At 41.8% G+C, this 72,089-nt stretch overlaps 4 long non-coding RNA genes across 4 annotated transcripts; 2 read left to right on the top strand and 2 right to left on the bottom strand.

Moving 5' to 3' along the window:
- The first annotated feature begins 8,710 nt into the window (after positions 1-8,710).
- LOC118558231 lies at positions 8,711-11,393 on the top strand. Its single transcript, XR_004928245.1, has 3 exons — positions 8,711-8,746; positions 9,392-9,508; positions 11,353-11,393. It is a non-coding gene; the product is annotated as an uncharacterized LOC118558231 (long non-coding RNA).
- Positions 11,394-38,716: 27,323 nt separating this feature from the next.
- Positions 38,717-59,931, top strand: LOC118558223. The gene is made up of 3 exons (XR_004928237.1): positions 38,717-38,766; positions 42,938-43,102; positions 59,885-59,931. It is a non-coding gene; the product is annotated as an uncharacterized LOC118558223 (long non-coding RNA).
- Positions 49,968-51,572, bottom strand: LOC118558226. Its single transcript, XR_004928242.1, has 2 exons — positions 50,307-51,572; positions 49,968-50,185 (listed from the first exon to the last, which is right to left on the bottom strand). It is a non-coding gene; the product is annotated as an uncharacterized LOC118558226 (long non-coding RNA).
- Positions 55,961-56,699, bottom strand: LOC118558222. Its single transcript, XR_004928236.1, has 2 exons — positions 56,300-56,699; positions 55,961-56,178 (listed from the first exon to the last, which is right to left on the bottom strand). It is a non-coding gene; the product is annotated as an uncharacterized LOC118558222 (long non-coding RNA).
- Positions 59,932-72,089: the final 12,158 nt, after the last annotated feature.

The raw sequence follows: 72,089 nt of genomic DNA, 5'->3' as shown, positions 1-72,089 counted from the left end.
CCCCAAAGAATGGTTTTTAGCCTGTGGAACAAGCAGTGATCAGGTAATGCTCCACAATAACCACACTAAAATGTTTTCACTTCAATTAGATTTTATTTCTATAGCGCCAGTTCACAACACGTCATCTCAAGGCTCTTTACAAAGTCACATTCAATCAGATCCTAAAAAGTAGCTCTCAGTGTTTCCAGTCCAGAGTGCATGTAGGAGGGAAACATTTGGTACTAAAACGCCTCTCACTGCATGGCAGAAATTGTGGCATTAAGCACATCTGTGGTCAGAAGCTTTGGGCATTACGCCATCCAGTTGAGTCCCAACAGAAACAGTTTATGAAATATGGAACCTGGCAACTTCTCCCCTTCATGATACGCCTTCACTCAAGGCTTTGGATGCAAGCATAGAGACATATGCAGCAGCTTCTTCTTCTTATTTGATTATTATTCTGCTTCCACACAAACATGAGTGTCAGCCGCATCTTGGCTGAAGGAAGAATGATGAGGGCGGACTGCAACATGTTTGGAGTTAACACGGTGAAATCTAGCCAGAGTTGAACTAAACTGGAGCATTAGAAGACAAAAGGGCAGCTAGAGAGAGCAACGGCAACGACATAAAGCAACTGGAATCATTCTAGAGCTCCGTGTACGCATGAGGTGTTCACTGTCAACATCTGGTTGAAATCACTAAGGTAGTTGAAAAGATGGCCCAGACAAAAAAGAATTTAAAAGGTGCACCAAGAGGTAAAAAGCTATTTATTCAAGAATTCACAGCACACCTTCATAAATATGAAACCATTTACTATTTACATAAACTGCATTTATTTCACATTTCAAACACACATCACTGTCACATTTAACTCTTCCAAAGAATGTCAAGAATCTTCTTCAAAATGAGCAGAGCTTAAAATGTTGGTCTATATGTAGTAATAAAGATTCTCTGCATGTGTAACAAAGGCAGGTTTTTAGGTTGGCCCTGAAGTGTTAAGCTTTACTGTAAATGTCCCAGCAATAGGTTGGATGATGTGGGCAGAGAAAAACAGCGTAGCTGCATCCCTGTTGCCTTGCTGGCCACATCTAGCTTCAGCAGATCATTTGGTTTTAACAAACTCTGTCACACTTCATTGGGATTGTCTGCAAACTACATTGCTTCATTATAAATATGATCTGGATGTTGACAGATAACAATGATCCTGTAGTTTAACACATAGCAGCAACAGAAAAGGATGGAAGCTTGTTTTCTATGAAGATGTGGTAGTGTGACCTCTGAACATGGAGCTGATCTTAGTGGATGGAACACATGGAACCATAAAGGTGATGTTACCTATTTTCTGCCATTGTAGACTTTGATTCATGGAACAACTGCTCCTTGTGTTCTATGGTAAAAGCAGCCAGAGCCTCCAGTTACAAACTGGCTGAGTAAATGTATTGTTTGGTGCTGATTTTCTGCCGTTTAGTAACTGAATCCTCAGCATGTGGAGCATTTCATGGTGTCATAATGGACGTGTGATCATGCTATATTCAGCTAATCCTCAGCAGGATCTGCAACATGAAAACAGTAGACGGCTTTCAGATTGTCTGCAGGTAACTAAATGCCAGCTTAGTCAGCTACTAAGTCAGATGAAGGCCTGATTGCTCACTCGCATTAGCATTTGTAATTATTTAGTCATTTGTATACCTGTACCTCAGTAACAATGCTTATTCAGAACGTTGTGAATTTGTGAACTGACTTAGTTTTAGAGCATAAAGTAAAAATACAGGTCTAACAGTCACTGAGGGAAAGCAGATCATCAAGGCTTTTAAAATGAAAAAATAATAATATTACCTTTAATTGGATGTTATTGGATGTACTGTTTTAGTGGAATATGTGAAATGAAGCGATTTGTGTTCACATGTTTTATGTGCCATTGTTATAGATATATCAGTATTTAGAATACACTGTAAGAAAGATAATGATGATAATGATGATGTGGTGAGGGAAAATCCCCAGGGATTACTTCAGGAGAGTTTCCTATGAACATATTACTGAGATAACTTCATCAAAGAAGCAGCTGTGACTTTTAAAAGTCATTTCTCTGTGTTCCAAAGGTAGTAAAGTGATTGGCTGTAGAAGTCAGTGTTTGGATGAAGAACATTTACCTCCACAGAAATCTAGAAAACAATACATGTGAAATTCTTTGAGTTCATTTCATTAAGCTTCCCAGTAGCTGAGCTGATGTGGCGGCCATCTTACCTGGGGCTGACTCCCAGATTTTAATCATTTATTGATTTGATAAAAACTCATTTTCTGGAACATAGCTTGACCCGTTCTGTAGTTGTTCAATAACCAAATGTGACGATGAAAAGATAGTATGAAGCCAGCAAAAGCCACCTCCTTGTCCCCTAATGTGTATATTCTGTAAGTTGTTGTGCAGATCCAGGGACACGTGTGGCAGATGGTTCCATGAGCCGTGCCTAGGCTGACAAGAAGATGTCCTGAAAGCTCTGAGGGAATCCAGCTGGAACCGTCTATTGTGTTGTTGGAACCAAAGTTCTGTGGCAGCAAACTATGGAAATGTTCATCATCATTTCAACATTTTATACTTACCTGTTTCTAGTTCAGCTTTTTCTGGACCTTGTTTTATTTTCTGTGTAATTAGTATGTACATAGTGTGGCAATGTAAACCTCAGCAGTTTTGATCAATAGAATTGTAAAGTCACATGTTGATGAGCTTTAAATGTGAAATTCCACATCATATCTTAATGAAATGTGTTGAGTAACATCTGGAGGTGTTCTCCTGTCAAGCTGAATCCAAATTGTCCACTGAACACGTCCTAAAGGTTTACTAGCAACATTGACAGCAAGCTAACATGTGAACTGTGGAGCTGGAATGTTCCAGATGCTGGAAAAGTGCAGAAATCAACGTTCCAGAGCCGTTGTTCAGGAACCAGAAGCTGCTCTCAGATCAGTTTTAGTCCAGATGTTTGTGTTGCACTAAAAGCTGAAAAGATGACAGCCATGAGTTGCTTTTAAAAGCAGAAGCTTCATGTTTCTACTGTGCTGTGTGTGATGTGTTGCCAACAATCAATGAGCTTCATGGAAGGAAAGAACGTCTGAGTCGCTGCTTTGATTTTCTTTTGCAGCTTTTCTCTGACTTCTAACTTCAGCTTTAAGCAACAGTTCTGGTTGCTGCTGAAGCTCAGAAATCTGATCCACACTTGGAGCTTTTTACTAAAAGCCATTTTCCATCAATACACACAGAACTGTTAGAGGCTTTTTCTTTGTGCTTAGAAATCAAATGGAGTTGATTCAGATCAAGTCCTGCTGGGTGCGCTCCATTGAGCCCACCTGAACACCACTGGATGGGAGGAGTGAAGATTTCAGAGCTTTCCCTCTAAAGAAGCACAGCTCTTCACAGCTCTGAGAGACATTTTCTTCACAAATCCCAGTCAGTGGCATCTGCAGACCTGATCACATCCAAACATCCCATTTTTCAGGACTCAATCATTTCATCTGTGCAATTGTTCCAGCTGCTGTGGGAAGAATCCAGCTGTGAACATCTGGAGCTTTAATGTGCCGCTTCTCTCCTCCCAAACATCCAGCCTCCACCTGTGGAGAACAGCTGGAAAACAGCTGCAGGTGGAAAGAAGGAGTTTGGACCAAGCTGCCTCCTCTCTGCTCTTTTCTCTGACTCTGACTTTAAATTCACTTTGATGGTTTGAAATGAAATCAGGCTTTCAACCTGGATCTTCAGAACATCCTCAGCTGATGCTGATTTTAACCAGAGACTGTCGACACTCTGCTCAGCAGCACTAAAATAAGGAGAAATAATTCTCTAGGAGCTCTAGTAATAATCTGCATTAGAACAACGGCTCATTTTAGCAGCAGCAGTGTGCTGATATTAAGGACTACAGTTTACTTTGTTACTTTGGTCTATTTTTATCATTATTTGGTGTTGGTTTGTGTTTTTAGTGGATTCTTGGTTTTTATCTCGTTTTTCTGTTTCTGTATTGATGCCATAATTCCAGCAAAGCATCAACTAATTGTTGTTTAGTGTTAAAGGGCTAAAAATGGTTAAAGTGCAGATTGTCATGTGATCAGCAGCTCCTTGCAGCTACTGAGCCTCTGACCTGCTGTGGAAGCAGAAAGGATGGACTTAGTTTTACACTCACTGCTTCAGGGTTCTGCTTCTGGTTCTGTTCACTAAATAATGACCCAATGGAATCTGTGCTGCTGTTGTATTTCCCTCATTTTAAGAGCTGCTGAGGAACAGATGATCTTTTATTCATGTCCTGATAAATGAAAGCTTAGAACTGACTGTGGTTCTGCTCACTTTTTACCATCACTGACATGTTTGGATCATTTAAAAACGCAGTAAATGGGTTTAATAATCAGATATCATGCAGTTTATCTTTTCACCAGCAGAGGGAGACAAATCTCCAGCAATGAAGAGTCCAGTTGGTTCCCAGTTAAATCAGGTTGTGGTTCCATCAGAGCTGAACAGAAGCTGGATCAGCAGAACAACAATGAAGCCATTTAAACAGCAGCAGAGTGTTTGTGTTCACACTGGGAGTCATGAGAAGGCTTCATGTCTTCAGACGTCAGCAGGTGAACTTTCCTCTGACTCCCACTCAGCCAGACCAGTCTGAGCAGTTCCTGCAGCAGGAAGCAACCAGCAGCTCTGTTCTCTGGGCTCATTTCTCCTCAGGACGCCATCAGGAAACATTTTCAGCACAACTTCTCTCCTTTCTCATCAAGACTTTATCAACCTGCCTCTGATATCACTGCAGACGCTCTGCTGACTGTTTTAGTCTGAAAGAAAAACTACAAACCAGGTGAGCTGTGACGTCATCAGAGGATCAGAGCTGATGAGCAGATGAATGATTTGTGTTTCCTCTGCAGGTGAAGGTAGAAAGTGTTTCTGAGCTCTAGAACTAGACTGAACAGAACTAGAAACATGAACTTCCAGAGAAATAGTTCCTGTTTTGCTGCTTTGAGCAGAGCCGTGCATGGAGCCAACGTGATGTAGCAGAAAGTAGCAGCGTTCACATGCAGCCCTACCCTGAGAAAGGCATCTAGCTTCAACAGACTCGCTCCATCATGTCAGAAGTAATGTGGAACATTTAGATCCAAGACTAAAACTACAGCCAGCTTTATGTTCTGTTCTCCAGTTTTTAGACCCAGTACCATCCCAGCTTTATTTATAGAGCACTTTCAGCACCACAGAACCAGATTACTCTATATGAATAAACAGCAGCCATATGATAACATGACAACATTAAACTTTAAAACTTGGACACATTTTTACTCTTTGGCCTAAAACACAGCATGAGACTTCTTGTTTTTTCTGGTTTTTACAGTCAAAACAATGTTTATTCTATTGTTTTATCTGTTTTTCTTTTGACATGAGCAGCTGTGATTGTTTTAAAGTGTTTTTATAAATAAAGTAAGGAAATTAAAACCAATAAGACCTAAAATAAATAAACAGCCCTATGCTAAAAATAATACAATAATCATACAATCTGTAAAAAATTTATTAAAAGGAAAGATAATCAAAATGTTATTAATGATAATCAGAACAGTTTAAAGTCTCTGATGGTGTCAGAGGTCAATGAGAATAGATGGTTTTATAAATGAATGTGAAACACAGGGAGGAGAACTGTCTGATGTCCAAGGGAAGGTTGTTTCATAATTCTAGATCTGCTGCAGCTAAAGCTCAGTCACCCTGAGCTTAAGCTTCATCTTTGGCTGACTCAGGATCAGCTGATCAGTGACCTGAGGGAACAGAGGATGTGCAGGATGTACTAGTTCAGACAGCTAATGTGTGGCAAGGCCATTTAGAGCTTTAGAAGCAGATAAAAGCATTTTAAAATGAATCCTAAAATGTTCAGGCAGCCAGTGCAGAGAGAATAAAATAACAGAAATGTGGTCAAAGCTTCATGTTTCATAGAGTCTAGCTGACCACTGATCTAGATCCTCACAGTTCTGGACTAAAAATGATGTTTTCTGTCTGCATGAAGCTGTAGCGTATTGTGACTGATGCGCTCATTGATATTATGGACACACTGACTCAGTGAGTGCAGTGAGCCAGGCTCAGCAGCAACATGGAGATTACAAGTCACATGTAGTCAGCATGGATGTTAGGAGATGCTGGAGAACTCTAGAATCTGACCTGTTGGCATCAGATGGAGGAGAAATAATAGTGGCTGAAAATGGATCCTTGAGGAACCCCACGTTTAATTTTTGTTGGTCCAGATTTATATTTATTCACCAAATGACACAAAGTTATCCATGTCTGCCACATATGGTGTGAACCAGTTTAGCCCAGAACCAGATAATCCAGCCAGCGTTCTAGTTGGATCATCAACATGTTGTGATGAACTGTGTTCAGCAGAACTGAGATCCAGTAGAACCAACAGAGGAGTTCTGGAGCCATTCCAGTCAAGATGAGCATCATTGTAAACGTTTAGCAGTGCAGTCTCTGTGCTGTGGTCTGAAGCCTGACTAGAAATCACTGAAGAGATTCATTTCATCACAAAGTCATACATTTGTTCATCACAACCATTTTCAATGATCTTTTCCAGAACCAGTGGATTAGTTCTGATCCTGTAGGGACTTATTCTCCATGGATCTAGAGTTGGTTTCTCTAACAGAGGTTTGATCTCTGCAGTTTTCAGCCTTTAGAAAACAAACTAACTGGAGGGAAGTATTTACTATCTGTAATATTTCAGGGGCATCACAGCTAAAAACTGCTTTTAGAAACTCAGAGGGAACAAATCCAGGCAGCAAGTTGTGGATTTTCTCTTCTGCTGTGTTTCTGTCAAGAAGACATAATTCAGTTTGTTAAAGTCATTTAGATGCTGTAATGATTGTGGAGGCTCAGGAGACATCAGCAGGTTCTCAGAGGTGGAGATAGATGGTGCTGGTCTCCATCAGGAGGGATGATTGTCGAGCTGTTGGTCAGCCTGTCAACAATAGCAAACAAAGTTCTGCTATTATTAGTGTTTTTATTGCTGAGATCAGAGAAATAGAACTGCCTCGCTGGTTTTAACTCCACAAACTCACATCATGATGGTAAGATCTGTTTCACTTCAATCATTTCTCTGACTGATCAACACTCTGTAGACATGAAGTTTTCTGCATCACTGATGAGGAACCTTCAGGACATCTGAGAACAAGAACAAGGCAGAAACATGGAACTTATTCATGATTATGTGTTTATGAATCAGAACACAGGTTAAAATAATTCAGGTTAACATTATTCCAGTACAGTGACTACATGTGGGGATAACAGCTCATCACATGTGGGTCAGAAAAATGTCCAACAGTGAAGCAAAGAATCTGGTTTAATAGTGAGGAACACGTTCAGACTGATGTTCTAGGCTGAGCAGAAGAACGTCAGAGTTTCTCATGGAGATCCTGCAGGGAGCAGCTTGTCTTCTCAGTCTGTTCCTCAGAGTCAGACTGGTCCCTCTTTCTGGAGAAAAGAACCAGAGTTTCTCTGAATTCACTGTTAGCAGACAGTTAAACTGAGTTTTTACATCACCAGCTTTCTAGGTAGCACCAGGTTCTTCAGCAGAACAGCAGAGATGAGTCTGAGAACCAGAAGGCAGTCAGATCTGAACTCCTCCCACTAACCTACCTGTCCCGCCTCCATCACAGCTGAAGCTCCGCCTCCTTCCAGGTAGCAGCTCACCTGTGTCTCAGTGGTTCACATCTTGTTCTTCAGCACTTTGGACCGTCTGAACAAACTGTAAGTTTGCTTTGTTTCCTACCAGAACTTTGTCTTGAGGAACTTTCCTCTTTGTTTCTGCTCTCTGATGTCTGGAGAACATGTTCACTTCTGATTTCACCACAAAGTTTCATCTCTGCTCTTTGAAGGCTAATCTACAGGAAGAAATTTTTATTTATGTTAATCTAAGCTATTTAAATGCCTTCAAAATTAATAGTCACTGTGTGTTTGTTTTTAAAAAGAACTGAAACATTTTTATTTCCTGGTTCTAAACCGTCGTCTGTGGTTCTGTAACTCCTTTTAGTCTTTCTAGTCAAACTGGAATCACTGCATTCCTTCAACATCATCCTTTAGCTTCTGTTTGTTCTCCAAACCTTGAAACTCATGATTCCAGACTTTACGCTTGATGTAGTTTAAATCTGATTTTCATTGTAGTAAAATGTGAACAAATAGTTTTATCTTCTTTATTAAACTCCTCCCAGCACCTAAAATCTAACACGTCTGTTTACAGTTCCTTCTCCAAACTCATCTGAAAACTAACTATTAATAAAGAATCTGATGCTTTGAGCTCTGATAATCCTCTGCTGCATAAACCATCAGCTGAAATGGTTTCATGTGTTGAACTGAGTCAATGTGATGGACTGAAGCTTCCAGTCAGAGTGAATCAGTGTCAGTGGATGAAATGTTGCTCCATGGCTCCATCCAGTGGACTGATAGTAGAAGTACAGCAGCTGATGGCAGCTTCCTCTGCCTCTCACTGCTGTCTGACTGCATTCAACTGACACTGATATGAAGCAGAGAAGAAGAGCCAATCAGAGGAGGAGCAGCTGATCTTTTTCCAGCACTAATGATGTAAAGGATGATCAGAGTTGATGTGCAGATGAATGATTTGTGTTTCCTCTGCAGGTGAAGGTAGAAAGTGTGTGTGAGCTGATGTGGATGTGAATTCAGCAGCATGGATCAGTGTGAGGACAGAGAGGAGGGAGTCCCTCCCTCTAAAACCACTCTGTGTGGGGAAGCTGAGAGCCAGAGCCACGCTCAGAGGTGAGATCAGCATCTCTAAGTGTCCAGAGCCCTTTTCACACAGCGTTCTCACTATATCAGGCCAGAAGAGACCAAGTGGTCCTGAAGCTGCTGCTGTTCCTCTTTGCTGCTTCATCCAGACTGAACAGAGCAGCTCAGCATGGTACCAGTGGCTTCTGACAAACAGCAAGTCAGTGTTGCAGAACCAGCTGAGTGACACCAGCCTGTTGCTTAGAGCTCTGGGTTCCAGCAGGACACATCTGGAAAAACTCACCAACTTCCAGAACATTTCCTGGATCTTGATGACCAACATGTGTTCAACATTATTCATCCTAGAAAGAAGGACGCCTGATCAGACATTTATGGACGAATCTTTACATTGACAAACTGTCAGTTCTGACTAGTGGGCATCAGCTGCTTCACTTCATTATTGATCAGGCGTCTAGAACAACCTCTATTCTGGACTCAGCAGTGGATCAGCTTTGGTTCCACCTCAGTACGTTACAAACACAACACCAAGACTTAATGAAGCTCCATCAGAACCTCCTTGATGGTCCGAGTGTCCGAGTGTCTCACAGCTCTTTATTTTAGAATCAGTGATATTTAAAAAAATATTTCAAAGAAATCTCCAAATGTGTTAACATACGTTTTTTTGTCTCACTGCAGTGTTAAGACACTGAAACGTAAACATCAACCAGAACCCAGCTGTGTGTCCTTTAAGAGCGACTGGTCAAAGGAAGCCATCATTAACTTCAAATCTTCTGGACCTGCATCCTCAGAGAGGTGAGCTGTATCTAACTGCTGTAACTGTGGAAACTGAGTCAGTCTGAAATGTTTTTATTCCAACATGTGTTTAACGTGAGCTCAGCTCTTTTTCCCACATTTCTATGTTCATATGTGAAGCGGTGTGTGTTGGATGTTCTCCAGAACCACAGCAGTGAAAGTGGAAAGAATGGATGTTGTTGGAGGCGTCCTGGATGCTGCTACATCATGTTTAACAGCTCTGATCTGTTTGCTTTTGGGCCTCATTGATTAGTCGCCATCATTAAACACTTTTCTCTGCTTAAAGTCAAAGATTTAGTTTGGACTGGAGCTCACTCTGATTGGTTCTGTTCCATGTTAATGAGCTAACTGGACTCTTTAGTCCCTCTCCCATATTCATAGTGATTGAATCAAATCCAACATGGAACCAACTGGACTTTCTTTCTTTCTTCCTGAACCGTTTTGTCATCGTATCTGAAAGTCTTCCTCAGTTTTAGTGACTGAAGAGTTTCAGTTCTTCTCAGCTGGAGCTGGAACAATCACTGGGATCAGAACCAGAGACTTGGTGTTGTTCCCTCACAGGAGTTTAGAGCTGCAGCTGTTCTTCAGCTCTTAAATATCTCAATGGATTTATTACATTTCAGTTGAGCTTCAGACAAGTTAGCAGAACTGCAGCAACTCATTAAAATGGGTCCAGAAATGCTCTGGTCTAAATGCTTCTCTAGATTTTTCTTCAACAGCTTTATTGTTACTTTGGGAAACTAATAAAATCCTGATTTCACTGTAAGGAATCATGTTGTGATATTTTAGCCAATCACCACCCCTAGTATGGACCGGTCTCCTCAGTCGGGGTCTGAGGTTCTGGAAATGACCCGTTACATTTCTTTAAGAGCCAAGAACAGAAACCCAGTTCCTCCCAGTGAGCTCTCAGATGTTCCAGTTCTATTTGCAGACAGAGGTTTGATCCGTTATCTCCAGAAATCAGCTGCCCTGTTCTGATGAAAACACCTTCATGTCTTCATGTCTGGAGTGTTGATGCTGATCAGGAGGTTCTGCTGCTTCCTGGCTCCATGTCAGACTAACAGTGGATCACATTTCCACGACCCGCTGGGAAATAGCTGGTAGAGCCAGTCTGACCCATCAAGACTTGGTTCCTGTGTGCGTTGTGAGAGCAGTTCAGCAGGGAAGGAAAGCTTCATCATGTGGTTGGTGGAACCAAGCTGACCTGAAGTGGACCATCAGAGGTTCTGCTAGTTCTTAGTGGATCAGCAGGAACATTAAACATCTCCAACTACCTGGATTCTCTGGTTCTCTGCTCACAACCAGATGTCCTTCATGGACCTTTACCTTCTGATTGTCTCTGTGTGGACAGATATAATGTGATCTCACTGGCTTCCAGGGACCTACAGGATCCATTTTAAAATACTCACCATCACATCCAGGACAGAACCTTACATGGACACACAGCCACATATCTCAGACCTCCTCCAGGTCCACACCACCTCAGATCTAGTCATCAGAACCTGCTGGATGTCCCACACACTGTCCTGAAGACCTGTGGACAGAACCTTCACCTCCACTGTCTCCAAGCTCTGGGTCACTGTCCCCACCAGCATCAGATCTGCTGACAGTGTGGACAGTTTGAAGTCCAAGTTCAAGACCCACTTTTTAAAATGTCTACTGGGTGGTTCTGGTCTTCATCCTTTTAGTTCATCTTCCTTTTTTTAACTTATTTGTATCATGTTCATTTGATGCTCAGTTTTTCTGTTTTAAGGACTTTTACTGTGAAGCTCTTGGTGATTTCATCTGTGAAAACTGCTGGATCAATATTTACTTCCTTCCTAATTGTTCTGGTTCCTCCACAGAGTGGACCAGCAGAACTCAGAGGTTCCCAGAGGTCCGTCTGCCCGGCAGCATCAAACCCAGCTGGACTCCATATTTATGGTCTGTACATGTACAACAACTACTTTTCCATCGGTTCTGTTCAGTCGTCTCCATGCTGGACTTTGTGGACCAGTGGACCGTCAGTCTGTCCAACATGGTTCTGATGTTTGGATCCATGATCTCAGTCTGATGTGTCCTTCATATATTATTCTGTTCCAGCTGCTGGAGGACAACATTGTCACTTTTGTGAAGAAGGAGCTGAAGAAGATCCAGAAGGTTCTGACTCCAGATGACCCAGACTGCTCAGAGAGTCAGAGAGATGATGAGGAGGTGTTGGAAGGTGAGGATGAAGAGCAGAAGAGGAGCAGCAGAGAGGCACTGATGAAGATCACTCTGAACTTCCTGAGGAGGATGAAGCAGGAGGAGCTGGCTGACCGTCTGCAGAGCAGTAAGAGGATTTCTACAAAGATTTAACCTGATGGATAAATCACACATTTACTGATGTCTGAAAAGATGGAATCACATTTATTCACATCATCTTTAGGAGATCATTTGGTTTCCTTCCTGATTTCAACTTTTTGTGTTCATTTAGAACATCTTGCTGCAGTTCAACATCAACTTAGATCTGGTCTGAAGGAGAAGTTCCAGTGTGTGTTTGAGGGGATCGCTAAAGCAGGAAGTCCAACCCTTCTGAACCAGATCTACACAGAGCTCTACATCACAGAGGGAGGGACTGGAGAGGTCAATGATGAACATGAGGTCAGACAGATTGAAACAGCATCCAGGAAACCACACAGACCAGAAACAACCATCAGACAAGAAGACATCTTTAAAGTCCCACCTGGAAGAGATCAACCAATCAGAACAGTGATGACAAAGGGAGTGGCTGGCATTGGGAAAACAGTCTTAACCCAGAAGTTCACTCTGGACTGGGCTGAAGACAAAGCCCACCAGAACATCCACTTCATATTTCCATTCACCTTCAGAGAGCTGAATGTGCTGAAAGAGAAAAAGTTCAGCTTGGTGGACCTTGTTCATCACTTCTTTACTGAAACCAAAGAAATTTGCAGCTTTGAACACTTCCAGGTTCTGTTCATCTTTGATGGTCTGGATGAGAGTCGACTTCCTCTGGACTTCCAGAACCAGGAGATCCTGACTGATGCTACAGAGTCCACCTCAGTGGATGTTCTGCTGACAAACCTCATCAGGGGGAAACTGCTTCCCTCTGCTCGTCTCTGGATAACCACACGACCTGCAGCAGCCAATCAGATCCCTCCTGAGTGTGTTGGCATGGTGACAGAGGTCAGAGGGTTCACTGACCCACAGAAGGAGGAGTACTTCAGGAAGAGATTCAGAGATGAGGAGCAGGCCAGGAGGATCATCTCCCACATGAAGACATCAAGAAGCCTCCACATCATGTGCCACATCCCAGTCTTCTGCTGGATCACTGCTACGGTTCTGGAGGACGTGTTGGAGACCAGAGAGGGAGGAGAGCTGCCCAGCACCCTGACTGAGATGTACATCCACTTCCTGGTGGTTCAGACCAAAGTGAAGAAGGTCAAGTATGATGGAGGAGCTGAAACAGATCCACACTGGAGTCCAGAGAGCAGGAAGATGATTGAGTCTCTGGGAAAACTGGCTTTTGATCAGCTGCAGAAAGGAAACCTGATCTTCTATGAATCAGACCTGACAGAGTGTGGCACTGATATCAGAGCAGCCTCAGTGTACTCAGGAGTGTTCACACAGATCTTTAGAGAGGAGAGAGGGCTGTACCAGGACAAGGTGTTCTGCTTCGTCCATCTTAGTCTTCAGGAGTTTCTGGCTGCTCTTCATGCTTATCTGACCTTCATCAACTATGGTGTCAACCTGATGGAAGAAACACAAACATCTAAGGAGTCCTCAGTTTCTAAGGACCCTGAACCAAAGTCTCTTCACCAGACAGCTGTTGATCAGGCCTTACAGAGTCCAAATGGACACCTGGACTTGTTCCTCCGGTTCCTCCTGGGACTTTCACTGCAGACCAATCAGAGACTCCTACAAGGTCTGCTGACACAGACAGGAAGTAGCTCACAGACCAATCAGGAAACAGTTCAGTACATCAAGGAGCAGATCAGTGAGAATGTGTCTGCAGAGAAAAGCATCAATCTGTTCCACTGTCTGAATGAACTGAAGGATCGTTCTCTAGTGGAGGAGATCCAACAGTCTCTGCATTCAGGAAGTCTCTCCACAGATAAACTGTCTCCTGCTCAGTGGTCAGCTCTGATCTTCATCTTAGTGTCATCAGCAGAAGATCTGGATGTGTTTGACCTGAAGAAGTACTCTGCTTCAGAGGAGGTTCTTCTGAGGCTGCTGCCAGTGGTTAAAGCCTCCAACAAAGCTCTGTAAGGACACAGATTGTTGCTGCTTTTATTTATGATAGTGAGAAATCTGCTAATGAGGTAAATATTGATTCATGTTACTGCAGTTTTTTTTATAATGAACCAGTTCACAACAGAGGCAGCATAAAGATCTTAAAAATCAGACAGATCCATCTATCTTTCCAATGAGAACATTGGTGACTGTAAAGGAATCAACAATATTTCTGATGAATTGTTTAATAGCAGATTTTTCTCCTTGTCTCCTCAGACTGAGTGGCTGTAACCTCTCAGAGAGAAGCTGTGAAGCTCTGTCCTCAGTTCTCAGATCCCAGTCCTCCAGCCTCAGAGAACTGGACCTGAGTAACAACAACCTGCAGGATTCAGGAGTGAAGCTTCTCTCTGCTGGACTGGAGAGTCCAAACTGCAGACTGGAAACTCTCAGGTACAAAGTTCTCCATCCTGTTGAAACCAGATTTCTGTTCATTGCCTGTTAAAAAGTCGATGGAAATATAAGTTTATTGACATTATTCATCACTAAAAATCTCCATTTTTGACATTGATCAATATTTACAGTTTCTGTCCTACAATGTAAAATATTTACACACATATTTAACAATCAATACAGTAATATATCTTATATCTGCAAAGACTACAATTTACCTCTTAATGTTTATACTGTTTATATGTTTGACAGTCTTACATTTTTATATTACTGCACAGTTTGGACCTGGCTTAAGCCAGAACCTTCTGCAGAATTTGTTGGCAGAGTTTCCATCTCAGTGAAGCTCTAGTCAGGCTTTATCTGTTTATGTGTCAGATGTTACTTTTTATTACCTACAGAACAAAATACTGTTTGATTTCTAGTTTATATTTATTAAAATCAACTGAGCAGGAGTTTATTGAGCACCACTTTCTTGTGTTAAACTCATGTGTAGTTGTGTGTCTGCAGTCTGTCAGGCTGTCTGGTCTCAGAGGAAGGCTGTGCTTCTCTGGTATCAGCTCTGAGCTCCAACCCCTCCCACCTGAAAGAGTTGGAACTGAGCTACAATCATCCAGGAGACTCAGGAGTGAAGCTGCTGTCGGCTGGACTGAAGGATCCACACTGGAGACTGGAAGCTCTCAGGTATGGAGGAATAAAGGTATAGAGGAACTTTATGACAAAGTTTAGGTTGATTTATGACCACATATCAAAACCTCTTCAATTAAATCCCACCCATCCCCCTCCTACACCTCTTATCACTTGCAGTCATGTAGCCCTTACTTAAGCAATGTTATTAAAGTAGAAGTCCGGTCAACAAGGAAAAATCAGTGGATCATTAACTATACCTAAAACTAATACATCCGTGGTGATTTAATGAATTTAGCTTTAATCAATAAGAAAATAAAAGCATAAATTGTCGTCTCGATCACTGTGTATACATTCTGTGATGTATACAAACTGGAACATCTGGGCTTCAGCACACCCCTTCGCAACTGGCTGCCAGACTTCCTCACCAACAGACCTCAGTCGGTCCGGGTCGGTCATCACCCTCAGCACTGGCTCCCCTCAGGGCTGCGTCCTAAGCCCCCTGCTGTTCACCCTGATGACACACGACTGCGTCCCCAGGTTCACCACCAATCACATCGTGAAGTTTGCAGACGACACAACGGTGGTGGGCCTAATCAGAGATGACAACGGCCAGGACTACAGAGAGGAGGTGGAGCAGCTGGTGGGCTGGTGCAGAGACAACAGCCTGATCCTGAACGTGGAGAAGACGAAGGAGATCATCGTCGACTTCAGGAAGAACCGGCCTCACCACGCTCCACTGCTCATCAACAACTCAGCGGTGGAGGTGGTCAGCAGCACCAAGTTTCTGGGGGAGCACATCACGGACAACCTCACCTGGTCTGTGAACACCATGTCACTGGTGAAAAGGCCACAGAAGCGCTTGCACTTCCTGTGGAGGATGAGGAGAGCCCACTTGCCCCAGCCCATCCTCACGACCTTCTACAGAAGCACCACAGAGAGCATTCTGACCAGCTGTCTCTCTGTGTGGTGTGGAGGCTGCAGCGCTTCCGACTGGAAGAACGTGAGGAGAGTGGTGAGGACAGCAGAATGGATCATCGGGGCTCCATAAAAGACATTTCATCTCAGCGCTGCATGGCCCGAGCCCGTAACATCATCAGGGACCCCTCACACCCCCACCATGGACTGTTCTCCCTCCTGCCCTCTGGGAAGAGGTTCCGCAGCATCCGCTGCAGGTATGCCAAGTTCTGCAAAAGCTTTTTCCCTGTTGCCATCAGACTGTTGAACTGCTGAAGCTATAAACTGTACTCTGTACCACATTTGCATATTTGCATATTTGCATCATTGCATCCTTATCCAGCATTACAAATGCTACCGAACTCTTAGTTTCTAAAATGCATTCTTGCACTAATCATTTCTGCACATACAAATGTTTTTTAAAACATACTCACCTGTACACTGTGATCGCACACTGTCTCTTTCTCCTGCATTGTTTACATTTCAATAGTTTTACTGTTAAATCACTGCTGCACTTTATCCTGTAATTTTATCCTGTAATTTACTTTATCCTGTAATCTACTGCAATTTGCTGTAATTTTAAAGCTGTATGCAAACAAAATTTCGTTCTGTACGCACTCTGTGCATACAAAATGACAAATAAAGTTGTCTAAGCCTAAAACATATATATTTCGGGATGAAAAGGGTATTTATTTACAAGGGGACAGATAGGGAATTGGAACTTGCTCGACAGCCTATAACGCAACCTGAGGTCACAAACTGGGAGTTGGCAGTACTGTTCTTCATCAAGATGGCTGCCCCAGTAAAGGACCTTCAAATGAAAATTACTCTTAATTAAAAAAGCTTATCATTTAATGAACAGTATGTAATAATTTTATATTTAAAGTACTTTCAGCAGTTTGAATTCTGATTTTGACCGGACTTCTCCTTTAAATAAGTGAGTTTTGGGTTCTGTCTCTGTATACCCTCTTACTATTTAATTTGAATCTCTCTCTCAAATGCTTTTGGATCAATCAGCATTGGACACTACTAAAGTAAATTACACTACACACACCATGTAAAGTAGACCATATTAACCCTCCTTTAATACAAATAATAAAATAAGGGAATGGCAGGTTTTTGGAATTTAGGCAAAACAGAAAAAACATAACATTGTTCCAACCGTACAACAAATCTGCATATACAGATTCAATGTACACCAGTCATATAATCCACTATGGTAAAGACTAAATCTAATGCCGGCAGAAAATACCCCAGATGTTGCAGGCCTGTGCAGATGTCCAGGAATGTAGAAGTCCCACCAACTCCACAGTCCAGAGACTCTTCACTCGAAAAGCTAAATATTAAAGCACAACTCAGTACCTTGTGTAATCGTGATTTTCCACAGATGAATCTTGGCAATACCTCGTCCTGTGTCCAGATGGACTCCACATCTACTTGCCCTCAGTTCCCACGTTGCCACATTTACTCTGAGCGACGCAGGCCCTCAGACTGACTATCTGGAGTCTGTCACTAGTTATCCAGTGCGGTAACCATCTTCTGCAAGCCCTTTAAGTTCCACTCTAGCAGCAAATTAGCAGCTTACAGTAGTCCAGGTTAGCTTTGCTTTAACTGTCGAGTAAATACAGCGACAAAGAAAAACAAGCACACCGTCCCACAGCTTTTCGTCTAAACTCTACTGTGTACTGCTAACTTGCATACTGTATATTATAATTCTCTTTACGATAAGTCTGAGCTTACTCACTTCAACATCAGCTACCTGCTCCCCCTCCACTGTCTCCTCTCATTCTTAACCCCACTTCCTCCCGCCCCCACACCTGTGCTACCTTCACAGACCGTACTCCTGTAGAAAAATACAATTTCCGCCTGCCATTCCCCACAAAATAAAAATAACTTATTTCAATCAATGCCAACATATTTTTAATAACTTTATATGAACTTTGAAATGTTACTTGAAATAAAAGGATATAATAAATGAATGTATCCTTGCCATTTATTATTTAATACATCTCTTCTGTTTTTACTATTTGGGTCACAGTCAGAACAATTGTATAATTAATTTAAATAAGTCTAAAGGTTAATTAGGAATAGTTCAATGCAGTGTCCCACAGTGGGAAGATTCAAGATGATGGTGCAAATCCTGGCAGGCTCGTCATGATGGTCTTGTAGTGTTTATTAATAATTATCAATTAAGTGAAAAGATGCATCTTTGTCTTTGTAAGTTATTTAATTCAAAGGAAAGAAGTGTTTGAATGTCTCCGTCCCCTAAAGCACTTAGGAAACACAGCGAAGAGAAAAAGAACATGTCCACAAACACTAGACAATATTTCTTTCCTTCAGCAGGTGTCAGCTCAATGAAATCCATCATCAGATGTTGGAATGGAAATTATGGAGAGGGATATCCAGCTTGTGGCTGTGCAGAAACCCTAGACGGGTTGTGAGAAGCACAGATCAAATACTTTTTGCTGTAATTTTTAGCTACCATTGAAAATCCATTTGTGTACCAATATTTTAACCAAATCCAGCATCGCCCCTCGGGAGGCATGAAACAGTCCGTGCGTCGATACCACAGCTTTTCCTTCCACCAACTCACAAGCCTCAGTTAAAGAGATGAATTCAGGTGTTTGAGCACTATATGCATGCGCGAAAGCAACAACAAAGAACGTCAAATAAACATGCAAGAATATCAAGTTTTATTATTATTATTATTAATTATTATTATTATTTATTTATTTATTTATTTTTTAATGTTGCTAAGGCGGTACCGCGGCGAGGCGGTACCGCGGTACCGCGGCGAGGTGGTGCCGCGGCGGCCGCCTCGCCAATATAGCGCTGCGGGAAACTCTGATGTTCATACTTTCACTGTGTTAGTCATTGTTTGTACTGCCGTTTTTTCGACTTTTCGTTGCGTTCGCCTGTCTGCTAAGCTCAAAACAACCGCGCCTGGCTTGACGGAGAAACCAGAACAGCTGAGCATCTTTACAACAGTGCACTTTTACTTTCGCCCTCTGGGGGGAGCCTCGCTGGAAAATCAACCCCGGTTGCATAGTATACCTTTAAACCAGCAGCAGAATGTTGATGTTAGGCATGTGCAATAAAGTTGAAGAATATTTGAGCCACCTTGCTGCCAGTAAATGAGAAGTCTTATGTTCCAGGAGGATGATAGAAACAGAATGTGGAACAAAAAACTATCAGAGGGTTGTAGCCAACAATGTAACTTGACGCTAACACTGCTTTCTCAGCTGCAAAACTAAAGCGCAGCCAACCAGGTAAACCAGCTGCAACTGCATCAGGTTTACTTGAATAATAAGCCACAGGTCGCAATTTGTCACCATGAGATTGCAACGAAACAGATGACATGAAACTAGAAATTGCATCCACCATTTGAATAAATGATTTTTCAGAATTTGGCAAAGCCAGCACCGGTGCAGAGGACAAGTCTGCTTTCAAAGAGGGAAAGCCAGTTCTGCCTCAGACGTCCATGTGATTTTATCAGCAGCTGCTTGTCCCCGTCCGTGAATTAAAGCAGAAAACGGAGATTCAAGCTTGGAGTAGTTTGGAATGTGAGCTCTGCAGTAACCTGTCATACCCAGAAATGACATTGTTTGCTTCTATGTGATTTATTTTGGGATTTTTAGAACCGCTTTGATCCGCTGAGGTGACAAGGTTCTGCTTTTATGTGAAAGAACATGGCCCAAAAATGTGACTTCCTCCTGCACAAACTGCATTTATATTTTAAGAATTTTTGCCCTTTTTCATAGAGATGTTAAAGCTATGTTAACATGTCTGTTCTGCATTGATCAGCGGATTCTGCACAGATTAACAAATCATCAACGTATTAAATGAGAACATTTCTAGGAGTCAGTCAGGTCCGTCAGACACAAGGGAAGTACAATGTAAGTCATCTGAATCATTATGTCACTGTCAGGTGTCACAGCATTTACTGCTGAGACAAAATGTTGAGGCACAGGAGCAGCTAGAAGCTTCCATTCGTATGCATAGAAAGATTTATCTAGGGCCCAATGTACTGCAGTAAAGTCAGAGTCCTGAGTGTGAACCGTCAGTCCATCATAGGTTAAAGTGATAGTTATCCAATCTACACATTAAATCTCTACCCATAACATTTAAAGGACACAATGTAGACACATAAAAAATGCTTCAGCTGCACTCCCTGCTGAGTGTAAAACTTTAAAGGAACAGAGAAACTTTCCCTGTTTCACCTGAAGCAGAGACAGAATGAACATAATGACCACTGAGCTTTGGCTGCTCCTTGATACATTTAGCAGATAAAACAGGATGAGTTACATCTGAATCAACAACAAAAGAAATTTCTTCGGCCATCACCATCATAGAAAACATTTTTAAAGGCATTTAATTTAAAGCACGGGGTTCTGTGTGGAGATACGTACCTGTTGTAACAGCTGTGTTACATTCTAAGTGTGTGATGGCCTCTGTGAGCAAACTATGTGGATCAGTAGAAGCATTCAAACACAGGTGTAGTGGTGTGTGTGTGTGTGTGTGTGTGTGTGTGTGTGTGTGTGTGTGTGTGTGTGTGTGTGTGTGTGTGTGTGTGTGTGTGTGTGTGTGCCTCATGCCCCTCAGCAGGTCGCTTCTCAGCGAGGTTGGCCTCCAGATCCAGGATCCAATCCCATCAGTTGCTGTCATCAGGCAGCTGTGGTTCCTGCAGGCAGTCGTTCTTCCAATGTCCCAGTTGTCCACAGTTGTGACATTAATCAGAACGGGACCACTGTCCACACCCACGGCCTCTGGCCCAGCATTCATTGCCATGCCCACAATGGTTAGATCTTCTTCAGAAAAAAGGGTTAGGGCAGCCTTGTGCAAATCAGTGTCAAATCAGTATCAACTTTCTTTTTCTTTCCTACACTGCTGACATCACCGCTGTGCAGAGCATGTCTCTTTAACTCAGCCTAGCACACCATAACCCCAGTCTCCATACAGAGTTTAGATTCTGCCGCAACGTGTTCCTCTCTGGGATTAGGGAGGAGGGCAGCGCGGGCCTGGATGTCAGCTGCAGTCCTTGGTCTTAACACCAGCTGGGCTTCATTCGCTCCGGCCCCCGACCTCCAACATAGGCCATAGGCTGAAGCTCAAAATGAGGCTAGAAATAGGATTTCGCTCCACTAACCTGGGGACTACTTTTCGATAGCAGTTTTCCAATCTTAAATATGTACTCGTGCTGGAAAAAAAAGTTCTCCATGGGATTCCTGCCAGTATTTGAGAAAATGGGTGCCAAAGGTGGCAGTTTACCCAAAAAAGTGACAAATTTGGGTCTTCTACCATTTTCAAACCCTTGTAACTTTTTTATTATTAAGGCGATCGGACTCAAAATTTTGATTCCCACAGACATTCATACTTACTCAGAGCTTATAAAGCGGCAATGTTCTGCATGCTTTAAGTAAGGAGTTATTCTAAATGAAAAAATACACTTTTTAACAATTTCACAATCTCCCAAAATATATCTTTATTGCACATGAAAACTGCAATTCTTTGAATTTTCAATTGAAAAGCTCTAATGGCAAGATATCCTTTTGTGTCTGGTTAACTAATAACTATGAAAAGTGGTGTGAATTTTATCACCTAACAGACCAGTTACAATATTGGAAGCAAAATTTTAGGAAGTAACTGAAACACAGCTAAAATTTGATCAATGAAAACTAGGCACAAAGACATTTCTGTTTTTAAACAATGACTTTTTTTGTTGGACCCAGAAAGAGATGTTAAACTTTTTAGGATCACTTCAGGTAGTTACGACTTGAGAATTACAATAGAAAACACAAAGAAATTATGAATCATCAAAATCACTTTCATCACTTGCAATGCTGCTTGTCGGGACTTTGAAGCAATCAACTGGTTTCCCTTATATAGGACATTTTTGACCAATCTGTATAATCTGATTGAACTTGACTTTGTAAAGTGCCTTGAGATGACATGTTTCATGAATTGGCGCTATATAAATAAAATAAAATTGAATTGAATCTGATTCAGAGTCTGAATCTAGAAATCACAACAGGTTTGACCCGGGACACATGAAAAGTAGGGTGAATTCTCATTGTGCTAGGAAGCTGGAGGCGGACGGCCACCGGGTTCACCACCTTAGCAATGGGGAACGGCCCGATAAACCGAGGTGCCAGTTTCCTGCTCTCCACCCTCAGAGGCAAATCCTTGGTGGACAGCCACACCTTTTGGCCCTCCCGATATTCAGGTGCCGGAACCCTGTGGTGGTTAGCAGCCTTGGATTGACTCTCCAATGAGTTCCCAATAGCTCTTCGAGCTCTCCTCCAGGCTCGCTGGCCCCTCATAGCTGACAATCGGGCTGATGGAACCTTTGAATCCCTCTCCTGGATGGTGAACACCGGTGGCTGAAAACCAAAAACAACATAAAACGGAGAGAGCCCAGTGGTGCTAGAAGGAGTGGAATTCAAGGCATGTTCGATCCATGAGAGTTGGTTTGACCACTTAGTAGGATCTGACCCACACAACAACCGTAGTTTGGTCTCTACCTCTTGATTGGCCCTCTCTGTCTGCCCATCTGTCTGGGGGTGGAAACCCGACGACAGGCTAACAGAGATCCCCAGCATGGCACAGAACTCCTTCCAGTAACGTGCCACGAACTGAGGACCTCTGTCGGAGACTATGTCCGTCGGAAGACCATGGAGGCGGAAGACCTCACGGGCCAGAATCTCCCCCATCTCCTTAGCGGATGGGAGTTTGGGCAGCGGAACCAAATGGACCATCTTGGAGAATCTGTCAATGATTGTTAGTATAACTGTGTTACCTTCTGAACTGGGTAAACCGGTGATGAAGTCCATAGCAATATTAGACCAAGGCCGAGATGGAATGGGTAAGGGTCGTAGTAAACCGATTGGGGGTCTTCTGGATGTTTCAGCCTGATTGCAAGGAGAACATGCTGCCACAAACTCCTGCACATCAGCAGACAGAGAAGGCCACCAGAATTGTGTCCGAATAATACCCATAGTCTTAGTAACACCAGGATGACAAAACAAGCGGGACCCATGGCAGAACTCTAGTACCCGCTTTCTCAAAGAGTCAGGAACAAACAGGCGATTCTTAGGACAGGTTTCTGGGGGCTGGTGGTTACAGAGGGCCCCTCTAACTTCTTGCTCTAAATTAACCATAGTAATGGCACACCTCACAGATTTAGGTAAAACATACTCCTCTGCACCTCTGGTGCTCTCCTCGTCCGCCTTGAACACCCTGGACAATGCATCAGGCTTTACATTCTTAGTCCCGGGTCTGTAAGACAGAGAAAAATTGAAACGTCCGAAGAAGAGAGCCCATCTTGCTTGTCTAGGGTTAAGTCTTTTAGCAGTCTTAAGGTACTCTAAGTTCTTATGGTCCGTCCAAACCAAAAAGGGAACCTTGGACCCCTCCAGCCAATGTCTCCATTCTTCCAGAGCTAGCTTAACCACTAATAGTTCCCGATCCCCCACGTCATAGTTCCTCTCTGCGCTTGTGAGTCCCTTAGAAAAAAACGCACAAGGGTGCATCTTGCCGTCCTTGGCCTCCTGACTGAGAACAGCCCCAACCCCGGTACTAGATGCATCCACCTCCACGGTAAACTGTCTCTCTGGGTCAGGGGAAACCAGAACAGGTGCTGAAGTAAACAAATTCTTAAGTCTCTGAAAAGCTAGGTCTGCCTGTTCATTCCAACAGAATCTTAGCTTGGAGGATGTGAGAGCATGTAGAAGTGCAGCTATCTGACTGTAATTCCTTATGAATCTTCGATAGAAGTTTGCAAACCCCAAAAATCTCTGCAATTGTTTTTTATCCTTAGGAAGGGGCCAGTCAGTAACTGCGCTTACTTTAGACGGATCCATAGCTATGTGGTTCGGGGACACCACAAAGCCTAGAAAAGACATAGTGGACACATGAAATTCACATTTCTCGGCCTTCACAAAAAGCTGGTTCTGCAGAAGGCGCAACAGGACAGATCTGACATGCATCTTATGGGACTCCAAATCACAGGAGTAAATAATGATATCGTCTAAATAAACAAACACAAAATGTCCGACCATGTCCCTGAGTATCTCGCACTGCATGAAAAGTGTGATTTTCGTCACTATGCGGCACTGTAGATTGTCGTGGAAGTTCAGGTTAACGGCTGTTCACGGTAATTTGCAGGCAACACCGAAAACTGCCGTGAATTGTCAGAAATTGACGTGGGCCTTGCTTGGCGTGGTCCCCCCATGACCCCCCCCTCCTCCTAATTCTAGGAGAGACTTTAACATGTAAATGAAAATGCTGTGAGCTATACAAATGCAAATCAGGGTTGCAGGGGGAGTTTACCCATGTCTCGCATTCAACTCCCCTTCAACTCCTCTTGGACGCGATCTACAACTTTCAGCCAGTCCGCAGACTGACGAGAAGAAACTGCTGATTGCTATCAGTGGACTGTCTCATATGAGTCAGTCGGTACTGAAGCAATGCCAAGAGCGTGGAAATGTTCAAGTCAGAAGTTTTGGTTGGGTCATTCAGGTTAAACTAAGTGAAATGAGGTTTAATGAACTAAAAATAAGTCCCACTTTAATGGAGAGGTATAGTGAGGATTTAACTATATATACAGATGCATCTAAACTAACTGATAAAAGAATGGGTGTTGCTTATGTCATTCCAAAACTAAACATTAAAGTTGGAAAAAGAATGAGTGATGATTTAGCAGTTTACACAGCGGAATTGATCGCTGTGTGGCTAGCTTTGCTTTGGGTGGAGGTCAATAGGCCAAGGAAGGCAGTAATTGCTTCAGATTCCAGCTCAGCTTTAATCAGTATTAAAACATTTCAGTCAAAATCAAGGCAAGACATTGTGTATGATATACTGCAAGCTGCAAATAATCTAATAAAGTCAGGAATTAATATAACTCTGGTATTGTAGCAGCTCATATAGGAGTAATAGGAAACGAGTTAGCAGATAAAAGTGCTAAGCAAGCAGCTAGACATTCTAATATAGATGTTGAAGTGCACTACAGCAAAGAAGAAATTAAAAGTATGGTCAAAAACATAGTCAAGGGAAAATCGTACGAAACGTCGACTTCGGCCGTACAGCCGCAATGCTTTTGAATACCGTACGTACGGATTAACACATACAATCAGTATTATGGGACGGTGGGCAGACTGGAAGACAGTTCTATAACATTCAGAATAAAGTGGGAAAGAGCAGAAATACAAACAGAAGCAAGGAGGAGGAGGATATATTTTCTAGAATGAGGTATGGACACACACGTCTAAATAAAACTTTGTTAATAATGAAGAAGCATGCTGATGGCAACTGAATTCTGTGGTAGTCCAGAGACTATAGAGCATGTTATTGTACACTGTAATAAATATCAGTAAGAAAGACAAAGACTAGTCTTACAATTACAAGGAGAACAGATGAGGCTAAACTTAGAAGAAATTCAGCAAAAAAAAAAACAGGGGAAATGAGTGTAAACTATGTAATTGGCTTCCTGAGGAATACAGGACTAATTAAAATAATTTAGTATGATCTTTTTGTTTGTTTTGTTTTGATTGGTTTGTTTCGTTATGTTTGTTTGTGTGTTTGTTTTATTTGTTTGCAACCTATTAGGGAAGGTTAGACTCCAGTACCACACTCCAGTCCAGTTGGTGGCGGTAATGCACCATTAAAGTTAGTTGCCAACCGCCATAAAAACCGAAAGAAGAAGAAGAAGAAGAAGTGGACCGTCTCGTCAGCTAATAGTGCCGATATGAATGAGCGGTTCACTTAACTGCCGAATTCGGTAAACTCCAGGTTGCTGTCCATAGAGGACAAGTTGGCGGCTCTGCAGTCGAACAACTGTGCGGGAGAGACTAACTCCAAGAAGAGAAGACGGGTGCAGAATCCCAAGCTTAGGTAAGAATATGTTCGGTGACTGCTAGCTAAGCTAAAAGTAGCCTAGCCTACAACCAAATCTAAGATTAGCCTAGTAGCCTTGCAAAAGAACAAGCTTTATTAAAGTGTATTTTCATTTACAGGAAGCAGTATGCCGTCTTCACAACTCGGAGACAAATTGCAGGTGCTATGAACCGGAGCGAGGCGGTGACCTCCTATTTGCTGGGAGCAATGTGCAATTCCACATTTACACGATGTTGATAAAGACGACATTATCTGTAAGTGACTTGTTTTTACTGCTTCTCCTTCCTTGTTTAATGTTATTGTGACTTGCGTTTGATTTTTATTCATACCACTCTCATTTAATTGTTTTCCAGCCTGGCGAAGAAGATGGCGTTGTTGCCGTGGTCTCTGGATGGATTGGACGGCCGCCGCCATTTCGTAGGCCGGTGTCGTGCGCAATTCTGTTTCCCCCGTGTCGGGAGCGCACTTTGCAGCCGTTTTCCCGGCGCTTCTAGTTGATTTCTCGGTAAAACAAATCCTATAATCATGTCTAGGTTGTAAAATTCAGTTTAATCGGCAGCTGTTTACAAAATTGTAAAATAAAAATAAATAAACGGTCTTTCAGACATCTCCCGAAAACTTTGGGAAATAAAGAGCAAATGTTTCTAAATTCTCAAAAATTATGTGTGATAGCATGTAGTATACTAGAAATTTCCTTAATCCAGTAAACTGTCATATTTTATATTACAAAGGGATGTACTGGGAAGTCTACACTCTTGTGTTTTCAGGAAGTCTTAGGCTGTTTCTCAATTCACGAGAACGCGCTCGCATTCTCGTGAATTGAGAAACAGCCATAATGTTTGTGTCCTGCTATCAGCCATCCCATCCTCCTCTTTCAGCAATGTAAAATCATAAATACACAGTAGGTGCTGGAATAGTGTTTTATGGCTTACTTTTATTTGTCAGGTTAAAGTGACAAAAGTTGGAAAAAGACCGTTTATCTTGCCATTTATAATAACACAATACAGCGTAAGAAGACATAGTTTATTTATTTTTATTCTACAATTTTGTAAACAACTGCCGATTAAACTGACTGTTACAACCTTGACATGATTATATGAGTTGTTTTACCGAGAAATCAATTAGAAGCGCCGGGAAAACGGCTGCAAAGCGCATTCCCGACACAGGGGAGACAGATTTTCACAGGGGAACAGAATTGCGCACAACACTGGATCTCTCTGAACTCTGTGTGAAGCTGCAGTCCCGGTTAGAGACGACGCCGAAGTACAGAGCCACGCACAGTAGGCGTCTGCACATCGGACCTGCCTCAGAAAGAACGCTGCCAGCAGTTACCTACAACCCCGAGGAGGCAAACGGACAGTTTACGGGGTTGTGATTTTTGGATCCTCGCGTTGTATATAGGTGTTTGTTTTAATAAAGCTCTTTCTTTGCATAAACATCTTCCTGGCAAATGTTCATTTCCTGTATAAATTCATTCATATCCTTGATGGTAGCCTAATTATAGTGTAGTAGCCTACATAGGATAACATGAATATACAGCATAATATGAATGAATAAATAAATATATATATATATATATATATATATATATATATATATATATATATATATATATATATAATAAATATAAATATATATATATATATATATATATATGTAAATAAGTTATTGGGGATCTGCCAACCAATCAGGAGTGATTTTACTTGTTTGAAAGAAGTGGTTCCATCCAATACTCAATAAGAACGTTCAAGCCTGGCCTGGCCATGTGTGGTTTTGCTGCCAATCACGAGCGATTTTACTTATTTAAAAATAGTGGTTTCAGCCAATACTGAGTAGGTTATTCAAGCCAGACCTGGCCAGCCGCGCGGGTTCGCTGCATTCATATGCTAATAAGGGCCATTAGTACAGCTGATCGCTCTCCACATACGTCAGAGTCCGGTTTCGACAATTTGTGGCACTGAAAACGGCGACAAGCGCGGGTTGCAAATTGTCGTTAACTGCCGAAAATGAGGGAGATCTGCGGTAGTTTACGGGGACGAAAATCTCACTTTTCATGCAGCGATTGGACCAATCCTGAAAGCAGACAAAGAGAGATCTGATCCAGGAAGTTATAGATTCATAGCTTAACTTCTCATGTATGTGAAGTGATGGAGAGAATGATAAATGATTGAATGACAAAAGATTTCAAAGCAGATTCAGAAAAGCTAGAAATACCACGAACCCTGCTCTGTTTGGAGCAGGAGAAAATCACCATCAGGAAACATTTTCAGCAGAACTTCTCTCCTTTCTCATCAAGACTTTATCAACCTGCCTCTGATATCACTGCAGACGCTCTGCTGTTTTAGTCTGAAAGAAAAACTACAAACCATGTGACCTGTGACGTCATCAGTCATGGAACGTTCCTCTCAGTTACTTTCGGTTTGAACGGAAGTTCAACCTGTTCAGGCGAGGCACCCAGTCTGGTTCTACGGTGGTTCTGTTTGGTCTCAGTCTGTTGTTCAGATCTTGTTCTTCAGCACTTTGGACCGTCTGAACAAACTGTAAGTTTGTTTTGTTTCCTACCAGAACTTTGTCTTGAGGAACTTTCCTCTTTGTTTCTGCTCTCTGATGTCTGGAGAACATGTTCACTTCTGATTTCAGCACAAAGTTTCATCTCTGCTGTCTGAAGACTAATCTACAGGATTATTAGATTATTGATGAACTGGAACCAAACAACATGATGAACAGCTGATGTTTCTTTGTTTTCTTCACTCAACAAACTGCTTCATGTTTTATTTCCTGGAATCAAACTCTGGTCTCCCGTTAAAGTCAGACACAACAGCTTTCTGCTGCTTCCTGTGAGTCCTTTCAAAATAAAATGAAATCAATGTTAAAAGGTGTTTGATTCAGTCAGATTATTAAATAGTTCAGCTTTGATGCAGCAGATTATCCACTTGTAGAGTTTGATGATTGTGAAATAAAATAGTTGCTGATGTTCAGTCAGAGTGAATCAGTGTCAGTGGATGAAATGTTGCTCCATGGCTCCATCTAGTGGACTGATAGTAGAAGTACAGCAGCTGATGGCAGCTTCCTCTGCCTCTCACTGCTGTCTGACTGCATTCAACTGACACTGATATGAAGCAGAGAAGAAGAGCCAATCAGAGGAGGAGCAGCTGATCTGTTTCCAGCACTAATGATGTAAAGGATGATCAGAGTTGATGTGCAGATGAATGATTTGTGTTTCCTCTGCAGGTGAAGGTAGAAAGTGTGTGTGAGCTGATGTGGATGTGAATTCAGCAGCATGGATCAGTGTGAGGACAGAGAGGAGGGAGTCCCTCCCTCTAAAACCACTCTGTGTGGGGAAGCTGAGAGCCAGAGCCACGCTCAGAGGTGAGATCAGCATCTCTAAGTGTCCAGAGCCCTTTTCACACAGCGTTCTCACTATATCAGGCCAGAAGAGACCAAGTGGTCCTGAAGCTGCTGCTGTTCCTCTTTGCTGCTTCATCCAGACTGAACAGAGCAGCTCAGCATGGTACCAGTGGGTTCTGACAAACAGCAAGTCAGTGTTGCACAACCAGCTGAGTGACACCAGCCTGTTGCTTAGAGCTCTGGGTTCCAGCAGGACACATCTGGAAAAACTCACCAACTTCCAGAACATTTCCTGGATCTTGATGACCAACATGTGTTCAACACTATTCATCCTAGAAAGAAGGACGGCTGATCAGACATTTATGGAAGAATCTTTACATTTAGTTTCTGTCTAAATACGACCCAGATCAACAGAACCAGCTGGTCCCTCTATGGAGGTACTGACTGGGTCACAAACAGGGTCCGAAATTAACACTCGCCAGTCGCCAAATGCGAGTAAATTTCCCGTTTGGCGAGTGAATTTCAGAGGGCTAGCTGCCACATGGCGAGTAAATGTTTGTACCAAATAAAATAAAAGTAACATAAAAATAACAAAACCCATACGATCCGTTCACAGCTCTGTCCATCCAGAGCTCAGTCTAGACCCGCCTTCTGCGGTGCTGGTTCAGCTTCTTTCACATTCAGAACCAGTCATGGCTGCACGCTGGATCAGAAAACAGATCTGCTAACCAGATACAGTCTAAAACGCCAATTAGTCTGTTTATAAGTTTCGTTCTTATTTATTCTGATTTTTTTTTAATTACCTGCGCTGTGGCTCTGTACTTCACCGCTCTTACTGCGCCCCCCCTCTCGGAGCAAGGTGCTTTTATCAGCGGCCAGCCTTCAAAACATGAATCGCTACGTTTAATGTCCTTCCACTCGCACCAAAATGTCCCAATTAAAGTCAGTAGGAGAGTCGGTAACTGTTTTTCATGCTCTTTTGTTTTTAACGACACAGGACCAGCGGTGCTTCGGTGGGCGTGGTGCGTTGCGCTTGAATTCAGGTGCGCAAAATTACGTTACATGTAACCTGTAACATCGGGGGCGCAGCGCACGAGGGTAAAATCCAGCAGTGAGATCAGCGTAAAGACGCAGCGTGAACCCTGAGTGCTTTAAGTGTTGCAGCTGAGGGGAAAATTTTGAACCGTACACAGGGGCGGTTCTGAACAGGGGCCAACAGGGGCCTGTGCCCATGTAGAACTGTTCCTGGCCCCTGTACTAAAAACATGATGTTAAATTTGTTAGGATGATAAATGCTGACAAAGATGACGTGACTGACTGGTCATTTGGATCAGTTGCATTTTTTTCGTTTATGGTTTTACCCAATAATAAAATAACAAAATAATAAAAAAAAAATATAAAAAAAATAACAATAATTAAAATCAAGCTGTTTCATGTTAAGCTCCCGCTGTATTGAGAAAAGATCAGGGGTCTGCAACCTGCAGTTCCAGAGCCACAATTGGCTCTTTGGCTTACTTAATATTTTAAACGATGAAATGTTGACCTGTTAAGTCCCCCCCCCCCCCCCCCCCCAAATCTTTTGTTCTGTGCCCCTGTGAAAAAACACTGGCCCCACCCTGACCCCCCCTGCTACATTTGGTCTAGAACCCCCACTGACCGTACTGGCTTGATGAAACTCTGCCTCATTCACAAATAAGGCCAACATGGATAGAATAATGATAATCTGTAGTGTTTTTTATCGCCTGGATGTGAATCTGATAATTCATATTGTGTCTTTTATAATCAACTACAATATATATATTTTTTTAATTCAGGAAACAAAGATTTCTCTTCCAGGTTCCAGTCAGCCACGCCCCCAAACCCCCCCCCCCATAATTAACATAATTTCACTCTTAATTTTTATAAAAGTTGAGGTCTGGTCAAAATTAATATTTTGGCCGGTAAAAAATATGCCTGGCCGGTTGATTTTTACATCTACCGGCCAACTTGGCCGGTGAATAACAAAGTTAATTTCGGACACTGGTCACAAATGGGTCTCAGCAAAATCAGTTCAAATATGGCAGAACCTCTGATACCCATATGGGTCCCAGTTTTTACACAGAGTTGTTCTGCATCAAACCTAAATAGACAATAACCAGAGAGCTCTTATTTAATTTGTAGACAATTACATCTCAGCCCAGACCCTCTATGTATAAATTAAAATAAGTTTTCTTCTCACAGGATTCCTAAGACACTGACACATAAACATCAACCAGAACCAGAACCCAGCTGTGTGTCCTTTAAGAGCGACTGGTCAAAGGATTTTTTCATTAACTTCAAATCTCCTGGACCTCCATCCTCAGAGAGGTGAGCTGTATCTAACTGCTGTAACTGTGGAAACTGAGTCAGTCTGAAATGTTTTTATTCCAACATGTGTTTAACGTGAGCTCAGCTCTTTTTCCCACATTTCTATGTTCATATGTGAAGCGGTGTGTGTTGGATGTTCTCCAGAACCACAGCAGTGAAAGTGGAAAGAATGGATGTTGTTGGAGGCGTCCTGGATGCTGCTACATCATGTTTAACAGCTCTGATCTGTTTGCTTTTGGGCCTCATTGATTAGTCGCCATCATTAAACACTTTTCTCTGCTTAAAGTCAAAGATTTAGTTTGGACTGGAGCTCACTCTGATTGGTTCTGTTCCATGTTAATGAGCTAACTGGACTCTTTAGTCCCTCTCCCATATTCATAGTGATTGAATCAAACCCAACATGGAACCAACTGGACTTTCTTTCTTTGTTCCTGAACCGTTTTGTCATCGTATCTGAAAGTCTTCCTCAGTTTTAGTGATGAAGAGTTTCAGTTCTTCTCAGCTGGAGCTGGAACAATCACTGGGATCAGAACCAGAGACTTGGTGTTGTTCCCTCACAGGCTGGGCCGTCTCTACAGAATGGGCTGAACGGGCTGCAGCCCCGGGCATCGCCGCTAGGGGGGGCCTCCGGTCGCGGAATGTCAAATGACAAAAATTAATATAAGAAAAGAAAACGAAAACGAGCGAAAATGTCGAGCCATAGAAAACAGGACAGCGGAGCAAAAAAACGAAAATTAGTAGAAATAAAAAAGGAAAGAGCCAAAGAATTATTACAGAAAACACCCAAATTAACCAACCTGTGGAGTAGTCAGCCTGCTGTAGCGGCTACCTCCAGCCAAGATGCAACTGATGGACAGCAGCCAGCCACCGCTAGTTCTAGCCAACTAACCAGCCCAACTAGCCCTGCTAGCAATAGTGCTACTGCTACAACCTCTGAGGAAACAACAAGGGATGGAGAAGAACCAGTGGGTAACGTAGCAGATGAGCCTGTTGATTCTGAGGCAGTGGAGAAAATAGATATATCAACAGATATTGCATGCTGGGGAGAAGTTAATGAGGAGATGCGAAGCTATTGGGTCGGAAGGGGAATTGAAGCCCCCACACAATGTCAACATAAAGATGCCGATTTTTCGGCTTCTGAAAGGAGCTATAAAAATCAAAAGCGATGTCTGAGCAAAACATTGTTCCGTCGCTCGCTCAGAAATGGAGAGAAGGTGGCAAGAGAATGGCTGTCTTATTTACTCCCCATCTACTGGAAATGTGTTTTGTTTTTTTTGCAAACTATTCAGTAATGATTCGTCCGCTTTCACGCACGGATTTTCTGATTGGAAACATTCAGTTGACCGAGTGGAGATGCACGAAGCGGGCCAGCCCCACAGACAGGCTGTGCTTACTTGGCTCGCACGCACCCAGGTTCGTGGGATCGACGCAGGGCTGCAGGATCAACTTAAAGATGAGGCGAATTACTGGAAAGAAGTATTGAGGAGAATTGTGGCTGTAATAAAATTTCTGTCAGAGCGTGGGCTCGCATTCAGGGGAGAAAATGAAACCCTGGGCTCAGTGCACAACGGGAATTATCTGGGCATCTTGGAGTTGCTGGCCACGTTTGACCCTTTTTTGGACGAACACTTAAAACGTTTTGGAAACAAGGGGCGGGGGACACCCTCCTATTTGTCATCGAATATTTGCGAGGAGTTTATTGCACTCATGGGCCAGCGAGTACAATCAGAGATAATAATGCAGCTCCAACACGCAAAGTATTTTTCACTTATTGTTGATGAACTAGGGCAGTTTGTGCATTTTGCAAGAGTTTCCACTGTTAACAGGCAGCCGATTAACTTACTGGCATTCATTCGAGAAAGGAATCTACAACATGTTTTTCCAAATGTGGACGTAGCACTGCGGATTTACCTTACATTGCCAGTCAGCAATGCCAGCGGGGAGAGGTCATTTTCCAAACTTGGAATTATCAAACACAAGCTGAGAACGACAATGCTGGAGGAGAGACTTAACAGTCTGACTTTAATGTCAATTGAGCACGACATGCTGGCCCAAATGGACTTTGAGGAGCTCATTAATGATTTCGCACGGAAGAAGAGCAGAAGACGGGCCTTTTGAAGTCACGTGGTGAGTTCAGTTTTTTCTCTGACAGGCCGCTGCTGTGTTTGTGTTTGTGTGCACATTTTAAACAGTTCACCCCAAATATGTTGCATTTACATTCCTGCCTGTCTTCTTGCTTGGGGTTTGTTGTGCGTAACCAGAGATGTACCAGGGCCTTAGCCTCGTGAGACCATCCTGATCTCGCGAGCTTTCAAGGTTTCACTCGCAGATCAGTCTGGCTACTCTCCGTTAAAGAAAATTTGGAGCCGTTCACCAAACGAACGTCCAATCAGCGTTGGCTTTGAGGCGCGTTGAGGTGTGACGCAACGGGAAGCGCGTCAGTTCAGTCTAAACAACATGGCGGTTTCAGCCGATGAAACTAGCGTTAGCGCGGCTATAGAGCAAGTTTTATCGGAATTACAGAGTATTTATTTGCTGAGCTAACGAGCCTTTACCTGCAGCAGCAAGAGTAGCTTGGCTTGTGGTTGTGTTTTCGTCGTCGCTCTGTTACGAGCGACGACGAATCTGATTGGTTCATTTGGCCCGTCTATCACCAACATAGGCCAATCAGCTAACCAGTATTTTCGCCCCTTCCCAAAGTTACTTCAACGGAAGGTTTCCAGATGGATATGCGGAGCAAATCTATCTGGCGGAGTCAGGTAACCAGGGCCTTACTCCTTGAGTAAATTAACCATGCAATGCCCAAACCGGGGCCTTCACTAAGCTTTGAGTGAGCCCTACTTTGTTTTATAGTTTTTGATGAGTTCACAAAACAGGATGCATTTCTATAAATCAAGTAACTTTCAAAAAAACAGTTCATTTAATGTTGTTTGGGCCTAACTTTCTGTACTTGATAGCAAATGCAGTGTATTACATTTTCTGTAATGATTTGCCAAAGTCACCAAATCACCAATTTCATACTTTCTTTTTTCCAAGATTTTCAAATAGGTCAATTCAGATACATTTTGTTTTCCCATCCTCATTTTGTCAGCTTTGTCAACACTGCAATTATAATAAAGCTACCATTGAATTGAAATGAATTTAATTGAATTGAAATAATATCACCAGTTAACGGTAGTGTGTCATAGATTGGTAGGCCTACTGTGTACGCTGATGTGTCTGTGGGTTAGGGTGACATCATGCGTCAGAACATGATATGAGGGGCCTCATCCAGGTAATTAGCCCCGGGCCTCAGAAAGTGTTAATCCGGCCCTGCTCACAGGAGTTTAGAGCTGCAGCTGTTCTTCAGCTCTTAAATATCTCAATGGATTTATTACATTTCAGTTGAGCTTCAGACAAGTTAGCAGAATGCAGCAACTCATTAAAATGGGTCCAGAAATGCTCTGGTCTAAATGCTTCTCTAGATTTTTCTTCAACAGCTTTATTGTTACTTTGGGAAACTAATAAAATCCTGATTTCACTGCAAGGAATCATGTTGTGATATTTTAGCCAATCACCAGCCCTAGTATGGACCGGTCTCCTCAGTCGGGGCTGAGGTTCTGGAAATGACCCGTTACATTTCTTTAAGAGTCAAGAACAGAAACCCAGTTCCTCCCAGTGAGCTCTCAGATGTTCCAGTTCTATCTGCAGACAGAGGTTTGATCCGTTATCTCCAGAAATCAGCTGCCCTGTTCTGATGAAAACACCTTCATGTCTTCATGTGTGGAGTGTTGATGCTGATCAGGAGGTTCTGCTGCTTCCTGGCTCCATGTCAGATTAACAGTGGATCACATTTCCACGACCCGCTGGGAAATAGCTGGTAGAGCCAGTCTGACCCATCAAGACTTGGTTCCTGTGTGCGTTGTGAGAGCAGTTCAGCAGGGAAGGAAAGCTTCATCATGTGGTTGGTGGAACCAAGCTGAGCTGAAGTGGACCATCAGAGGTTCTGCTGGTTCTTAGTGGATCAGCAGGAACATTAAACATCTCCAACTACCTGGATCCTCTGGTTCTCTGCTCACATCCAGATGTCCTTCATTGACCTTTACCTTCTGATTGTCTCTGTGTGGACAGATATAATGTGAGCTCACTGGCTTCCAGGGACCTACAGGATCCATTTTAAAATACTCAGCATCACATCCAGGACAGAACCTTACATGGACACACAGCCACATATCTCAGACGTCCTCCAGGTCCACACCACCTCAGATCTAGTCATCAGAACCTGCTGGATGTCCCACACACTGTCCTGAAGACCTGTGTGGACAGAACCTTCACCTCCACTGTCTCCAAGCTCTGGGTCACTGTCCCCACCAGCATCAGATCTGCTGACAGTGTGGACAGTTTGAAGTCCCAGTTCAAGACCCACTTTTTAAAATGTCTACTGGGAGGTTCTGCTGGTTCTGGTCTTCATCCTTTTATCTCATCTTCCTCTTTTTAACTTATTTGTATCGTGTTCATTTGATGCTCAGTTTTTCTGTTTTAAGGACTTTTACTGTGAAGCTCTTGGTGATTTCATCTGTGAAACTGCTGGATGAATATTTACTTCCTTCCTAATTGTTCTGGTTCCTCCACAGAGTGGACCAGCAGAACTCAGAGCTTCCCAGAGGTCCGTCTGCCCGGCAGCATCAAACCCAGCTGGACTCCATATTTATGGTCTGTACATGTACAACAACTACTTTTCCATCGGTTCTGTTCAGTCGTCTCCATGCTGGACTTTGTGGACCAGTGGACCGTCAGTCTGTCCAACATGGTTCTGATGTTTGGATCCATGATCTCAGTCTGATGTGTTCTTCATATATTATTCTGTTTCAGCTGCTGGAGGACAACATTGTCACTTTTGTGAAGAAGGAGCTGAAGAAGATCCAGAAGGTTCTGAGTCCAGATGACCCAGACTGCTCAGAGAGTCAGAGAGATGATGAGGAGGTGTTGGAAGGTGAGGATGAAGAGCAGAGGAGGAGCATCAGAGAGGCACTGATGAAGATCACTGTGAACTTCCTGAGGAGGATGAAGCAGGAGGAGCTGGCTGACCGTCTGCAGAGCAGTAAGAGGATTTCTACAAAGATTTAACCTGATGGATAAATCACACATTTACTGATGTCTGAAGAGATGGAATCACATTTATTCACATCATCTTCAGAAGATCATTTGGTTTCCTTCCTGATTTCACTTTCTCTGTTAATTTAGAACATCTTGCTGCAGTTTGTCAACATCAACTTAAATCTGGTCTGAAGGAGAAGTTCCAGTGTGTGTTTGAGGGGATCGCTAAAGCAGGAAGTCCAACCCTTCTGAACCAGATCTACACAGAGCTCTACATCACAGAGGGAGGGACTGGAGAGGTCAATGATGAACATGAGGTCAGACAGATTGAAACAGCATCCAGGAAACCACACAGACCAGAAACAACCATCAGACAAGAAGACATCTTTAAAGTCCCACCTGGAAAAGATCGACCAATCAGAACAGTGATGACAAAGGGAGTGGCTGGCATTGGGAAAACAGTCTTAACCCAGAAGTTCACTCTGGACTGGGCTGAAGACAAAGCCCACCAGAACATCCACTTCATATTTCCATTCACCTTCAGAGAGCTGAATGTGCTGAAAGAGAAAAAGTTCAGCTTGGTGGACCTTGTTCATAACTTCTTTACTGAAACCAAAGAAATCTGCAGCTTTGAACACTTCCAGGTTCTGTTCATCTTTGATGGTCTGGATGAGAGTCGACTTCCTCTGGACTTCCAGAACCAGGAGATCCTGACTGATGCTACAGAGTCCACCTCAGTGGATGTTCTGCTGACAAACCTCATCAGGGGGAAACTGCTTCCCTCTGCTCGCCTCTGGATAACCACACGACCTGCAGCAGCCAATCAGATCCCTGCTGAGTGTGTTGGCATGGTGACAGAGGTGAGAGGGTTCACTGACCCACAGAAGGAGGAGTACTTCAGGAAGAGATTCAGAGATGAGGAGCAGGCCAGGAGGATCATCTCCCACATGAAGACATCAAGAAGCCTCCACATCATGTGCCACATCCCAGTCTTCTGCTGGATCACTGCTACGGTTCTGGAGGACGTGTTGGAGACCAGAGAGGGAGGAGAGCTGCCCAGCACCCTGACTGAGATGTACATCCACTTCCTGGTGGTTCAGACCAAAGTGAAGAAGGTCAAGTATGATGGAGGAGCTGGAACAGATCCACACTGGAGTCCAGAGAGCAGGAAGATGATTGAGTCTCTGGGAAAACTGGCTTTTGATCAGCTGCAGAAAGGAAACCTGATCTTCTATGAATCAGACCTGACAAAGTGTGGCATCGATATCAGAGCAGCCTCAGTGTACTCAGGAGTGTTCACACAGATCTTTAGAGAGGAGAGAGGGCTGTACCAGGACAAGGTGTTCTGCTTCGTCCATCTGAGTGTTCAGGAGTTTCTGGCTGCTCTTCATGTTCATCGGACCTTCATCAACTATGGTGTCAACCTGATGGGAGAAACACAAACATCTAAGTTGTCTTCATTTTTTAAACCTAAACCAAAGTCTCTTCACCAGAAAGCTGTTGATCAGGCCTTGCAGAGTCCAAATGGACACCTGGACTTGTTCCTCCGGTTCCTCCTGGGACTTTCACTGCAGACCAATCAGAGACTCCTACAAGGTCTGCTGACACAGACAGGAAGTAGCTCTCAGACCAATCAGGAAACAGTTCAGTACATCAAGGAGCAGATCAGTGAGAATGTGTCTGCAGAGAAAAGCATCAATCTGTTCCACTGTCTGAATGAACTGAATGATCGTTCTCTAGTGGAGGAGATCCAACAGTCTCTGAGTTCAGGAAGTCTCTCCACAGATAAACTGTCTCCTGCTCAGTGGTCAGCTCTGGGTTTCATCTTAGTGTCATCAGCAGAAGATCTGGATGTGTTTGACCTGAAGAAATACTCTGCTTCAGAGGAGGTTCTTCTGAGGCTGCTGCCAGTGGTTAAAGCCTCCAACAAAGCTCTGTAAGGACACAGATTGTTGCTGCTTTTATTTCTGATAGTGAGAAATCTGTTAATGAGGTAAATATTGATTCATGTTGCTTCAGTTTATTTATAATGAACCAGTTCACAACAAAAGGCAACATAAAGACGTGTAAAATCAGACAGATCCATCAATCCTTCCAAGGAGAACATTGGTGACTGTAAAGAAATCAACAATATTTCTGATGAATTGTTTAATAGCAGATTTTTCTCCCTGTCTCCTCAGACTGAGTGGCTGTAACCTCTCAGAGAGAAGCTGTGAAGCTCTGTCCTCAGTTCTCAGCTCCCAGTCCTCCAGTCTCAGAGAACTGGACCTGAGTAACAACAACCTGCAGGATTCAGGAGTGAAGCTTCTCTCTGCTGGACTGGAGAGTCCAAACTGCAGACTGGAAACTCTCAGGTACAAAGTTCTCCATCCTGTTGAAACCAGATTTCTGTCCATTACCTGCTAAAACATGATGGAAATGTTAGTTCAGATAGATTTATTAACTTTTGTCTGACCTTTTTTCCCTATGAATACAAACCAGACACAGTATAGGACACACCGTATAGGAGTGATTCTCAAAGGTTTTATTTTGTGACCACTTTGAAGAATTAAATACATTCAGGACGCTCATCCCAACAGAATGTGTTAGAATTAGGGCTGTCAGTTTTAGCACGTTATTAACACGTTAACTTTGTTAGACCATAACGGCGACAATTTTTTTTTGTTGCCGTTAATCGCGCGTCAAAACACACACACCGTTCCCTAATGTTTTGTAATTATGTAATTACCCGCCGTGCTCTCCAGACTGTGATTGTTTTACCCTCTGCGCTTTCCGTAGTTTCAAGGTCGCTAGAGACTGTAGCAAAACAGACCCGCTCACTGTTGCCAAGACTGTTTATTTCATGATACTTTGGGCTTCTTTTTTCTAAAGTCACTTGTAAATTTAATGAGTTGTGCTTTTTTGGGCATGTTTCTGAAAGTGAAATCGCTTATTCGGGCTCTAAAATAAGTGACGAAACATTGGTTATTAAGAGACCTGCTTGCACTAAATATCCCTCCGCCATAGGAGCCGAGGGAGTAAACGCAGAGAGAGCAACTCTGCCCGTATTTTCTGCAGTTTACTATTGCAATAACGTGTGATAACTGCTGAAAGTAGATTAGGCAGTGCAGAGATTGGTTCTGAAGGTAACATTGCAGAAACCCAACCCATAAACCATACTTTAATGCTTATTAATTTGTTGTCTCTGTATTTGACAAACTAAGGCTGAACCACGGTACCAAACAAAGTACCTGGAGTTACTAAACAGTTGCTAAACAGTCTCTTTCAAGGGTATTAAGCTCCTGCCAAGTTACAAGCAAAGTGTAAGACTGGAATGACCTGGAAGTTTAAAACCTTTTTCCAGGCTTAAACTGTATTAATATGGATATAAACAGCAAGCAAAAATATTTAACAAAGTTATTGTTGTTGGTGTGAAAGCTCAGAATTAGATGTGTGTGAGAGAGTGGAAAAAAATTAACAAAAAACAAAACTTATGACTTTATTGAAATGTAAATTTTTTATTAATGTTTTTTGTATATGCATAATACCATGTCTATCTTTGTTGAAAAGGCGAAAAAATATATCGGCATGAAAACAGGTATTTATTTACACATTAGTTTATACATTGTGTAAACATCAGAGCGTCATGACAAGTGATTTAGCCATTATAGGCCAGAGTTGAACATATTATATACCCCAGAAGATGGCATTGAGTCATTTACCCCGTTTACACTACCCCTTTTTAACAGTGCTGAGACCAGTCAGAGCTCAGTTACCGAGATAACTATCGAGTGTAAATGGAACACAAACTGAACTGAACCGAGCTAGAAACAACTGGACCGCGCTAAATGCAGACCGGTTCCATGTGTGGGCTCGGCCCGGTTTTTCTCTGGCCCGGTTCTCTAATAACAAAGAGCGCATGAGCAGACCACGTCATCTCCGTGCGATCAGCTGAAATTTCAAACATTCATAAAAATACTAGCTTCCCTACTGTGACACGGTTTCCAGTGATGATTCTGCTTAGCAGTGTGATGAACCTCAGCGTCTGTCGTTGTTTCCTGCGTCTGTAAATCCTTATTAGACGTTGGTTTGTCTTATCCACTTCCCAAAAGCCGACTCTGTCAAGTAAATTCACCAAAAGTTGCTGTCTTTGCCTGACTCTCCGCTAACAACGACATTTCACCAAGCATAACTGCCTGAATGTTACGGGCGCCACCATTTTTATTAGCTTGATTCCCTCCTTCAAACCGAGAGAGCAGTAGTACCACAGATCGCCACTAGGAGGTGAGGAAACCATGGAACCGAGATAGCGTGATGTGTAAATGGTCATCAGAACCAAGATTGACTTGGTTAACTGATCCAAGTTCAGACCGAGCTCAGCATGGATCGGTTTAACAAGGGTAGTGGAAATGGGGTTTATGGCACTAGGATGTTTTCATTCCAATACTAAAAAGTGGCCAGGTATCGGGTATCGGGGCAAAAAAATGGCATCGGCGCAACATTAATAATAATAATAATAATAATAATAATAATAATAATAATGCATCAAACTTCATCGTTCTTTTTGGACACACAAAGTCGCTTTACAAAACAATTTTTAAAAACACAGAAATACCCGAAAATTATACTACAGAAAAGCATGTTTAAATATGTGGGATTTGTAGTTCTGTAATGAGTCTGAGTTCTTGATGGTTTGGGGTGGCAGCAGCAAATTCTGGTCCCCAAAAGCCGCTGATCTGATGATTACTCAGAATCCATTTAAAATTGAAATACATTATATTAAATCAACAATATTTCTGATGAATTGTTTAATAGCAGATTTTTCTCCCTGTCTCCTCAGACTGAGTTACTGTAACCTCTCAGAGAGAAGCTGTGAAGCTCTGTCCTCAGTTCTCAGCTCCCAGTCCTCCAGTCTCAGAGAACTGGACCTGAGGAACAACAACCTGCAGGATTCAGGAGTGAAGCTTCTCTCTGCTGGACTGGAGAGTCCAAACTGCAGACTGGAAACTCTCAGGTACAAAGTTCTTCATCCTGTTGAGACCAGATTTCTGTCCATTAACTGTTAAAACATGATGGAAATGTTAGTTCAGTGATAGATTTGTTAACTTTTGTCTGCTAAAAAGTTTATGTAAATATAAGTTTATTGACATTATTTATCATTAAAAAAATGCAATTTTGACACTGTACAATATTTACAGTTTCCTTCCTGAAATATTTAAACACATATTTAACAATCTATACAGCAACATATACTATATCTCTAATGTACATAACACTACTGTATATTGTATCTATATTTTTGATTATCTGACATTTTAATATTAGTGCACTGGTTGGACCTGGCTTTAATCTCGTTGTACATGTGTGGAACATGATGTACAACGACAATAATAAACATTCTGATTCTGATATATTCATCTACAGACAACTATATGTTACCTCAATGCAGAGAAGCTGAAGGCAACCACCTGGGCCCCCACCAGTAAGGGGACCCACTGGTTACCCAGCCATTTAACAGTACCCATTAATTATTTATGTATGTTTAAATAAAATAATTAAGATTTACAATCACAAAGGTAACAGAAAAATGTAACATAATGCATCATCAACTTCTGCTTCCCTTTCCATTTACTAAAATGGACTATTCTGTCTCAGCACATAAAGATCCCAGAATGCAGTGCGCTGATTGAGCAGCAGGAGAGATGAGAACAGAAAAAGATGAAGCAGAGAAATCAAAGCAGAGCTGGAAGCAGAAAAAGCAAGAGAAAAGAAAAGGCTCTTGTTCTACCAAAATGGTCTGAAGCTCTGGATGTTTTCTAAACAGCCCCAGATCTCATGAAATAAGACATTTAGATGTTTGTTAAAAAGATGGATTAAACCCAAAAATGACATTTGGATTAAGTCATTTAAAAACAATCACATTAGTTTTAATTGTATTCCATATAGTCACTACCTGCTCCACCATAACCTGGCAATGAGTCAAAAGAAAAAGACAGAAAAGATTATTTGTGCACTGGCAACACCACGACTGCTCAACTACTCCCTCAACCAGGACCCAGTGTTTTGGAAGGTGAAGTTGTTTGTTAAAGAGTGGAAGAAAGAGAGCACACTGAAAGACTGGATCTGACCTTAGATGAGAGATTTCTCAAAGGCATTCTGCTGATTCTGCAAGTGTGAAATATGTGCTCACCATACGCTGCTAATGCCACTGATCCAAACCACTGCTTTATTCTTTATCTCAGCTTCAATTCTTGACTCCAATTAGATTAAAAAATATTAAAGCGATCTAGACACCTGAACAATGGTTCTACTGGGACAACCAGTTTATCGTTGGTATTTAAGGTCCAGTTTGAATTTCCCTTAAAGCCAGAACCTTCTGCAGAGTTTGTGTCAGTCTGCAGTTTCCAACCCAGTGAAGCTCTAGTCAGGATTCATCCGTTTAAATGTGTCAGATGTTACTTTTTATAACCTACAGAACAAAATACAGTTTGATTTCTATTTATTGCTTATTAAAACAACATCTTGTGTTGAATTGTGTGTCTGCAGCTTGTCAGGCTGTCTGGTCTCAGAGGTTTCTCTAAAATCAGCTCTGAGCTTCAAACACTCCCACCTGAAAGAGTTGGACCTGAGCTACAATCATCCAGGAGACTCAGGAGTGAAGCTGCTGTCGGCTGGACTGAAGGATCCACGCTGGAGACTGGAAGCTCTCAGGTATGGAGGAATAACGGTATAGAGGAACTTTTTGGCAAAGTTTGAACTGATTTTACAGATCATAAATCAAACCTCTTCAATTAAATCCCACCTATCCCTCTCCTCCTACTCCTCTTATCACTTGCAGTTAGAATAATTGCAGTTTATTTAAATAAGTCTAAATGTTAATTAGGAATAGTTTAATGCAGCGTCCCACAGTGGGAAGATTCAAGATGATGATGCAAATCCTGGCAGGCTCAGCATGATGCTCTCGTAGTGGATATTAATAATTATCAATTAAGTAAGCACACCAATAATTTTTAATTAAGAGAAAAGAAAAAACGCATCTTTGTCTTTGTATGTTATTTAATTCAAAGGCGAGAAACGTCTGAATGTTTCTGTCCCCTAATGTCTCCTAAATGCTGACAACCCAGGGTCCAGACCAGGAAGCAGAGCCGTAGTTTAACACACCTCTCTGCAGCTTCTGTACTGTTACCCACCCATTACACTATTGAGACGGTGTCTTTCCCACGGCCAAAACTGAATAGATCAAAGGCGGATTTAAAAGGAGCAAATCATAAAATTCTAATAAACATCAATATGACTCAACTTGAACCAAAAAATAAAACAATTATATGTGGTCTCTTGAATATAAGGTCTAAAATTCTAGCTTCATCTAAACCTTCTACCTGTATGTTAGACCCAATCCCAACCAAGTTGTTAAAGGACATATTCCCTTTGATCAGTGGCACTATTTTAGACATAATTAATCTATCCTTAGTAAATGGATATGTACCACAGGCTTTTAAAGTAGCTGTTATTAAACCTTTACTTAAGAAACCTTCTCTTGATGAAGATGAGTTAGTAAATTACAGACCTATATTTAATCTTCTTTTCTTATCTAAAATTCTTGAGAAAGTAGATGCTAATCAACTTTGTGAACATTTACAAAGTAATGACCTACTTGAGGGGTTTCAGTCAGGCTTCAGAGCTCATCATAGCACTGAAACAGCTCTGGTGAAGGTCACTAATGATATTCTGATGGCCTCAGATAATGGACTTGTGTCTATACTTGTCCTGTTAGATCTCAGTGCTGCATTTGATACAGTTGATCACAATATTCTCCTACAAAGACTTGAGCATACTGTAGGGATTAAGGGGAAAGCATTAGGCTGGTTTAAATCTTATCTGTCGGACAGATTCCAGTTTGTTCATGTTAATAATAAATCTTCCTCAAACTCTAGGGTCACTTGTGGAGCACCACAGGGTTCAGTCCTTGGACCAATTCTATTTACTATATATATGCTTCCGATTGGCAAAATTATCAGACAGCATGGGATTAATTTCCACTGTTATGCTGATGACACTCAGCTATATTTATCCATAAATCCTGATGAATCCAATCAATTACTTTAACTGCAGTCATGTTTTGATGACATCAAAAGCTGGATGACTTGAAATTTCCTGCACTTAAATTCTGACAGGACAGTTGTAATCTTTTGACCAGAGTCCTCAAAAAATAAACTTCTTAATCAATCACTTAATCTGGATGGCATTAACTTGGCCTCTGGTGATAAAGTAAAAAATCTTGGTGTTATTTTTGACCAAGACGTCATTTAAATCCCATATTAAACAGGTTTCCAGAGTATCATTTATTCACCTCCGGAATATCGCCAAAATTAGAAACATTCTGTCCAGGGCTGACGCTGAAAAACTAGTCCATGCATTTGTTACTTCAAGGTTGGACTATTGTAATTCTTTACTATTAGGAAGTCCACAAAATGCAGTTCAAAGTCTTCAGCTGATCCAAAATGCTGCGGCAAGAGTTCTGATGAAAATCAACAAGAGGGATCACATTTCTCCAATTTTAGCTTCCCTTCATTGGCTTCCTGTTAAATCAAGAATAGAATTTAAAATTCTTCTTCTAACGTATAAAGCCCTTAATAATCAAGCTCCATCATATATCAGAGCTCTGATTACCCAGTATGTTCCTAACAGAGCACTTCGCTCTCAGACTGCAGGTCTGCTGGTGGTTCCTAGAGTCTCTGAAAGTAGAATGGGAGGCAGATCCTTTAGCTATCAGGCTCCTCTCCTGTGGAACCAACTCCCAGTTTTGGCCCGTGAGGCAGACACCCTGTCTACTTAAAACGTTCCTTTTTCACAAAGCTTATAGTCAGAGTGGCTCATGTTACTCTGAGCTACTTCTATAGTTGTGCTGCTATAGGCTTAGGCTACTGGAGGACATCAGGGCCTATTTTTCTCACTCTGCTGAGTTCTCCTACTGTTCTCCAATCTGCATTGCTTGTCGTCATTTCAGCTTTTAACTTTTTGTTCTGTCATTTTTCTCTTCATAGAAGGTACACCTGGTCTGGCGTTCTGTTAGCTGTGACATCATCAGGGGAGGCAGATCATCCTCTATTACCATCTAACATAGAAAGTACTCCTGGGTCAATGTGAGCTTCTGTGCTTTCTGTGTCGCTGCTCTGTCTTTTCTAAGCCCCAGTGGGTCGAGGCAGATGACCGTTCATACTGAGCCTGGTTCTGGTTCTGCTGGAGGTTTTCCTCCCCGTTAAAGGGGAGTTTTCCTCTCCACTGTCGCTTCATGCATGCTCAGTATGAGGGATTGCTGCAAAGCCATCAGCAATGCAGACGACTGTCCACTGTGGCTCTACGCTCTTTTAGGAGGAGTGAATGCTGCTTGGAGAGACTTGATGCAACCTGCTGGGTTTCCTTAGAGAGGAAACTTTCTGACCAACCAGGAGGATCTGATGGAATCTGACTTTGGAAAGAGCCTTGAGATGACATGTTTCATGAATTGCCGCTATGTAAATAAAATTTGATTGAATTAAATTAACACAGTCAGGAAACAGAGTCAAGAGAAAAAGAAAACATTAAACTTTTATACATCCTGGGTTAACAAAGAAAGCGGGAGTAATCTTCAGAGGAGTGCAGCCACTGGTATGATCCAGTTCCTATCTAACTCAACTCCTCTCTGCGTCCTTGGATGTGGAAACACAGTAAATCTGTCAGCATGAGAGCTTCTTTATCACGGGAAAGTTATGCAGGTGCATCCAGACCAGATATGTCGGAAAGATTTAAAAATACAAAGATCAATAATCATAATCTGAGGATCTGTAAATTAAACTATCTGCTATAGACGAGTGATGTTTTGAAGGCAGGACTGTGGTGCAGTTTCCAGGCTCACCACCAGGGGGCGTTTTGAGTCATGTTAGAAGAGATGTAAAAATGGTGTTTCCGGAAGCAGTGAGGATCTTTACAAGCTGAGTTTTAGAAGCAGTCTATGTGGTATTTCCTGACAGCGTGTGTCCTTAAGACTGCTGAGTTTTGTTAATTGTCCAATCAGAATAATTTGTCAAGTAGGTTTATTGTTCTGTATCTTTAGACTTTAGACTCTCTAAAGTCTAAAGTCTTTTCTGTCAGCTCATTATAGCTGACAGCAGATATGGCTAACTAAGCTAACTTTTCCCTTCAGTTGGTGATTCTGATCATGTTTAGTTTCCTTGTTTCCTTGATCTCCACATTATCAGTGATTGAAGCACAAGACTGAAAGAAGATAAAACAGTTTTTATTTGTTCTCAGATCTAGTTTGGGCTCCAAATAAAGGCCTGTTAGGTTTACTAGACAGCATGTGGCTGTAATAATTTGTGTGATTTACTAATATGAGGTTGTGATAATAACATCAGATTATAGTTTGTGTTTTCATTAGTTTATTATAGTTTGTAGAACCACACACATACAGAGACCTAAATCTGCTTATTAAAGAAAGCAGAAAGCATCACTTGGCCTGGTCATTGGATCTGGGGTCATCCAGGCATTTAACCAGAGCCCACCCTGAGATCACCACCATAGTGAGCCGGACATTAATTTTAGAAATCATCATTACAAGTGGAGTAGAGGATCCAGATTCTGGCAGTGTAAAAATGAACTAAGAAACCTGATGTTAGAACAGACACTGAGGTGGAAATGATGGTGATGGTAAGAGGACTTCCAGCCAGCAGGACTTTGAGCTCCAAAGAAAAATGTCAGAATAACATTAGAAAGATGCAAAAAGCTGCTCAGCACTAATTAAATGTGTTCCAGTGCTTTAAAATCAGTAAAACTTTTAACATTCATTATTAAAAAGTCCACAAATAATTTTCAACATGCCATTCTGTAAATGTAAAATGTAAATAAAATAGATCCTTAACTCCTTATACATCATTATATCTTGAAAGCTAACTGCCTCATTTCTTTCCTACTTCTTGGTTGAATTAAATTCCTTTTAAATCTAGATCAGCCAGAGTTAAGAATCGTTTTGGTCGTAACTTTATTCAGTTTTTATTTTATCACATTTGTGGATCTAAATCTGGAGCTGCAGAGATTTGGTTCCCTTCTTTCCCTTTGACTCCACACTAGATGATCCAGGTACGGAGCTGAAAGCAGCAGCTCAGAGTTCATGTGTGATTATGGAGAAAATGTCACATCATTCATGGTGACTTTTCCTCCAAGATGGCAGGAGGTTGTTGTGATGAGACGTGAAAACATGTTAAGTGTTTAAAGAAGCACAGATGGTTAAAATGTGTAAAAGACAAAATAAAACTGTAACAAGTTTTATGAATAAGTGGAAATGTTTCAGTGACAGGAAGAAAGAAACAGGAGGAGGATGTTCAACATTTAGAAAAGATCATCTAACATGGAGAGAAATAAGTAGAGGAACTGATCTAGAATATGTAGTAATAGAGAGAATAATAAATTAGGTTAATTAATTATAGTTAACTAATATAATACTTGTAAAAAAATAGATCTGAATCAGTTAATGCAGATTAAAGGTGGAGATAATCAGTAATATGTGGTGACTTTAATGCACATGGAATATTATGGGGAGGAAACAGAACAGATGAAAATGGAGAAATGGTAGAAGAACATTTAGAGCAGGGGTGTCAAACTCATTTCTATATGGGGCCACTTTGGCGTCACAAAGTCATGAAAAGGGCCGGTTGCATGTGTATAGACGATACTTTTAATTTCATAATTTCATTCCAGTTCAGATAGAAGTATAAAAAATGCACAGTAAAAGTAGCAACCTTAGGCCCAGTTTATACAGTTTATCTGCAAAAAAAAGTTGATATTGGGGTGAGTTACACTTACAGGAGGCACAGTTTTAGCCACTTTATACACTTTAAAAGGATATATGCCTCTACTTTATGACATGATATGCTTTTTTTTTGGCTCTTGAGGGCCTGATGACGTACCTTGACGGGCCGGATTTGGCCCGCGGGCCTTGAGTTTGACACCTGTGATTTAGAGGGTAATAATTTATTCTGTTGAATAATGGAAGATGGACCAGAACAGATGTTCATCCAGGAAATGTATCAGTCCTTGATTTAACACTAGTGTTCAGGAATATTTCAGCTGGTTGTGAAATGGGATTTATTAGACGACTCGTCTGCATGCAGAGATCATTACCCAGTTTTCTGTAATATTCTCCTCACTAAGAACGGCTCACAAGGAAAATTAAAGGGCCGAGGGTGTTTAATGGTGCTGAATAGGAACTCTGAATATATTTGTGAAAGAGAAGTTCACCAGTTAGATTCACACGATGAAACCCAATTTAAATTAAATTTTATTGATTTCTTTCATTTTCTGAACAAAAAGAGAAAAATAATAACAACCAGATCATCAAACAGTCTTGGGTCAGAGCTGTGTTGTCACAACGTCTCAGATCCTCCATCTAACAATGATCCAATTACTAATTACTACCTTTAGTTTTATTGCATCAGTAACATTACTGCAGGTTCCCAATGCCTATCAAACACATTCATTTAAAGTCTGGTCAGGTTGGTTCTTCTCTCCATTTGGTACCTGGCCCAAACTTTCAGCACCACCAGTTGTAGGATGGAGGTTCTGCCTTCAACCAATCAGTTGATCTGCATTTCAAGGCTGCAGTGAGCAGCAGATTGAAGAGGTAGAACTTTGTTGGTCCCTCTGACCGTCTGAGGAGAGACCCAACAATGCAGAACTGGGTTCTGGTTATATGTTGGCTTTAAAAGCTGCTTTGAAGCCTCAGATCCATCCATTCAGAACTAATCCAACTTGAATCAGGACCATGTAGCCTAGATCAGTGGTTTTCAATAGGTGAGGCGCGCCTCCCCTGGGGGGCGCCAAAGAGTCACAGGGGAGGCGCTAAGAATTATAAGACAGCGCTGACGCTCAACTCTGTGAAACTGGTCATCAGCATCTGAATGGGCTGCATGATCAGTTCTGAGAGTATTTTGGAGAGGAGCCACTGGGAAACCAGTGGGTCAGGAACACCTTCTCTTTCCCACCCACAGTCCGTGATAAACTGAACATCCAAGAGGAGGAGGCTCTTATTGAGCTCAGCTCAAATTTGGACTTAAAACAGAGACTGGTGGAAATGCCGATTACGCGATTCTGGTTGAGTGTCGAGAGCGAGTTTCCCCATGTGTCCACCAAAGTCATGAGTCCTGATGCCCTTCACCTCCACTTACCTGTGTGAATGTGGGTTTTCCACTCTCACCTTGATCAGAAACTACTGGCCAAGGCTACAAGTGCAGGAGGACTTGCTGCTGTTTCTTTCTTCTTTACAACCCAACATAGAACAGCTTTGCACATCAAAGGCGCGTCCTCATTGTTCACATTGAGAATGCTTGAGCACATAGTTGTTAAAATAGCAACAGGTTTAAATTGTGTATAATTGGCCTAAAAAGTAAATCACAATATGGAATATGTTGACGTCTGTTAAATTCAGGTTATCTTTTTGTTACAGGTCCGAGAGTGGGGTTTCTTTGGGCAAATGAGAGTTTAATGCTTCATGACACCGACTTATGGTTACTGTGACCGAAAGGGAAACATAACCAAAAGAATGTTAATTTTACCAAGCTTTATTGTATATAAATAAAATACAGGTGCCAATATATAAAATGTAGCAGGAATATAAGCATACAGGAAGTGAAAAGAAAACAAAATAAATGCAAAGTTGTTAGTCCACCCTCACAAGTACTCAAAAAGAAAAACAATCCAAACCAGGCAGACTAACAGAAAAGAAAATCAAACTCTAAAGGACAGCAGGAAGCAGTGACAACCCTGTCAAAACAAAAATACAAAATTACCAAATACTCATTAAAACACTTTAATCAAATCAATCTAACCACATTAAAAACACTGCTTACCTGCATCACTTAAAACGGCATATATAAAAGCCTACCTGCGGCGTCGAACAACCACACGCCCAGGTAACGCTACCACTGGAATACTGTTAATGCAGCCCTGTATAAAAACACCAAATCAGCAAAAAACATATTGAGAAAGATAAACTTAAAAACCATTTTCCTCCCAACCTACCCCAGCCAGCCAACAGTATGGATCGACCACACCCCTGGTCCCAGACACAGGAAGTGAACTCTTGGCTACCACCCTACTAGCTTCCCCTTTTATAGAGGCTCAGCCTATGGAGAGTGACACCTACTGGTGCCACCTGTTACATTCCTCCCCCTCATAATGCATTGGCGACCCGACGATGTACACAAAAAACTGTTACCCAAAAACAAAATTCATTTTTTCAGCACGGAACAGGGCAGTCTAAAAGGGTTGGAATGCTGTCCTGCTGTTTTCCGAGCTGACCTCCTGGGCTCAGGAGCGATGGCTGTGTCAATCCCCTGAGCAGATTCCTGGCCTGAAAGAGGCTGAACACCCAAAGTCGCACCCTCTAAAATACCAGCCCCACCAATCTCACTATCTGGTCGAACATCAGACTCAGACAAATCCACCATTTCATCCTCCCCCTTAATGTTTGTCTGTGCATCTTCCAACCCGTTCTCTTGCCCCCTGTCCACCCCGCTATCTTCAGGGACACTTCTAAGCTCGACCCTGTGGACCTGACGAAGGGGTCCTTCCTGACCCACAGGCGCTATAGAGTAGACTACCCCTCGATCCAAAGGTGGGTGAACTACTCTATATGGAACTGGGTCATAAAAATCCTGAATTTTGCTGCGACCCCTTACTGAATGATTTCTGGTATACACCAGGTCTCCTTCCTGAAAATCTGGGGCAACATCCACATCCTGATTTCTCTGAGCTGTTCTGCTCTCTACTTTTTGGTTTACCATCTCATAAGCAGAATCTAGTGATTTTTGGTGCTCCTCGACCCACTCTTCCAAGGGCAGGTCAAGACCCCCATCATTTGCACTCAATCCCACAAACAAATCCACAGGCAACTGCGGTTTCCGACCAAACATCAAAAAGTAGGGAGTCATGCCAGTAGATTGATGGACTGTGGTATTATATGCAAAGGTGACTTGGGAAATATGCCGGGGCCACTTGCGTTTCTGTTCAGGTGGAAGAGTTCGAAGCAAGTCATGCAAGGTGCGATTAAAACGCTCACACTGCCCATTCCCCTCAGGATGATAAGGGGTAGTGCGACTTTTCTCGATTCCGTACAATTTACAGAGCTGTTGAACCAATTTACTTTCAAAATTTCATCCTTGATCGGAATGAATCCGGCTTGGGGGCCCAAAAAGTTGAAACCAGTGCTTCACCAGTGCCTCTGCAACAGTGCTAGCACGCTGATCTTTCGTGGGAACAGTCTGCGTAAACTTTGAAAAGACATCAGTCATCACAAGGACATTTTCTCTACCATCTGTAGCAGGCTCTAAAACTGTAAAATCTATTGCCAGAATCTCATTAGGTCTAGAGGCCTTGATTGTGCCCATATAGGTTTTAACTTTTGGCAACAGTGCTTTTGACACCACACACCTTTCACAGTTTCTGCACCATTTTTCTACATCTGAATACATATTGGGCCAATAAAACCGTGAACGGATTAGCTGCAAAGTTCGCTCCACCCCTGATGGCCGTGATCATCATGAAGTGACCGGATGACACCTTCCTGCAAACACTGAGGTAACTCAAACTGTTCAACCTCAGTCTGCCCATCAGGCGCGTAAGTGCAGCGACAAAGGATCGATTCTCGCTCCCTAAGCCGATTCCACTGCTGAGCCAATTTCCGGGTGGCCTTATTAAGTCCACTCCTCTCCCTAGCATCAGGCCTCCTACCCCTGGTCCAAAATTGCATAAAAGTGCCGATGGTAGGATCCTTGCGCTGCAATGTACAGAGGTCAATGTTTGACAGACTGGGTAACACACTGATCTCCTCCTGTACCCCCGAAAACTCGTCATCTAAACCGGAGCCAGCCTCTCCTTCTCTGTGTGAGACATATTGACGGGACAATGCATCTGCATTAGCATTTTGAAGTCCCGGACGGTATTTCAGAGTCAAATCAAAAGCTGCCAGCTCAGAAACCCACCTCTGCTCCGTTGCTCCAAGCTTTGCTGTAGCCAGATGACTTAGTGGGTTGTTATCTGTGAAGACCGTGCATTTATTACCCAACAGATACTCTCTGAATTTTTCCGTAACAGCCCACTTAAGACCAACCAACTCTAACTTCATAGAGCTATAATTATTCATGTTCCGCTCGGTGGGCTTCAGACTACGACTTGCGAACGCTATAGGGCGCAATTTGCCCCCATGATCTTGAGAGAGCACTGCTCCCAACCCTGCATGACTGGCATCTACCTCCAAAACAAATGGCTTCTGGAAGTCTGCGTAAGCAAGAACAGGAGCTGTTACTAATGCAGCCTTGAGCTTGCAAAAACTCTGCTCACACTCCTCATCCCAGAAGCCAACCAAGGGCTTCTTAGGGGTTTTGCCCTTTTTCCCAGGAGGAAGCAACCTTGCAACAAGACGGTTTAAAGGGGAAGCCATGTTTGAAAAACCACAAATAAACCTCCGATAGTAACTGGCAAACCCCAAAAATGAACGAAGTTCTGCCAACGTAGTAGGTTGCCTCCAATCTCGTACTGCTGCTACCTTGTCTGGGTCAGTAGAGACCCCCTCTTCTGATACTACATGACCCAAATATTTAACTTTCTTCTGGAAAAAATGACATTTTGACAACTTGACCTTTAGCCCCTGGGCTTCTAACCTGGAAAATACCTGATCTAATCTTTCCAAGTGTTGTTCAACAGATGATGAAAAAACGATTACATCATCTAAATACAACAGCAGCGACTGGTAACGGCAATCCCCAAACAGATGCTCCATAAGGCGCTGAAAAGTACTGGGTGCGTTACACAATCCGAAAGGCATGCGATTAAACTCAAAAAGCCCAAATGGAGTGCAAAAAGCTGTTTTTTCCTTGTCCTTCTCAGCCATCTCAACCTGACTGTACCCACTTGCCAAATCTAATGTCGTGAACCATTGTGCCCCCGCCAAAGCATCCAAAGACTCATCAATTCTGGGTAAAGGAAATGCATCCTTCCTGGTTTTAGAGTTTAATTGCCTATAATCCACACACATACGCAATGTTCCATCCTTCTTCTGCACTAAAACTATTGGTGAAGCATATGGACTACTGCTTTCCCTAATAACATGACTTTGTAGTAACTGTTGAATATGATTGCGAACTAAATCATACTGAGAAGGGAGAATGCGTCGATAAGGTTGTCGCACTGGTGTCTCATCCAGCAGGGGGATCTCATGGGTTACTAAATTTGTACTACCCACATCCAGCTCACTTCTGGCAAAGACTTTGTTGTATTTTAACAACAATTCCTTCGCCTGTTGTTTCTCTTTGCCCTGCAGATTTTCAAACTCCGGCAAGTTTAAGTCTATGTTAGGTACAATAGTTTCATAACTAGCAACAAATGCCGTACAACTATGGGAATCAACTGAAACCTGAATTTTTGAATCATCTGTCACCAGAGTAGCAGTTTGAACAGTGGCCACAACTCTACGGGGTGTTAACCACACATCAGATTTTCCTACATTAGTAATAGGAATGAAAGTACCTCCCCTCTCTGCTTTCACTAAAGCAGGTGAAACCAATAATCCCTCTGGGAGACTGCCCTCCTCAGGACTGAGAGGTTCAACAACCAACTCAATTGGTTGGTGTAAAGGCATCTGTGGGCATGTCACTGGTACATAACAGAGATTTCCAGCCGGAACACAGAAAGGTTTCTTACCCTGCACCCTGACCTGAAGAGGGCTGGGAGAGTTGACCATCGCTTCCATCATTTGACAGTATCTCAACATTCTTCTCCATCCCTGTGGCACCTCCTTGAGTACTGGTGCTTCCCAAAGGTCAGGGCCGCATTGCCTATACAGCTCACGGTAAAGAGGGTCAAACACATTCATCCCCAAAACACCCGGTACATCTAATTTCTTTTGTCTCATGTAAATGTCCATTGGATCCTTGACTATCAATACACCTCGACGAGGAAGTAACACCCCCAGCACAACAATATCAAGCTCCACATAGCCAAGGTAGGGAATTTTTAACCCATTTGCTGCCTTTAAACCCAACCAACCACAGTCCTTTAACTCTTTTTCAGACAAATGGGCAAAATTATTCTTGAAAAAAGTCTCTGTTACAGTGGTTACCATAGAGCCACTGTCCAACAAACAGTTTATCCTCACTCCAGCAAAATCCACCTCCCCCTGCAGACACTCACTAACTAGATTACATACACTTGATGTATTGACAACAGAGCCACGAAAACTGCCCACCAATGTTTGGCTCTGCACACTGGCGGGTTCTAGTTTTCCGTTTGCTCAGAAGGACTAGCTCGTTTCAGATCAGTACTAACAGCAGCTGTACAATTTCTGGCAATATGCCCACTCTTTTCGCATCTGAAACAAATAGGTTTTCCATCAGCAGTTCGTCTAAGACGAAAATTGCGAGTTCTAGGGGGAGGTAAAGTTTGAGGGGTCAGAGCCTTCATGACCAGTTCCAATTGGGCCTGCTGAGCTTTCAACAAAGAGACCAGTTCCCCATACTCGGAAGGACGGGAGACAGAACTCTCACAAGAGGCAGACATTACATTGAGAACTGGACTGTAAGATTTGTGTTTAGATGATTGATGTTCGTGTTGTGCCATCCACCTTGTGGCCTCCCCTCTAACATCACGAATGGTCCATTCTGGACTAACATCAATCAAATCTCTCAGTCTCATTCTAAGAGCCTGTTCTCTCACACCATCACAGAACTGGTCACGCAGGTCCTTAGAGGAGTTTGAGGCTACTTGTACATCATTTTTTATTATTTGATCCATCAAGTCCATAAGAGCATGAGAATAATCAATCAATGACTCTCCTTCAAGTTGCCTACGGTTAAAGAATCTACGCTGTAGTGAAATTCTTGAATGCATAGAACCATAAACCTCTTTAAGAACACCAAAAATACATTCCACATTTTCCTTTTGGGCTGCTGTTAAGAATTTAATTTCAGTCCGGGCAGCACCCTCTAGATGTTCGTAGATAATCTGCGCCCGTTCTTTTTCTGTGTTTCCTCTTGTTTGCGCATAGTCTCTCATCAATTCGATCCATTCGTCCAACGTCTGCGACTCTACACTATCCAGTTTCCCGGAAAATAGTGGCAGTTTCTTGTCCTGCTGCACATAAATAACAGGATTGTGCCTTACAGTTTCTGTAGCTCCTGAAGATGTTGCTGGTCTTTCTGAGTCCGAGCCCACTACTGTTAAGGCTGCCAGTTGGTGCTCCAGGTCCTGTATTCGTTGAGACATGGCCTGCTTGTCGAGCTCGTCCCCAGCTCCAGCGCCACTAGATACATCCATATTGATGCCTCCTCACCAGTGGGAATTCTCACCCAACTGCCCCTCCTGTCCTCTATAACTTAAATCACACACAACTCAAAAAACAAAAACTTCCCGTACTTGTTTGTCAAACAACGCCAAATGTTACAGGTCCGAGAGTGGGGTTTCTTTGGGCAAATGAGAGTTTAATGCTTCATGACACCGACTTATGGTTACTGTGACCGAAAGGGAAACATAACCAAAAGAATGTTAATTTTACCAAGCTTTATTGTATATAAATAAAATACAGGTGCCAATATATAAAATGTAGCAGGAATATAAGCATACAGGAAGTGAAAAGAAAACAAAATAAATGCAAAGTTGTTAGTCCACCCTCACAAGTACTCAAAAAGAAAAACAATCCAAACCAGGCAGACTAACAGAAAAGAAAATCAAACTCTAAAGGACAGCAGGAAGCAGTGACAACCCTGTCAAAACAAAAATACAAAATTACCAAATACTCATTAAAACACTTTAATCAAATCAATCTAACCACATTAAAAACACTGCTTACCTGCATCACTTAAAACGGCATATATAAAAGCCTACCTGCGGCGTCGAACAACCACACGCCCAGGTAACGCTACCACTGGAATACTGTTAATGCGGCCCTGTATAAAAACACCAAATCAGCAAAAAACATATTGAGAAAGATAAACTTAAAAACCATTTTCCTCCCAACCTACCCCAGCCAGCCAACAGTATGGATCGACCACACCCCTGGTCCCAGACACAGGAAGTGAACTCTTGGCTACCACCCTACTAGCTTCCCCTTTTATAGAGGCTCAGCCTATGGAGAGTGACACCTACTGGTGCCACCTGTTACATTTTTTTTATTATTGTTTCAGTTGACGTCTCCTGTTGACATGAGTTCAGTCTGACGTTGGCGTCTGTTTACTTCAGTTTGTCTGCTGTTGAAAACAATCGTTTATGAATTTGCTAGTTATTTACCTATTCCAAGGGGAGGCTCACATTCAATGAATTTGAAAACCCCTGGCCTAGTTAAATAAGAGATGTAGTAAAAAGTCTATGAAGTAAACACTAATAAACAAGAAATAGTTTAAACATGGTTAATTAATTTATTCTTGCTTTATTAAAAGTGTTCATATCTAAAATGTGTTTACAACGTGTTCAAACATCTAGTTGCATAGTTGTAGTTCATTTTAATAACGGTACATGTGAGAAGTGTATTTTCCTATGCTGAGGCAGTCATTGAATGCATCGTGAGTTTGGGTGAGAGAGTGCAGCAGAGAAGCCGAGAGATCCGGTTCTGCGGCCATAAATCATCATCTCCATGTTAAACTGGCTTGTCTTTGGACTATAAACAGTAATGTGTGCCATGGTTTGTCCCCACGATGATCCACAGTGAGTCAGTGAGCTTTAGTCCGAGGTAGAAGACACTGAAGTTTCTACTGAAAGCTTTTTAGACTGTGTTTAGCTGCTAGCTTAGCATAGCAACTAGCCGATGCTAACAAGCTAGCTAATGGACTCTAGGCTAACTCAGCTGGACCTAGGAGCTTGTAGAGGATCGTTACCCAACCGGACAACGAGAGATTGGACCCAGCTAGAACTCTGAGCCACCCGGAAGCATTTAGAGGACCTCTGGAAACGTTGGAGACAAGGACCAAAAGTTAAGAGAGAGAATATGTTAATTTTTGGGGGTCTGGGGGCGGGTTAAAACAGAAAGTACCCACAAATGTTAAACAATACTGAATAAAATGAAGTAGTTTTATTTTATTGACCGTTTTATTACACTGTTACACATTAATCTATGGTTTGTCTATCAGTGTAGATCTATAACCTCATTGGTGAATCAGGCTGAGTTTCATCAAGCCTGTATGGTCTGACATTTTCCCCTCAGCAGGAACACTTAAAGCACTCAGGGGTTCACGCTGCGTCTTTATGCTGATCCAGCTGCTGATGTTTCCCTCTTTTCAGCTCCATGAACTTCTAGCCTGTTACAGTTTATAACCATCATCACCTTTCACAGCGACAGGTTTCTCATCTCAGTCTCTGCTCTGACCAGACAAATCTCCTCTATTGCTCTCCTCAGGGCGCTCTGGTGCGTAATTACCAAGCTGAAGGCTCAGTTTGAAGTTGTTCTCTGAGCGTTTTGTTTGTGGTCAGAGCGGACGGAATAATGACTTTCTGCTTCGCTTTTAGCCCACTAATAGTCTTTATTGGGGAATCTTACAGGAAATACAGCACTTTTTATGCATGGCAGCCCCAGAGTTGATGAGTAAAGGTACAGCTTTTCAAGCTCTGCGTCTCTCTGGTTCCTAAGTGACTGTAGAAAAAAACACTTTTTTAGTAACGTCTGGTATCAGCATAATTTATACTAATGATATCAGTTTGAGGCGGTGAGGTGGGCAGATTTTACCCCCATTGGTGCTCTGCATGTGAGGAATAAACAGTGGAAAAAATGCATAAATAAATAGTGTAAGGGGTCCTTTAGAGGGAAGAGGAGGAATAATGGGTCTGAGCTGAAGCCCTTGATGTTACAAGTTCCATAAAATTACCCTTAAAAGTCCACACCTAAATTACATTTAACGTAATTATGCTCACCTGAATTAAAGAGCAAGGCAGCATTTCATTGAAGCACCGCTGGTTCTGTGTGGTTTATTATTCATCTGGCACAAGGAACCTTTTTAGTTTATTATTTGCTCTTTGAGTGAAGCGACCACTGAGTTTGGTCTCCATATTCACAAGCATGGAAACAGGCCTGCAACGTAGGGTTAGCTTGGTGTTTGCTGGCTTTAGCTTTAATTAATCAGCATTTAGGCAAATATTATTGAACTGAGATTTTAGATTGACACCCTGAGTGTTTTTATTTTAGTGTTTTATGCAGAGAAGCACTTGTTACTTGTCTTTATTTCATTTAAAGGTCCTAAAGTAGATTTATTTTATTCACCTTTTTTTATCTTCCTAAATAAAAGGTGGAACATTAACACTTTATACCAGGGGTGTCCAAACTTTTTTTAGTGAGGGCCAAATCCAGAAAACTAAACAAAGGGCCACACTAGAGGTGCCATATTGCCACATGAATACTGTGTGTATTTCTAAGTCAGCTATAATGTGAAGAACATTGCAGTCAGTGGGAGCAGTGATGCTGTCCTTTGATTGAAGGATGGCTGACATGTCAGCAGAAAGTTTGCTGGTTGAGACACGAAGGACTTCACAGAGATGCTGTCAGTCATTCTGCTTCTCAGTCTGCTTTTGTTCTGATTTAACAGAGAAAATCTTTGTTCACATCTGGATGTTGAGCCCAACAGGCTCATCATTGTTTCTGCGTGGCGTCTCATCAGAGGAAACTTGGCATTATCCAAACTCTGAAAGAATTCAGGGAGGGAGAGAAGCTGATGTTGACTCTGCAGAGAATCATCACATTGCATTTCAATCAGTTCTAACTGCAGACTCTCTTCCACTTCTTCTGCATCCACCAGGAAGGAGGTGGAGAACAGCTGGATTTGTTTTTCAATGACAGAAAAGTGTTGGAGACGCTGGTTGAATTCTGTCACCAGAGATGCAATCACAGACACATATTTCTCCTTTTTAGCAGAAAGGTCGGCCTTTGGAAAATCAGACGTGATTTCAGACAGAGCAGGGAAGTGTGCAGCATTAAAGCCTCGTAGTTGTGTCTCAAAGAGGCGGAGCTTTACCCAGAAGGCTTTCAGGTGTGCATACAGGTGTGGCACCAGCTGTTCTTTACCTTGTAGCTTCTTGTTCAGTGTATTCAGACGATGCGTAAGATCAACTAAAGATGCCAGGTCTGCCAGCCACAGAGGGTCACTGAGTTCATGAAGAGGTCGGCCCTTCTCTTTTAAAACCTGCTCCATTTCTGATCTCAGCCAATCAGAGCGCTGCAGCACAGAGCACGTGAATTTCCCACAGCGACACTAAATCCACTGCAGGTTGTAATGTTTCATCATCATCATCATCATCATCATCATCAGAGCCCAGGTGTCTGTCTGCTCTCAGCTCTTCTTTCTTTCTCTGGATTTTTACAACAAGTGGACGTGTCCAAATGTTGGACTGGTCCTTTCTCAGTGGAGGACAATGTGTGTCTGAGAGACATGTAATGTCCATGTTTGCTGCTGAAAGAGACTGATGGTCTGACCCCCCTCCTCCTTTCAGGGTGGAGCCTGCTGGAGAACGATGGTTGACACCAGGTCTGAAGAAGTGTAAGTGTGTTTTTCATTTGATTCATGACAACAAAGCAGCTCACATTCAACCATCTTCAAACTGTCCATCACTCATTCAGGAGTCATCATCAAAGTGTCAATAAATGATCAATAACTGCAGCTGGATTGTCTTTGTTCTCTCCATCAGATTCCTGTCAACTCACAATCGACACAAACACAGTGAACAGATTCCTCAAACTGTCTGAAGACAACAGGAAGGTGACACGTGTGGAGGAGCTTCAGTCATATCCTGATCATCCAGACAGATTTAATCTTCCTCAGCTGCTGTGTAGAACTGGTCTGACTGGTCGCTGTTACTGGGAGGTCGAGTGGAGAGGAGGAGTTGATATATCAGTGAGTTACAGAAGAATCAGGAGGAAAGGAGACATTGAAGACTGTTGGTTTGGATTTAATGATCAGTCCTGGAGTCTGAGATGCTTTGATCATGATGGTTACTCTGTCCGTCACAATAACAGAAAAACATTTATCTCCTCCTCCTCCGTCTCCCACAGAGTAGCAGTGTATGTGGACTGTCCTGCTGGTATTCTGTCCTTCTACAGAGTCTCCTCTGACTCACTGATCCACCTCCACACCTTCAACACCACATTCACTAAACCTCTGCTTCCTGGGTTCTGGCTCAGTTCTGGTTGCTCAGTGTCTCTGTGCTGATTGAGTCTAAAGAGTCTCCTCCTGTCAGAGAAAGCCTCTCCCTGTTGAACAGATAGTTCAGTCTGTTCATGTCTGTCTCTTTCACTCAGAAACACGTTTTCACATTCATGGATTCAATCTGTTTCTTTGTGAAACTCTTCTAAATGATTCCTTGGAAACTTCTTCCTCTTCCAGTCCTTTAAAGATGGAAGCTGGGATTATTCCAGGATCCACATGTTGTTTTTCTGCCTGTTTCCAGTCAAAGCTTCACTCTGAATATCAGCATGTTGACTTTCTCTCTTGGTTTTTTACTTTCATTCATCAGTCAGATTTCATTGAAATGTTGGCCAGTTTTTCTCAATCTCTGGACATTATCTGTTTCTGTCGGCTCCTATTTTTCTAAACACTTTTTACATTCACATGTTAAATCTTCCTTTTGTATATTTGCTGCAGTTCTACTTCATGTGTTTAATGTGAAATAAACAGATTTTCTTCTTCTCTGTTTGATTCATTTGCTGCTCATTCTCTTCTGTTCCTCTGATCAATTTTCAATTTTTCAATAAAACTCTGATGCTTGTTTCAATAAAACAGATTTTTTCTATCAACACTGACTTTCAAAAAGTCCTAATTTACAGTAAAACATTTCCATCTTCTTTCTGACATGTTTTTAAATGACAGATTTTGTTCTTTAGTTGAATAAATCAGCAGCAGAAACTCAAAGCAATGATGAAATGATATTTCTGCTCCATCTTTCCAAACCTTGAAAACACGTTGAGAATGAAAGAAGAGCCGACGCTGACAGTCTGGGACTAAAATCAGCTTCTTTACTTCCAAACTGCTGACTTGGACAGACTGAAGACCAGTTTTTACTTTTCTAGCTAAACTCCTGCGGCACCAAACCAGAAGCTGAACCAACACCAACAACAGAACCACATGGAACATTTCCACATCACAACTTCTTCCTATTCTGGACTTTTAGTTTTACACAGGAAACGTGTGAACGCGCACACAGAGCCGCAGCGTGCACGGCGTCCTGCTGCTCCTCCTCTTAAAGGGACAGACCCACATTTTCAGCTTCAGGTACCTGTTAGCCCTGGGCCAGACTGACAGAGGCCAGGCTGCCACACATCGGCGCCACCGGGCCCTCTGACCACCGCCAGCAGCAATTCAGGTGATGGGTCTTTGTCTCCTATTGGTCGGCTGTGTCAGGTAATTTATGTGTCTGAGAAAAAGGTGCATTTAGAGGGAATTTCAGTCAGAAATGAAAATCAACATTAAAAACCGTTTCAGTACTTTGTGTCAGGGTTCTCTGTGTGGTCTCGCTCTATTCTACTCCACAGGTGGTTAGAGTTGGCTGCTGGGCGTGCCCCACACCTGCGGCTCATCAGAAGCGGCTTTCTCTGGCTTCATAAGCGGAGCTCTGACAGATGGAAGATGCCAGAGCCTTAAACCAGTCGTGTTTTTTTAGTGCTTGGATGCACTCACCTGTCCTGACGTTCAGTCTGAAGAATCAGAACTTCAGGATCCCGACACTCAGAATTGCTCCCTTGATTTTCAGTCCGAAGAATCAGACCCGCAGAATCCGATGCTCAGATCTTGCTCTGGCTCTCCACTCAGACTCCCTTGAAGTTACCTAGACGGGCCTGAGATTCTGCTGGCTCCCCTGTACTCTGGTCAATCCATCTGTCGCTCCAGTCAGTTGAGGCTCGCTCGGGATCCCTCGCCAGTTCCATCTGCCGCCCTCCAGCCACGAGCCACTAACATCTATAGAGTAGACCCACAGAGTTCCCTCGACACAACTTCTCCCCCGGTTAGGTCTGCCCAGCTAAACGGTAAGCAGCGTAGCTTCTGGTTATTTTCCTGGTTCAAGCTTTTAGTCACTTCTTCTCTCTCTCCACAGTCTCGCCAGCTCTGACGTTCAGGCCTCGCCCGAGCTACTTGTAGCTCCATCCTTGTTGTCTGCACTTTCCATAATAAACATCTTAAAACTGTGTTTGGTCTCCTGTTCGTATCTGCATGTGGGCAAGACATCTGAAAACCATGACACTTTGGGTTGACATAAATTGGCATTTTTATTGAACCGTGACATCAGTTTATTTACATGTCGAGCATATTTAAAGTATATTGATGAATGTTATTGTTATTAAAATCAAAAACAAACAGTATGAAAAAAGATCTATTACCATTACAAGGGTAAAGTTATTGACATAATTTAGAAATTGATCTCTTTGACTTTTGGTGGGAGTGGAAAAGAAAAATATTTGGTTCTGATTTTTTTTTTAAAGAGAAATCATCACAGCTTAAAGTGTTTTCTTCTTAGGGTTGATGGACAGAAAGATGAAGTCAGAGTGTTTCTGATGAACTTATTATATTTTCTGTCTATAAAGTCACATCCATTTATAATCAAAGATGGTTCTATGGAAGTAACTGCAGAATATGATATGGCTTTAATTAGTAGAACCATAGCAGGAGGAATTGCCTTTAACTCTGTTAAACTGGGTCCAGGTACATGTTAATGTGTATTTTCTGATAAAGCATTTTACAATAAAAGGTTTCCATCTTCTTCCATAAGGTGTAGAACAGACCAAATATCTTTCTCCAACTAATCTGTTTAAAAGAGCGATTTTTGTTTTATCAGGATTCATCTGTTGTTCTAAATCAGGACAGAGTTTGGAGAAAAGTTGGGTTTAAAAACTAGTTTCCAATATTGCAGCACCTGTTTATGAAAGTCTGATAGTATTATCAGTAATTTAAAGATTTTAAAGTCACATCTCATCAGTAATGTAATCCCACCAATAGCTTCAAAAATAGTAAGAAGAAAATTAGACCAGAGATTTTGTAATTTTAGTTTAATAGAACCGTTGACTGGATCGAAATCAGATTTGAATCTCCTTCTTCTAAAGATTTAACTGTCACCTCCTGATGTGATGGCATCTGATTTAACTTTTAAATAATTTTATCAGATATAGAACATGAAACAGCTGGATAAATGAGACTGGATAAACTTTCCATTTTAGTGAGTAGAATACGTCCAAAAATAGATAAATTTTTCTGGAGCCAACTGTTGAGAACGATTTTACTCATCCTGAATAGTCATTATTTCACATTTTTCATATTTAAATGCAGACCAGAGGCTTTAGAACAGTTTTATCTCCTTCAGCACCTTTGAAGTTTGTGTTTTGTCTTTTAAGAACAGGGTCATGTCATCTGCTAAAATGTAAAATCTGAGATAAATCATCTTTTAACTGATCTGTGATCAGTGCAGCAGTTTTTTCATCATTCTGTCTAATTCTTCCAGTCTAAAACCAGATTCACAGTTTTTCTTCAAAGCTGCATCTATTATTGGGAAATGTTCTTTGATTTATTCTAGAAAATGTTGGAGTTCATTGGATTGTATTCAGATGAATATAAAGTTGAGTAAAATATGTTAATTTCCTCTGAAATAACTTCATGATCTGTGAATTCTTTGGTGTCCATAATTAATGAATTTATGTTCTTTCCTTCTGGCCTATTTTTTTCTAGGTCACTAAAATAAGATTAATTTTTTTCACCTTCCTCTTTCCATTTAGCTCCAGATCTGATGTCAGCACCTTGTGCCTTTTTACCATATAGAACATCTCATTGATTTTACATCTGTCGTCTTCAGTCATTTCAGATTTCCTGAATAAATCATTTGTTACCAGAGCACCAGGATTTTTGTCTCTCAATAAATCTATGAGATTATTGGAGTTGTTAATTTCACATAAAGTAGGATTTAACCTTTTCTTAGAGCATCTAGAAGGACATCTGTCTATCCAGTCATCTGCTGACAGGTTATAATCACCACCTACCACAATTAAACCTGAAGAGTAAATTTCCTTATATTCAGAAATAACATTAGTTAGCTTTAACATTAGCAACTTAATCTGACTAGTGTTGACATATCCATAAATATTTAATAATTATCTTTATTGTAACATACAGTCTTGGCCAAAAGTATTGAGAATGACACAAATATATTTTCACATGATCTGCTGCCCTCTGGTTTTCATGTGTCTATGTCAGATGTTGTCATCACATATAGAAATACAATTGCAATCATATTATGAGTAACAAAAGCTTTTAATGATAGAATGAGTAAATGCAGCAAGTCAATATTTGCAGTGTTGACCCTTCTTCTTCAGGACCTCTGCAATTCTCCCTAACATGCTCTCAATTACCTTCTGGACCAAATCCTGACTGATAGCAGTCCATTCTTGCACAATCAATGCTTGCATTTTGTCAGAATTTCTAGGTTTTCGTTTTTCCACCCGTCTCTTGTAGGGCTGTGCATAAAAATCGATATAAAGATTAATATCGATATTTTTAAAAACGATTTTAAAAACGATATTCTGGCTTTCAATATCGATATACCTCCCAACCTCTAGGGGGCGTTATTACAGCGCAACCATTACATTTCACAGCGAAGGAGAGCAAGTGAGACGAATTTGTGGAACGGCCGACAGGATTTTAGAAGCTCCTTTGTCCCTAAAATCAGATGTTTGGGCACATTTTTGGTTTCTGTGACACGTTAAATGCATTGAAGCAAATGCACTTTATTTTCCTGTTAATATGTCTGTGATCAATAAATAGAACATAAACATAATATGTGGCTGATTTTGGTGATTAAATCACTGAGCATTAATTCAAAGTAATAAATATCGATATTGGAATCAAATCAAGCTGAGCTATGTATCGAGAATCGTATCGTATCGTGAGATGTGTATCGAGAATCGTATCGAATCGGGTCATCCTAGATGATACCCAGCCCTAGTCTCTTGATGATTGACCACAAGTTTTCAATGGGATTAAGATCAGGGGACTTTCCAGGCCATGGACCCAAAATCTCTATGTTTTGTTCCCTGAGCCAGTTAGATATCACCTTTGCTTTATGGCAAGGTGCTCCATCATGCTGGAAAAGGCATTGTTCATCACCAAACTGCTCTTGGACGGTTGGGAGAAGTTGCTCTCGGAGGACATTCTGGTACCATTCTTTATTCATGGCTGAGTTTTTAGGTAAGACTGTGAGAGAGCTGACTCCCTTGGCTGAGAAGCAACCCCACACATGAATGGTTTCAGGATGCTTTACAGTTGGCATGAGACAAGACTGGTGGTAGCGCTCACCTCGTCTTCTCCCAACAAGCTGTTTTCCAGATGTCCCAAACAATCAGAAAGGGGATTGATCAGAGAAAATGACTTTAGCCCAGTCCTCAGCAGTCCACTCCCTGTACCTTTTGCAGAATATCAGTCTGTCCCTGATGTTTTTCCTGGAGAGAAGTGGCTTCTTTGCTGCTCTCCTTGAGACCAGGCCTTGCTCCAAGAGTCTCCGCCTCACAGTGCGTGCAGATGCACTCACACCTGCCTGCTGCCATTCCTGAGCAAGCTCTGCACTGGTGGTAGCCCGACCCCGCAGCTGAAACACTTTTAAGAGACGGTCCTGGCACTTGCTGGTCTTTCTTGGGCGCCCTGGAGCCTTTTTGGCAACAATGGAACCTCTCTCCTTGAAGTTCTTGATGATGCGATAGATTGTTGACCAAAGTGCAATCTTTCTAGCTGCCATTCTCTTTCCTGTTAGGCCATTTTTGTTCATTGCAATGATAACTGCACGTGTTTCATTAGAGATAACCATGGTTCACAGAAGAGAAACAATGATGCCAAGCACCAGCCTCTTTTTAAAGTGTCCAGTGGTGTCATTCTTACTTAATCATGACAGATTGATCTCCAGCCCTGTCCTCATCACCACCCACACCTGTGTTAATGGAGCAATCACTGAAACCATGTTAGCTGGTCCTTTTGAGGCAGGGCTGCAATGACGGTGAAATGTGTTTTGGGGGATAAAGTTAATTTTCTAGGCAGATATTGACTTTGCAATTAATTGCTGTTACGCTGATCACTCTTTATAACATTCTGGAGTATATGCAAATTGCTGTTATAAAAACTGAAGCAGTAGACTTTGCAAATATTACCATTTGAATCATTCTCAATACTTTTGGCCATGACTATACCTGCTTTTAAATGTAGACGCTCATTACCTGTCTCATCCCCACCAGGTGTGCTCTGTCACCGCCTCTTCCATATATGGGCAAGAGAACCAGCGCACAGCGCCCTACTTCCTGGACAGCAGCCCCGCCTACAATCTGAAGAGACCAAGAGTGGAGAAAAAAAAAAACAGTTAAAGCAGCTGTGCTGTCCTCACCCTGAGTTTTCCTGATTTATTTATTTTTTCAGCAGGCTAGACAGCCAGATAACGACGCTCCAATAACCAAACTTCTTTCTCTCTTTAGTTTATTGAAGAGTGACCTCTGACCTCTGCCATCGCTTTAGCCATCGTAAACTGTAACATACCAGGCTTTGGATTAGCAACAAACATTACAAATCAGTCACTCTTGCTGCAAGCTAAAATAAAAACATTTTCATAACGTTAGCGTACAATCATTTACACCTCAGTTAAATAAGGTAAAAAGACAATTATTGTTTTCACAATTAACCAATACTTACGAACAAATCTCGTCTGAAACACAACGTGAAAGATACTAATCAGCCCACAACTGCTCGGTGCTCACTGAGCTCTATTATACACTGGATTGATGATTGGCCCTAAAAACTGAAGTCACTGGCCGCCATCTTGCTACTCCCTACTCTCACAGAATCCCACAGGATTTGGTTGCAACAACAAGCAGTTTTCTGGCTGTGGGAAAACGTTTCACAGGTAATTCTACAGTCAGTGGATGTACTAACACTATCAACTACTAGGAAATTATGTGCTGAAATATTTTACATGTTATTCATATTAAATATACATGTGTATATATAAATATGTATAAATGTATATATGTATATATATATATATTTAAATAAATAAAACGCTAAATATTTCAGTACTTCATAGTTTTAGAACATAACATAAAAGTATATGGCATTTGACATTTTAAAAGTCTTAAGCCCCCCTGAACATGAGAAAATCCTCGTTATTCGATGCTGTAGCGCACATATTCCCTAGTTACTGGAGGAAAATAGGGAGTACCAATATGGCGGCTGGTGGCTTCACAGCGACTCGTTCTAACAGCGGCTATTAGCACTCCAGTGTATAATAGAGATCAGTGATCAAAACCGACTCATACAAAAACAACAACCTGCATAGAGCAGCAGCTTTTACATTATTCTCTATCTCTTTTTATACATTTACCCAAATCAACTGTACAGTATTTATCCTCTTTTTAATCTTAAATCAATGAACGTGAACCATTCAAATTGACAAAGTATCACATAGAGCTATAAAATTATTTTTTAAACAGCCCACACACACACACAAAATGGTGTATATGAATTATTTTAAATCACATTTCAATCATGTTTGTTAATCATTCATTAAATTACTGTCTCTCAATAACTCAAAAACACACTGTTGCTTGTTTTAGCTCATAAAACCAGCTCGCTTAACTTTATAGCATTAGTTGGCATATAGTAATAGTACAAATCACATGCAGCAATAGCTCAATTAACACAGATAATTTACACAAAACACATTTTTTTACATCCTCAATTCACTCATATACCTTCATCTGTCTCCAGCTGGTTTTAAACATCGTCTCCAAGCATAACAATATAACAAAGATACTTTCTCCATGAAATCAGTGAGCAATCAGCCAGAATCAGCAGTAGTTAGCATGCTATGCTAAGCGCTAATCATCATTACTCACGCAGTTTTCACTCGACAAAACACAACAACACGGTGATGTCCCGCAACCAGAAACCCTCCTGGCAGGTGCAGATAATCTCCTAGGATCAATAACTCAAGATATAACACAGTTTTAATCAGTATTTACTTAGTAACTAGTTACATTGACGCCTCCTGTTCTAACTCTCTCTAAACTGCAGTAACGGCATCAGCGCAAAGAGAAAAAAGACAAAAGAAGAAGCGCGGAGAGCTTGTAGTTGTGAATACGCTCCCTGCTGGCAGAAATATGGAACTACAACAGAAACAAACTATTGAATATTACCAATAATACAAAATTAATATTCTGCCTTTTTTTAGATCACAAGGGAAGTGAGGAAAGCTTTTCCAAATATTCCAGCCATCAGCTTTTCTACATCAAAAAGAACCTGGAAAAGGAAAGAGTTGCTCTGGGTGAACAAATACTGACGGCATCAGGTAGGACCAGGCAGGGATTTTAGGGCTAAATATTGCCATGTAGAGCTAATATATAGAATATGCAACTAGAGTATATTGCAAAGTGGTAAACCTTGTTTCAGTCTCTAAGCTCTGTTTAGGGAGATGCTACAAAATCTGCTGGCCACGCCCACATTAAGACATTTATGTCATGTGGAATATGAAACGCATGGAAGTGATAAAAGCCGACTATTTGATGACATTTATAGTTACATAGAGACAAAGAAAAAGAAACTTCATGTCCTGTTAAATCCCCAAAGAATGTTTTTTAGCCTGTGGAACAAGCAGTGATCAGGTAATGCTCCACAATAACCACACTAAAATGTTTTCACTTCAATTAGATTTTATTTCTATAGCGCCAGTTCACAATACGTCATCTCAAGGCTCTTTACAAAGTCACATTCAATCAGATCCTAAAAAGTAGCTCTCAGTGTTTCCAGTCCAGAGTGCATGTAGGAGGGAAACATTTGGTACTAAAACGCCTCTCACTGCATGGCAGAAATTGTGGCATTAAGCACATCTGTGGTCAGAAGCTTTGGGCATTACGCCATCCAGTTGAGTCCCAACAGAAACAGTTTATGAAATATGGAACCTGGCAACTTCTCCCCTTCATGATACGCCTTCACTCAAGGCTTTGGATGCAAGCATAGAGACATATGCAGCAGCTTCTTCTTCTTATTTGATTATTATTCTGCTTCCACACAAACATGAGTGTCAGCCGCATCTTGGCTGAAGGAAGAATGATGAGGGCGGACTGCAACAAGTTTGGAGTTAACACGGTGAAATCTAGCCAGAGTTGAACTAAACTGGAGCATTAGAAGACAAAAGGGCAGCTAGAGAGAGCAACGGCAACGACATAAAGCAACTGGAATCATTCTAGAGCTCCGTATACGCATGAGGTGTTCACTGTCAACATCTGGTTGAAATCACTAAGGTAGTTGAAAAGATGGCCCAGACAAAAAAGAATTTAAAAGGTGCACCAAGAGGTAAAAAGCTATTTATTCAAGGATTCACAGCACACCTTCATAAATATGAAACCATTTACTATTTACATAAACTGCATTTATTTCACATTTCAAACACACATCACTGTCACATTTAACTCTTCCAAAGAATGTCAAGAATCTTCTTCAAAATGAGCAGAGCTTAAAATGTTGGTCTATATGTAGTAATAAAGATTCTCTGCATGTGTAACAAAGGCAGGTTTTTAGGTTGGCCCTGAAGTGTTAAGCTTTACTGTAAATGTCCCAGCAATAGGTTGGATGATGTGGGCAGAGAAAAACAGCGTAGCTGCATCCCTGTTGCCTTGCTGGCCACATCTAGCTTCAGCAGATCATTTGGTTTTCACAAACTCTGTCACACTTCATTGGGATTGTCTGCAAACTGCATTGCTTCATTATAAATATGATCTGGATGTTGACAGATAACAATGATCCTGTAGTTTAACACGTAGCAGCAAAAGAAAAGGATGGAAGCTTGTTTTCTATGAAGATGTGGTAGTGTGACCTCTGAACATGGAGCTGATCTTAGTGGATGGAACACATGGAACCATAAAGGTGATGTTACCTATTTTCTGCCATTGTAGACTTTGATTCATGGAACAACTGCTCCTTGTGTTCTATGGTAAAAGCAGCCAGAGCCTCCAGTTACAAACTGGCGGAGTAAATGTATTGTTTGGTGCTGATTTTCTGCCGTTTAGTAACTGAATCCTCAGCATGTGGAGCATTTCATGGTGTCATAATGGACGTGTGATCATGCTATATTCAGCTAATCCTCAGCAGGATCTGCAACATGAAAACAGTAGACGGCTTTCAGATTGTCTGCAGGTAACTAAATGCCAGCTTAGTCAGCTACTAAGTCAGATGAAGGCCTGATTGCTCACTCGCATTAGCATTTGTAATTATTTAGTCATTTGTATACCTGTACCTCAGTAACAATGCTTATTCAGAACGTTGTGAATCTGTGAACTGACTTAGTTTTAGAGCATTAGAGTACTAGTGTATTATAAACCCACTAATACATAGATAATCCTTCTCCTAACATTCCTGTATATTCTGTATAATCTGTGCATTATAGCTCTCATATTTATATTTATACACAACATTTTATAGTCCCCTACTATTACTTTTTACTTATACATACACTTATAAATAATATTTATATCCTGTATAGCACTTTTGGATAGATGCAAACCACATTTCGTTGCTTTGTACTTGCAGTGCAATGACAATAAAGTTGAATTCTATTCTATTCTATTCTATTCTTTGTTGTCTATAATTAATTAATTTATGTTCTTTCTTTCTAGCCTACTGTTTTCTAGGTCACTAAAATAAAACAAAATTCACCGTCTTTTTTCTATTTATCTCCAGATCTGATGTCAGCACCTTGTGCCTTTTTACCATATAGAACATCTCATTGATTTTACATCTGTCGTCTTCAGTCATTTCAGATTTCCTAAATAAATCATTTATGTTACCAGAGCACCAGGATTTTTGTCTCTCCATAAATCTATGAGATTATTGGAGTTGCTAATTTCACATAAAGTAGGATTCAACCTTTTCTTAGAGCATCTAGAAGGACATCTGTCTAGCCAGTCATCTGCTGTCAGGTTATAATCACCACCTACCACAATTTAATCTGAAGAGTAAATTTCCTTATATTCAGAAATAACATCAGTTAGCTTTAACATTAGCAACTTATTCTGAGTAGTGTTGGCATATCCATAAATATTTAATATTAATCTTTTTTGTAACATACACTCCAATGATATTACTTCTCTGCATTTAATCCCTTAGGGAGCAGTGAGCAGCTATCACAGCATCCAGGGAGAAATCTGGGGTTAAGGGTCTTGCTCATGGACCCAGAGTGGCAGTCTGTGGGAATTGAACCCAGAACCTCTGGAACACAATGCTCTAACCACCAGGCCACCACTCCCCCAATATAACAAAATATCCTTCAACATTTACCAGAACTACCATCCAGTGACTGAGCTCATCAACTCTGGAGGCAACAACCTTTCCAGGACATCTATTAAACAGACGCTCCACCTCCAGAACCTTTAGAACCTTTAGAACCTTTAGAACCGAGGCTCAACAACATCCTTCCTCCCACTGCTTTGACCACTAGGTGGCGTCTGTGTCACATGAGTGAGTTTCCTGCAGAAAAGTGCAGTTTGCTCCTTGTCCTTTACAAAATAAAAATAAAGCTTTCCTTTTCACATTGTCCCTGAGTCCTCTTGCATTCAGAGAAATAAAAGACAGATTTGTTTTAAGCATCAGCAACGCTGTTTGAACAATAACAGCTTAAGAAAATATCAGAACAC

The sequence above is a fragment of the Fundulus heteroclitus genome, unplaced genomic scaffold (genome assembly GCF_011125445.2).
Source record: "Fundulus heteroclitus isolate FHET01 unplaced genomic scaffold, MU-UCD_Fhet_4.1 scaffold_111, whole genome shotgun sequence".
Classification (NCBI taxonomy): Eukaryota; Metazoa; Chordata; class Actinopteri; order Cyprinodontiformes; family Fundulidae; genus Fundulus; species Fundulus heteroclitus.
Note: the sequence above shows the minus strand (reverse complement) of the source record. Positions and strands in the feature narration are given on the sequence as shown.